General features: G+C 40.8%; 1 protein-coding gene across 1 annotated transcript; it reads left to right on the top strand.

Moving 5' to 3' along the window:
- The first annotated feature begins 19365 nt into the window (after nucleotides 1-19365).
- On the top strand, nucleotides 19366-43542 carry SYT4 (synaptotagmin 4). Its single transcript, XM_075269760.1, has 4 exons — nucleotides 19366-19621; nucleotides 23487-24298; nucleotides 26259-26379; nucleotides 42979-43542. The coding sequence occupies exons 1-4, from the start codon at nucleotides 19585-19587 to the stop codon at nucleotides 43284-43286; spliced, it is 1278 nt and encodes a 425-aa protein (XP_075125861.1). The 5' UTR covers nucleotides 19366-19584; the 3' UTR covers nucleotides 43287-43542.
- The last annotated feature ends 28547 nt before the right edge of the window (nucleotides 43543-72089 follow it).

Raw genomic sequence — 72089 nt, 5'->3', positions numbered from 1 at the left:
AGCCAGACTGAATTTCAAGTGGAGGGGAAAAAAAACAGTCCTCAAGCCCAGGGAAGGGGCAGACAGACAACCAAAACACCCCCTCCCCTTCCCCATCACCCAGCAACTACTGCACCCAAAAACTCCGACCATTTTAATTTTTGAAATTTTCCAGTAGCCACTGCATCCCCCCCCCCCCCAGCTTATACTCGAGTCAATAATTTTTCCCAGTTTTTAGTGAAAAAATTAGGGGCCTCGGCTTATATTCGGGTCGGCTTATACTCGAGTATATACGGTATATGGAAATATCTGGCCAAGAGAGAAGTCAAGCATGGACACATCTGTATATTTTGTCTTATGAATGTAACAATTCATTTGTAAACAATTAAAGTTAAACATGTTTGTGAAGATAAGTCATTAAAACTTTTGCAGATTTTTAAAGAAAAAATCAAGAAAAATATGAATTACTTGTATTTTCAAAAATGTAAAAATTTTAATTAGCTAAAAATTTAAATATGATTACATTCAAGGGAAAAGTCCTTTACACTTTGGCCCCGTGTTGCATAAGTGCAGCATTTTTGTTGCAGATTTTGTTGCGGTTTTTTGAGCCAAGGCCAGGAGTGGATTGAGCAGAAAGTAGAAGTATAAGAACTTCATGTTAGGAGTATTTAGATTCTTTAATTTCTATTTTTCTTACCTGGGGAGTTTTTGGCTGCGCGGTGTCTGGGGTGGCATCCTGGCGCTGCGGGGTTGTCCTGTCGTGAGTATTGGTGCACGCCTTCTGACTTGCACGTGCGCACTGATGGTAGGCAGCTTTATCTCCTGGTTGATTAGTCTGTCCTCCCATTTGCACCTGGGAGGAGTGGTCTCTACTCTGTATTTAAACCCATGCCTCCCATGGTTCTGTGCTGAGTGTCGCTTTTACAGAGCTAGGCCTTAGCAGGAGGAGTAGGTGGTGTTCCGGGATAGAGGAAGTTCCGTGGTTGATTTTTGGGAGGTTTGGGTGAACGAGTTGGTTTGTGTGTTTTCCCTTCTGTGTTCACCAATCCTCCCTCTGTGTATAATTGACTGTGTGAGTGAATTGCCTTATCCTTTGATTTCTACTCAGTTTCCCTGTGTTTGTTTCCTAGTGTATGGTTCCTTCCCATATTGGTTTGGGGGAATCCTTTCCCACATTTTTCCTGTGTGCTGCTTGTGTTGTTAGTCAGCGCACACCCTTGTCAGTCCCTGTCAGTAGCAGCTTCACTTCTTCGTTAGGGGTGACCCCCTTTAGTCTCCAGTCCCTAGAGGTCTTATAGGGCATTCCTTCTCCCACTTCCCTCTAGGCCTACGGAATCAGTGAGAGAGGAGCTGTCGGGGTCAGGCTTAGCCTGAGTACAGCCGACCCACACCCGTGAGGCAGGGACCGGGATAGCTAGTGGGAGTAGTGCAGGGCGAGATTCCCTACTGCTATCCCTTAGCCCCGTTGCAGCTACCTGGACTGACATAACACTTCATATATATGTTTCTCATTCCCTTTGTAGCCATTCTTGGCTTTGGCTCAATAACTGCAGCAAAATCTGCAACAAGAAAAGCTGTATTTCTCCAACGTGGGACCCCAACCTTACATCCGATTCTTGTCATCAAAAATAAATCTTAAAACTTTAGGAAGGGGTCATAGGTCATATACAAAAAGAGAAAAACATGGCCCGCACATCCCAATCTTATACATTGATCTAGTAGTGCTTCTCAGCAAATTCTACAATACTGAACATGAGGTTCTTAGTATACATATTGATCAAGGTGTATAAGCCCACTAGCCACTTCACGGCGACCTCTTTATAGTGGGTCCCTACTCTACTGGGTGTGGTGCCGCACAGCGACCGCCACAACCGTAACACGGCGCCCACAGGGCGAGCGACCCAGCGGTCCGGCAACACCCCTGCCACCAGACCAAGCCCCCAGGGCTCCGGGCCGCGCCGCCCCATGGGCACCGCACCACAGAAGCAGCAGACACCACGCAACACCACACCATGTGAACAGATCTCAAAAATTCACCTTACCATATTGCCCCAGTCAGAGGACTGAGAGCTAGTAGGTGGGTCCCTTTTTGCAGTCTCCTGCTAATTAAAAACACCTGGGCAAAATGGGGGGAGTGCTGGTACCAAGGCAAAACAAAAAAAATGGTGAAGGAAGAAACTTACCGGAAATATACAAAAAGAGAAAAACATGGCCCGCACATCCCAATCTTATACATTGATCTAGTAGTGCTTCTCAGCAAATTCTACAATACTGAACATGAGGTTCTTAGTATACAAGAGGTCATAGGTCAATTCATGAACTTTTTTTTTAACATTCCCTGTGATCTTAAAGTATTCTGAAATGTTTTTTGCGATTAGAACTGGGGAACATTAGACGTGGGGAACATTTACTAAAACAAGGAGAGTTACTAATGGCATCTAATCAGATTGCTACATATTTAAAGGGCTGTTATGGTTTACAAACAGAGAATGTTTAATAATTGAGAAATAAAATACAAAGAACAATATTTTAGTAGTGTTCATTAGAGATGAGCGAACAGTAAAATGTTTGAGGTTCGATATTCGTTTTGAGTAGCCCCTCAATATTCGACTACTCGAATCGAATATCAAACCCTATTATAGTCTATGGGGGGAAAATGCTCGTTTCAGGGGTAGGCAACATTCAATCAAATTATACTTACCAAGTCCACGAGTGAGGGTCGGGCTGGATCCTCCAAGAAGTCTTCTCCTTGCAGCGTCCCCGCGGCGTCTTCCGGCTCTTCATTCACTCTGCCAGGCATCGGGCCTGGGCAGAGCCGACAGCGCATGCCTGCACTACAAGCGGACATGCGCAGTCGGCTCTGCCCAGGCCCGATGTCTGGCAGAGTGAATGAAGAGCCGGAAGACACCACGGGGAAGCTGCACGGAGAAGACTTCCAAAGGTAGGAGAAGAACCAGCGTTGATGCTGGTTCTGCATCAAACTTTTACATTCGAATAGCGAGTGGTACTCGATTGAGTACGAGTATTTAGAATGCCGTAGTATTCAATCGAATACCTACTCGATCGAGTACTACTTGCTCATCTCTAGTGTTCATGTATCCAATTTATGAGACTGCAAAAAGGGCAAAAAACCAAGACAGGGACCGCTCTCTCCTGGGACCCCATAGAATCTGCATGGTCTACCTATAGGGCATGCATGCCCTGGCTCTATGCATATAATAACTGGTCTTCTATACAGTGCATGCTTTGGATGGGTTTATTGGCATCTCTTACTAGGAGGTCCTTTCATTTAGTGAATCTCTATAGTGTGTTGCCAGCTGTTTTATAGCTCCAGAGATTATGCCTGGAGTTCTCAGAAATACACCTTGGGGGTTGTAAGAGGTTCTCGAGGGAGTATTGCAAAGTTACTTAGTTTCTCAAACTATATTGCAGCGAGATACTTCTTATATTATCTTCTCACTGTAGGTTTATAAAGGTCACTGTCACCGAGTACTCCGTAGTGAATCCTCCGCACTGCAGGGCTAGTAACGTGCCCACATGTTTATGAAAATTGATAGACTTTATAGGATAAGGTAGCTTGGTCAGTTAGGACAAATATTATTATGAACAGGATGGATTTTGGGGGACTTGGGGGCACTATCTGTCCAATACACATATGCACCAATTTGTAATCACCCATTATCTATTGGCTAAATCCAATATATACCAACCAGTAACACTAATCCCCCCCACTTCCATAATCCTTTTCAGCTATAGGTACCATTCCAGGTCAGGTCCTAGTGTTCTTCTGCATACATAATATCCTGATGCTGCTGGTTTTAGGATCCAAGGAGTAGCAGGACTGAGGAGAAACCAGGGATCTGCAGGTAACTATAGACGTCTGATCAATTCTCATGTTTGATCTGGGATCTGGATTAAGTATAGGGTCTGGTCTTGGCTCTAACTTTAGTCGGAGGTCTAGTATGAGTTCTAGTTTAATTTTAAGATCTGATTTGAGATATAAATTTATTTAGAATCTAGTCTGGAGTCTGAATTAATTTTAGGACATGACCTGAGTTAATTTAAGGGTCTTATCTGTGGTATAAAATGATTCCAGGATTCTTGACAGTAGTCAGATTTTTTTATTTTTTCTACTAATGATGGGCTGCAGAAATAAGGGACTAAGGATATTTGGGAGAAGTCACCATGGTGGTCTGCACTGGATGGAGAGGAAAAGGAAAGATAATATCTATAATCAGCTGTGAGTCACCAGATATATTGATTATGTATTTATGCATCTGATCAGTTTTGGATTCACTTGTACACTGCCTGGCCATAAAAAAAGTCGTGAGTGTTAATATTTAGTTGGGCCACCATGAGCACAAATAACAGCACACATCCGTCTCGGCATGGAGTCTATAATGTTCTGTAGTGTAGAAGGCAAATGTTTGTTCTCCTACCGTGTTAGCCAGTGGGTAGGACTCAGGGATTTTGATCCAATTCTCGAGTATCAGGGAGCCCAGGTTACGCAGATTCGTTGGGGGTGGTGAGTGACAGCGCAGGTTCCTTTCCAGCACATTCCAGTGTTTCGTGTGCTTCTCATCGCACCCGGACATGACCATCATTCTGGAACAATGTGAAACGTGATTCATCTGACCACATGACCTTTCTCCACTGCTCTAGGGTCCAATCCTTGTGGTCTCTTGCAAATGACAGGCGCCGACGTCTGTTGGTCTCTGTCACCAATAGCTTTCGTGTGGCGACACAACTGTTGAGACCCATTCCTTTGAGTTCTCATCGCATTGTTTGCTCTGAAATGTGTTGCTCCATCGAGTTGAACATCTGTGTGAGCTCAAAGGTGGTTTTCCGGCGGTTATTCTTCACCAGCCGCTTTAGGGACCTACGACCTCGAGTTTCGAGTATAGTCTTACGTCCACACTTTCCACAGTTGGAGGGGGGTTCTCCACCATCTCGCCATGCTCATATGATACGCTGAACAGTTCTCTGTCCGATACCAGTTACTTCGGCTATCTCCTTGGTCGATTTGTTGGCCTGATGCAATCCAATGACTTGCCCCTTCTTGAAGGCACTAACATCTCTTCCTCTGGTAGCTCTTCTGTTGGTAGACATCGCTTCACACCTGTAATTATGATCTGCACTTGACAGGCTACAGCTCAATTATATATATTCAAGAATATATGCAAATTCCTGTCATGAACAGTTCATAATTATATCAGGGGTGGAACGGTATCTTGTTGCACAGTGCGACTTTTTTTTTTGGCCAGGCAGTGTATAATGGCTGTATGGACTTGGAATCTATTAGAGCATTTTTCAGCACAGAAATATGGAAAAGATAGCTTGTACTTTGTCCAGAACTCTGTTCAGTCAGTTCTGTCTACTTGTCATTGACTGCTCAACCCCTCCAACACATCCTGGAATATGTCAGTGCGGAGCATCAAAGTTCTTTGCGGATCGATGTGCTACATAGCAGCCAGGGAGGGTGGATATCTTCTGAATGCCAAGTTTCCCAGGCAGAAGACCCCTGCTGTTCTGGCATCTGGTGAAAGGGGAATTTCTACATATACAAAGACACATAGACACAAATCACCGAACAAAATGTTTCATTTTAATAATTTAAATATTACTTGGAGTTAAGCTAATTAGAAATCTGTAATGAGGGAGCTGATTATTTCCATAGAATGCTAATTCATTCTGTACAATTCACTGCAGTGAGCAATATTCAGTCCAGATAGTCTCCATATAATGTAGAATCTACGAAATAATATTCTACAGATACTCTTCTAGCTTACAAGAAACATGATCCAAGACTGGATATTGATGGCTTATCCTTAGGATAGGTCATTAGTATCAGATTGGTTGGGGTCAGACACCTGGCTTTACACAGTCTACCATCTGTTTCTGGCTTCCTATACTGTGCTCAACAGAATATGATACCCTTGGTGATCTGACAATGATGACCTGTCCTAACGATAGACCATCAATTTATAGCCTTGGAGAAAACCTTGAAGGTCACACAAGTTGGACGCAGAAAAATATGACACATTTGGCTGTTTTCCTCTCTTCTTCTCTACATTTGGTTAAAAATTTTTAAAATATAACAATTGTATAACTAATATCTGTTCAATCCCCTTGTCCTTCAGTAGTACCACTCTGGTAGTCCCCTCCAGTCCTCCATTGCCATGTTAGTTGGTGTCCCAAAGGTCGTACTACCACAATCATAAAGTTATGGCATATCCAGGCCGAACCAAAGTATACATATGATCCTGGACGATCTATGTTTCTTGCTGGCTTCCTAAAATGATGACCCTACTATTGCTCATTGTGTTACTCTCACTTGCTGATGCAGAAAGTAGACGCCACTAAGTGGTCCTTTATTATAAAGTGGACGCTTTGTATTAGAGGATTAGAAATGCACAATAAAGTCCAATGATTCCTCCAAACAAAGCGCAAATGTTTGCAGCGTAATAGGAGATAAAAATGAAAAACGTTTGCAATGTTACCATTCTAATTAATGAGCCGACGCTTAATATGACTGCTGCACATTACCATTAGATTAAATGGCGGCACGACGGCACTTAGACTCATGCAATGTATTGCACATGGAACTGAAGAATGTGCTAATGCGCCATTACCTTATCACTTCCTGACACATTACATTGACTCGTGTAAGCATGGCTGATATCCAATAATAGGAAACCACTGTTATTCTAAAATTAAGTGCGTTTATTTTATGCCTTATAACGTTAGGACATCATTGATAACCGCCCCGGAAAATTCTAAATCAGCTTTAGGTTTTTATACGTCCCTATAAAATTTTAAATTACAATATTAAAAGGGGGTTTGGTGACTGTAGAGTTGTACGATTATATAATAGTCATGATTTTTATTTATTAAATAATAATAATAATAATTAGAATAGCAAGATTTTGGAGTTGGAATGTTTGCCCATTCAGAGTCTGACTAATCATGTATGCTCTAGTTCACGCGAAAGGTGCTGGAAGGGGTTGAGGTCAAGGATGGGGTCAAGGATGTGTGGGAAGTCAAGTTCTTCCATACTAGACTCCACCAACTGTGCCTTTATGGACATTGACTTGTACACTGGGACACAGTCATGTTGGAACAGTAAAGGGCCTTCACCAAACTGTTCTCATAAAGTTGGAGGCATACAATTGCCCAAAATGTCTTAATATTCTGAAACAGTAAGATTACCTTTCATCAGAACAAAGGAGCCTAGGTCAACTCTTGAATATCTAAACCATAACATTATCTGTCCTCCATCAAACTCTACATTTGGCACAATGCAGTCAGACAAGTAATGTTCTCCTGATATCCAACCCTGACTGATCCATCTCACTACCAGAACACGTTTCCACTACTCTAGAGTACATTGGTAGCATTGTGCTTTACAACACTCTATCCAACACTTGGCATTGTCCTTTACATCGCTGCATCCAACACTTGGCATTGTCCTTTATACCACTCCATCCAACACTTGGCATTACTTTACACCGCTCCATCCAACACTTGGCATTATACTTTACACCGCTCCATCCAACACTTGGCATTGTCCTTTACACCGTTCCATCCAACACTTGGCATTATACTTTACACCGCTCCATCCAACACTTGGTATTACTTTACACCGCTCCATCCAACACTTGGCATTGTACTTTACATCACTCAATCCAACACTTGATATTGCACTTTACACTGCTCCATCCAACATAATACTCCATCCGACATTGCTTTATAATTGCTCTAACACTTGGCATTGTGGTTGGTGACAAAGCTCCAGATAGTCATAGTATTTGGTTGATGTCAGTGCCAGAGGAGTTTTGGAGTTATCGGATCAGCAGAGTATTGGTGACTTTTCTGCACTATTGCTCCTCTGCACTTGGTGCACTTGCTCTGTAACTTTACATGGTCTTCCTGCACTTCATGGCTGAGTTGCTTTGGTTCCTCAACACATTCACTTTTCAATAATACTTCAGATAACAGTGGAATATCTAGGAGGAAAGACATCTCATAGACTGACTTGTTACCATGGACCATCACAGTATCACGTTGAATTCTGCAAACCCTTTAGAATAACTAACATGTCCTCAAATGTTTGTGAAGGTGACGTCAAGGCTTTGGGATGGATTCTATTGAATAAGAGGTGTATGATTTATAAGGTGGAGTCCTCACACCAAAATCATAGGTCCCTATAGAAAAGCAGTGATCCCAACAACCGACTGTGAGGACCAGCAAAAGCGCTACAGCTTTATTACAGCTACGTAGGTTCTCTGCTCTGGATAATCCCTTCTTAGAACAATCCCTTGACAATTAACCTATTGCAAGGTTTCCCCCTGCGGGGACCCCTGTCCTTCAGCTGTGATCTGTGGCCAGACCGGATCAGGATGTATCCCCAGAAGTATCACCACAAGAGAGAGTACAATGTAACTAAAATTTAGATTTTTGTGGCAGCATTTGTATCATTAGTAAATATGCTAATATGCTTTATTCATGGATGTTGGCTCTTTTTTGTGAAACCCTGCGCTAATATCTGCTTTCTGGCCATTCTTTATTATATCCCCTGTTCCCGTATTAACAGCAGAATTCTTCACAATGGTTCTCATATAGTATAACCTATAGCAAGGTATAGCCTTACAAAATATTGTTCATTATCTCTGTGTTGCTCTCTCTCTCTCTCTCTCTCTCTCTCTCTCTCTCTCTCTCTCTCTCTCTCTATATATATATATATATATATATATATTTATATATCTTCCTGTATATTCTGTATGCAGAGCTGTGACACTTGTGAGATCTCATTAATTCACACTGTGTGCCCCGGGGCAGGGACGTCTAGGCATGACAGGAACTATGGGAAAGAAAACTCCAGACCTTGTTCCTGCAGTGGCTGAATCATTTACATATATCTAACTGAAGAGTAACATGAAGCTCCTGAGTCCTAATGCTAAATCCGTAATATGGACCTGATAACCCATATGCTATGCATAATACTGGTGTCCTCTCATGTTGTACAGAGGCCTTATGTCCCCCTTATGCTCCAGGGTACTAAGGGTCTCTATCTCCTATCTATCTATCTATCTATCTATCTATCTATCTATCTATCTATCTATCTCCTATCTATCTATCTATCTATCTATCTATCTATCTATCCTATCTATCAAGATGAATATTTGACATGGGCCCTAATGTCCCGGGACCTGTGAAAGTAGGTACCACTGCTACCCCGGTAGTTACGCCCCTGTATCTATTTATCTATCTATCTATCTATCTATCTATCTATCTATCTATCTATCTAAAGTAAGGACTGCTTATGTTATTTTGATTTATCTTTCTGCTGAAGAAAGCCATTTTTTATATATTCTGATGGACTGTGTAAAGCGCTTCCAATAAAGCTACAAGTGTGAGCTAAACACCCGTGCCTCCGGCTGATTTGACCTAGCAACTTACCTTCTCTGAAGGTCCTGCATTTACATATGGTGGAGGATGCGGGCACAGACTGTTGCTAGGGGCAATTGCGTGTTGGAGTTAAAGTATCCAAGCTGTGAATGTCCTGGGTGAAGGTCCTGCATTTACACTATCTATAATACCGGTGTCTTCTTATGTTGCACAAAGCTCTTTGGCCCCTGAGTCTCCAGGACCTTTGCTACGTCTGCACCCCCCGTACGCCCCTGATATCTATTGATATGCCTATGTTCTATCTATCTATCTATCTATCTATCTATCTATCTATCTATCATCTATCTATCTATCTATCTATCTATCTATCTATCTATCTATTGTCTATATATCTCACGTCTATCTCTCTACTGATCTATCTAGCTCTTTTATAGCTATCTATCTATCTATCTACCTACCAACCATTAGGACAAGTATGATTTTACTGCTCATTATAACTCAGTTTTAATGTCCTGATATATTTCACTCTATGTCACACATGTAAATGATACTTTATGTCCGTATGTTTAAATTTCGATGCCAAAAACCTCATTAAATTCCCCAGCCAATTAAGCCAAGTAAGAATGTGAAATAAGAGAAGACAATGCTTGCGCTTGGTCATATGGAAGTGGCTGATTCCCCTTGGGCAGTAATTGTAGGATAATCTGTACGGTGGTGGTGGTGGTGAGAAATCAATCAGTGATGCCTCCCATTGGGTGCTGGGATGTAATGGCTGGGGCCCTGCACAGAGCTCGGCTCCTCCAGCAGATGGTGTTTGTCTGCTTCTATGAACTAATTGCTATCAATAATTAAAAACAGGTCTCTGATTCATAGGCACCGGGGCTGAGAATCCTAAATTAACCATTTGATAGTCATTATAGCCCCTTTTATGCTGTATATTAAACTAAAGAGGACACAGGGGATCATTACCTACACATATTGGTGCAAAATTGCTTATTTATTCAGTAACCATAACTCCAAAGTCAAAAGTTCTCTTAACTAGAAGGAGCGTTTTAATTTGAGCTGATGTACGGAAAACATCATAGGAAGAGATAATATTCCCCCAAAGAGCCGATGGAAGTGGGAATTATGTGTTTAGTGTATTTCTCTACGACTCCTCCTGGCAGCATTAAGTGATATTAATGCTATAAACCTGCAGCTTTGTGGAATTAGAATATAGAAGGAAATTCATTGATGGGCTTATTCATCCCATAGCAGAAGTTACAATGTTACCCCCCTCCCCCCCTCCCCCTTATGGATCCCTGATTTGCTACAAGACTTTATGTCTTCACCAACCTTGAGAGAAAAGGAAAGAAGTCATGACCCTCAGTTGGGTCTTAAAGGAAACCTGTCAGGGTGATTTGGGACACTAAACCACCCACAGATCCTTATAGACTCGGGGTTTTGTGTCCAAAATGGCCCAAGCTAAAAATAAAATAGCTTAATACTCACCTATCGGCTATACCCCCACAGTTCTTCAGTAAAACCATGGCAGGATACATTGGCTTCTGCGCGCATGCGCCACACTTTGGGTACAAGTGCAGTAAAGATGGGATATATATCTCCAGCTTCAATGGAGAACAGTTCAAGTGTCAGGAGCACCAGAGATGAGTCAGATGAGATTGGCGGCCAAGGATTGCATTATATAGGGCAATTATGGCCACAAAACCCCTGGTCCATAAGTGTCCTAAACCACCCGCATAGGTTCTCTATAAGCTTACGATACATTTCAGATGATGGTTCTGTTAAGTATAGATGTGTCCATCAGTCATGTGACCTGTTTGAAGCTCAGTCTCATTCAATTAAATGCGACTGAGCTGCAATACCAAACACAACCACTATACAATTTAGGACACTGTGCTTAGTTTTTAAAGACAAACCTACAGTAAGGGGCCAAGTGCTGTATAGTCTTCAGACAGTGGGGTTAAGGGGTGTCATCAATATGACAGTGCTGGAAAACCCCTTTAAATTCTTGAAATCTTGCCCATGCACCATCAGTGCCCATCCTGGTGTATGCCCAGTACTCTCTTAATGGCAAGAACAAGGTAGCCTCTTGTGTACATTGCTGCTGTGTCACCATTTACTATTGTCCTTGTCAGAGGGGTATGTCCGTACACAATCTGGCACTGAACAGTATCAGACAGCATTGATACACATCCCAAATTAGTAACACCCAATTGTCAACATATTTATATATTTCTAGTAGAAATGACAGATATCTACAAAATATGATCCTAAGAGAACTAGAGGTATCTACAGACATATCTACTGCAGTCAGGTCCTCTCTCAGGTGGACCTTTCACCAAGGCCAACCCTTTTGTACTCTTCAATAGGCACAGTCCACTGATTCTGGAACAGTTGGAATTTTTCTCTACCCCCTCCCCATTCCTGAGTGACCATCTATTTTGGCTTCAGCACACTTATGTTCTATTCTGTCAAGTGGGCGGTCCTCAGCGGTCTGCTGAAGTCCAGGACCGCCACCTGGCAGTAGAGAGTCTAAATAGCATATTGAGTGCCAAAAATGACAACACCTATTGCTCAGGAATGGCAGAGGCTATAGTAAAAATTCCAACTGTGCCAGAATCAGTAGACTGGTATATAGTGAAGGAGTCAAAGGATTGGAGTTGATGGAGGGGGTAAAAGATCTACTTTAAGTATTTACACGGTTGAAGGAGGTGACATTAGATTGGGGCACCTAGTGTAGCTCGAAAACCCCATCAGCTATGGCATGAAAATATACAATTAAAAAAAATATATAATAATGCATAATATAGATAGATAAATAGATAGATAGATAGATAGATAGATAGATAGATAGATAGATTAACAAAAACGTTCAATATACATCAGGAGGGCGAAGAACGCTACAGGGTTAAAATAAAAAAAGAACAGAAATATGTAGCGAGGGTAAGAGAATAAAGAACATAAAATGCATCCCCGCCCAGTGGGAAATGGAACTTCTAATTCCTCGTGTATCATTTAGCTGGTGCCCTTTATATGTTATTTAAGGGTGAAATTGTTCTTTAAAAATTTCCATTATGCCATATTACACAATTCACTGCCGGATCTGTCTCCATGTCTTATAATGTTAATTGGTCTTGTGACGGCTTCCACATTGTGTATAGGGAACAATTACAGGACTACAGTACAGACTGCAGGAACTGTCTATAGGAAAACCAATCACAGCACAGCTTCCATTTATCAATAGCACAGAAGGAATATAAGCTGCACTGTGATTGGTTGCCAAGGGGGGGGGGGGGTTCTTTTAGTCATTTTCATAAATATTCTGTTTGTGATAAAATGTATTATTCCTTGAACTGAGAATACATGGCTGGGGGTGATAAAGAGGAATCTTCTAGTGCTCATTTAAAGGGAGTCTATCATCAGAACCCAGGACACCAGCTCTGCCCTGCAGGTAGATAGGTTAGGGTCACCTAAATCATACAGTGTTTTCCCCAGGTGAATTTCTGCTTCCATTGCTGAGATACGGTCAATTTTGTGGGACACTGTGGCGAACAATAGTATGGTAACTCTGTGACCAATGACACTGTTGTGCAGAAATGACCGTGTGCTTGACAATCATATATGGGCACTGTAGTTAAAATTTTTATTGGAGAACTTAAGCCATTTCTATGAAAGCTCCGGGCTGTCACAGTTATGGGAGCCCCGGGCTGTCACTGTTATAAGAAGTCTAGACTGTTACTGGGAGCCATGGACTGTTATGGGAGCATTATATTTGTGATTGTTATGTGAGCCCTGGACTGTCCCTGTCACAGGACTTCTGTGGTTGCCACTATTATGGGAGCATTGGGCTGTCACTGTTATGGGAACACTGTAGTTGTCATTGTAATGGAAACACTGGGCTATGTTTGTAATGGGAGCACTGTGTTTGTCATTGCAATAAGAGCACTGTGGTTGCTGCTGTAATGGAAGCACTATGGCTGACACTGTTTAGGGAGTACTGTTGTTCTTTCTATTATGGGAGCACTGTGGATATCATTGTAATGGGAGCAATGTGGACGTCATTGTAATGGAAGCACCATGGTTGTCACTGTTATGGGAACACTGGGCTGTCATTATAATGGGGGCATTGTGGTAGTTCCTGTTACGGAACTGCTGTAGATGTCACTGCTATGGGAATACAGTGGTTGTGATTGTTATGGCAGTAGTGGACTGTCACTGTTATGGGAGCACTGTGTTTGTCATTGTAATAAGAGAACTGTGGTTACTACTGTGATGGGAGTGCTGTGGTTGTCACTGTTCTGGAGCACTATGGCTGTCACTGTTTTGGGAGTACTGTTGTTCTTACTATTCTGGGAGCACTGTGGATATCATAGTAATGGGAGCAATGTGGACGTCATTATAATGGAAGCAACATGGCTGTCACTGTTATGGGAACACTGGGCTGTCATTATAATGTGGTAGTCCCTGTTACAGAACTGCTGTAGATGTCACTGCTATGTGAGCCCTGGATTGTCACTAAAATGGGAGTACAGTGGTTGTGATTGTTATGGCAGTACTGGACTGTCACTGTTATGGGAGCTTTGAGTTTGTCACTGTTATGAAGCACTATGGCTGTCACTGTTTTGGGAGTACTGTGTTTGTCACTGATGGGGTAGTATAGTTGCCGTGCTCACTCACAGTAGCACCAGCATAATAACAGTAGATTGTGTTAACACTGTATTTGCTGAAACGGTAGTAAGCAAGTCTCTGACTTCTCTTGTGCTGCACATATTCTGTGGAATTCATTACCCTGGACCATTACACTTGATCCTAGTATCAGTATGCCTTGAAAAATGATTTCCTTGGCGTGTCACAAAACCATAGTACGTACCCTAACCTGGCCACAAATATGACCATTCCATCCTGCCCTCAGCTAGCTCTTCCTGTCACATCACTCTGCACTTTCCATGCTGGCTCAGATATCAGCTGTTAATAGGTCCATGCATTCACATTCCCATGGCCAACACAAGGGACTGTATCCACGGACAATATTATCACTGTATACCTATTGTGCCACTCCCATACATTTCTAGGGCTATTCATTGTTGTTTTACTCATCACTTTGCTTGTTTGTTACTTCACTTGTTCTAAAGCACCAGGGATTATATTAATGCTACTGAGGTGCAACCAAAATTGTGGGTGTCGCAAGTACTATTGTTGGGCATTGATTCATCATGATCTGACTACAAACCCCAGCAGAAGAGACTAGGGCCATTATTATGCTGACAGAGTCTGGTATGTCTACCACTAGAGGTCAGCAACCCCTCCTCCATCCACAAGCCGAGCGGACCATCCACAGCCATTCTCTCAATGTTATTCCTCTGTCCTAAATAATGAATACCGAGAGCCGAGTCATGCCATTAAGTAAAGTACATTCTGTGTATTGGTCCTGAATCACTAATTTCCTCATAAAATCTATTTATTAAGATGACATCAGACAGTGAGTCAACACGCGAGATCCAGCTGTAATCCTCCATCAGTCGCTTAAAAAAACATAAAGTTCAGGAGAAACCTCATGATTTTATTCCCCTGAGTTACAGTAACTGGAGAACAAGTGACATCATATAGAGAGGGAGATACAGAGTCCGTAAACTGATTATATCCTGATTGAATCAGTGGTGTAATGGATGGTACAGTCTGTGCACGCTCACTGAGTGACAATGTATCCATGTAACGTCACGAGGAGCTCCAGGTGGATATACTGTAGCTGGTGATAAAATGATTCCTCTTGGATTTTTTGTTCCTTTCAACTTTTAAAGGGGTTGTGACCTTCAGACCTCTGTTTTCCAAACTGTTGGTCACAACCTACTGGATTGTCATGTAAAGACCTCTGTGGGGGGTTCCCTTAAGCAAAGGGTAGGGCGCCAACTTACCACCTCTCACTGGGGGCCCAATGACCACTCCCATCACTACTGGTGGCAGTGCCTATTCCTTATCGGGCAAGGGAGTGAGTGTTATGTATGGTTTATTTCACCACTGATCCCTCTGAATGCACAAAAGCTGAAGTTTGCTGAGAGTACTGGGGCGGAGAGTACAGGAGCTAGGTAAGTATGAAGGTTTTTTTAGGGTCCACATTAGCAAAGTTCTCAATAAGACACTAATCTACCAGTCCAGGGTGGTTTAACGCCCCAAATAGTAATAACAGGTTCCCTATAAATTTAGTGGCTGAATAGAAACAGGATACAGTTGAAAACCCAAACAGGGATGTTATTTTTGAATGGGGTTAGGTATGGTAGTAAGGGGTTCCAAACAAATGTTTCACCCAAAAGTGGGTCCTCCCTTCAGAAAGTTGGGAAACCATTGCTTTAGACTATCCTTTTCGGTGGGTCTCCCAATAACAAGATGACTAGAGCTTGATGCACTGTTAAGACTGCTAAAAATCTGGAAAATTTGGAATTCCACTGCCACACTTCCACAGAAGCATGGTATGGTGTCCATATACATGAAGAGATTGTCTGTGTAAATCACTGATGGGCTGAGTCCTCCAGAGAAAGAGAGATACTTGTACTCAGTCTTGTCTCTGGTGACGGGATGAAAGTCCAAATGGGGGACCCATTGTCTATAGTAGTTTTTCTAAAATAACATTTAAAGGGTGTATCCCAAGAGAATCAATTATAGACTATTCACAGGATAGATGATAATGTATAACCTCTGATGACGTCACTGCTCGGACCCCACTGATCACCAGCTTGGAGGTCACAAGCACCCATTCTAGAAGACTCATGCTGGTCCCAAACATGCAATGTCCTGCTATTTAGGGTTTATGGGACTGATTGAGGATTTGGGACTAACAATATTGGCTATCTCTTTGGCAATCCCACAGACTTTGACAGGAAGATTAAAGTGCATGCTTGACCACTGCTCCATTCTAACTCTCCAGAACAGGGCTTCAGACACCTATTCTAGTTTTACCAGCGACTGGACCACAGTGATCATATATTTATCACGGGACAGGTCTCTCTTCTTAGAAAATGGAGATGGTAGAATTCTTTTAACTCCCTCTTTATGTTTAAATACAGCTTTGCTGCCCTGTGCTCCCTGCCTGTACTCTGCTCAGAGAAGAGTCAGCAGCTTCTCCCAGCTCACAGTGAGTGTAAGGAGAGTCTATCTACTTCTAACTAGCTGCTTGCATTACAACTGATAGGATGTTAGTCATAGACAGCAAGCAGCCCAGTCATAGACAGCAAGCAGCCCAGTCATAGACAGCAAGCAGCCCAGTCATAGACAGCAAGCAGCCCAGTCATAGACAGCAAGCAGCCCAGTCATAGACAGCAAGCAGCCCAGTCATAGACAGCAAGCAGCCCTGATTGTGTTCAGATTTCTCTTTTTCTGCATCAGTGATCTTTTTAGCTGCATCATAACCTGGATTTGGTGTCCAGTGTCCCTGGATGCTTTTCTCAGCTATAATGGATAATTGGGGGCAGCGTGTTGCTTATTGTAAACAGCCCCTGTTTCAGAGAGAAATGGGTACATTAGCAGCAGAAAAACTGATAGGTCACTATGTATGAAGGTTTATACAGCAAGACAGCAAATTGCCCAGCAATCTCAGGTACCCTTTATGTCAAATATCTTTGTAATCCAGGGCAGGGCAGGACAGGTTATCCAGAGAAGGAGGCTCGCCTTGTAGCTGAACTCTACTATGGTTAAGAAATGAGGAAGGATACTGACCAGAGGACCCCTCCCCCCCCCCCTCCAGTAACTCTCAATGCCCTGATAAGATAAATGAAACATATAAAAGATCTCGGACAACCCCTTTAAAACCTGTCAACACAATTTCATTTTCCATCTTTTTTAATAATAACGCATCTTTAGATCGATGCAATCCACAATGAGAGATGAAAGTCTATTGTACGATATACATTACTCTCCTATGTGGCTACTGACAAGGCCGTGAGCTCATGATATTCAGATATTACTCGGTATCTTATATACCTGTATCTCTGCGCCCAGCACATAACACCAGCATGTTCCTGGTGTCACATGATAGTCACAGACAAGTTCTTTGTTATTTCTCTCTATAGAATGACTGTGTGTCCTACTTTCCTTTACTCCACCCTCTGGTGTCTTATACAACCCAATCTGCTGCCTGAATCAGGTCAGATATCTGGAAGGGAAATCTGTCGACTAAGATTACTTTGATTTCCGCTGTAGACAATAGACAATGCTTAGCAACCAGCAATGCAAGATAAACTGTATACAGCCAAAATTTATTGTACTATGTTTTATTTACTGTCTATCCTCCTTTGATAAGCTTATCCGGGGGTCTTATTTCTGGGAGGCTCCATGTCAGGGGTTCTGATAACCAATTCGCCATGCTACCAGCTTAAGACTGAAGCTGCACCAGATATGAGCATCATCACTATTACAACTATATCTTCATAGCTGGCCATACACATCAGATCTCTGTTGCCAGAATGCTCACTAGACTGGTTATTTATTCCCCCAGGCCCCCGATACACATGCATGCTCAGTTCAGCCAAGGGTGCATGTGTTCTGAATAAGAAGGTCTCCTGACAGTCATTTCTCACTTTAAGAAGAAAGGTTGGGCATGTTGAAATCAACATTTATGCCTCATGCACATGGCCATGAGGGATTGATGCACTCCAGTGACACATATGATATTCAATGTATAATCCGAGCACCTTCTGGGGGTTCCATTGTCACAGTATCATTTCTCTGACTTATAGGTACCACCTTTACTACTGTATCAGGTGATAGATACAGGGTTGTAACTACCGGGGTAACAGTGGTAGTGGCTGCCACAAGACTCGGGATACTAGGGGGCCTGGTGGCAGCTGCTACCTATGCAGATTTTTTTTTTTTTTTTTTTTAGTAGGCCGTTACCTGCTGGGGGGCCATGTCAAATATTCACCTTGGGGCCCCACCATTACTAGTTACAACACTAGATAGATAGATAGATAGATAGATAGATAGATAGATATGCAAAAGATATAGAAAAGTAAATAAAAAGCAGATTTGAAGTACATTTTGTGGAATGTTAGATGTCAGATAAATACATCAAATAGGCATAATAGATTGCTGGATGGATGGATGGATAGTGGATGGATGGATAGATAGCTGGATGGATGGATAGTAGATGGATGGATGGATAGTGGATGGATGGATGGATGGATGGATGGATGGATAGATAGTAGATGGATGGATAGATAGCTGGATGGATGGATATATGGATGGATAGTACATGGATGGATAGGTAGCTGGATGGATGGATGGATGGATGGATAGTGGATGGATGGATGGATGGATGGATAGATAGCTGGATAGATGGATGGATGGATGGATAGTACATGGATGGATAGATAGCTGGATGGATGGATAGATGGATAGATAGTACATGGATGGATAGATAGCTGGATGGATGGATGGATGGATAGTAGATGGATGGATGGATAGTGGATGGATGGATGGATGGATAGATAGATAGATAGATAGATAGATAGATAGATTTTATTTCTTAGATAATAGATAAAGTAGATAAATAGGTAGATAAATACATATAGAGAGATGTGATGGATATAGGAAAATAGATATATAGATGATAGATAGGAAATGTATCTTCTGAGTTGTTAAATGGTAGACTAATACATATAGATGAAGATAGATAGAATATAAACAAAGTAGATAGAAAGATAGATTTATAGACAGACAGTTTCTATAACTGTTTCATACATTGGCTGAGATGTTTCTTGCCATGCCTATACTATATGTAGCACTGCCATGTAATATCCTGTACTTGCAAATCCATTCCTCTTTATGTCTGAAACACAGAAGCGTGCTTTTTAACCATTCGTCTCCCTGTCTGTTTCCAAGCAAGTGTGAGCCAATGTCAGGCAGTTGCAATATTGGCTAAGCATCCTCCTGCTCTCCTAGGAGGAGGGAGAAGGTGCTGATTCTGCCTTGTAGCGTCAGCATTGCGTCAATTTGGCCAGCAGCCTTGTCTGCAGCTGGAGCAGAGCAGGAGGTGAGCTGCAGTCAGCCCAGGAACGCCAGCCCCTCCTCAGCCTCACATTACTGGATACAGACACATTTTCTCTCTCTCTCTCTGCCATTTTCTCAGGCTGCTGCTTGCAATAGGAGCTCAGCAGAAAAGAAGACAGAACAGATTTCAGCACCTTGGACAGTGGAGCCGGCAATATGGCTCCAGTCATTTCCAGCAGTGGGGAGGCTTATGGTAAGTTCTCTTTTTATAAAGTTGGGGGGAAGGGGGTCAGATCATTGTAAACTATCATATAAGTGGCATCTCTATAATAAGTAACGCTGGCAATAACTGTATAGGAGATAGAGTCAAGTGAGTGGGTGGAATTGTAAGTGATGTTTGCGCTGTAGATCCTTGTATAGACTTAATATCTGTTGAATAACACTCCTTATTACTTATTGTGAAGTCTTATTGTGGACTTGTCTTCATTTCCTGCTCTAATTGCTATATACGCCATCGCTTAAGAAGGGGTGTGGGGCTAGCAGATGACTGGCATGCTCATACTGACAGACCCAGGCATGCAAGTTTGCAGAATGTGCCTTGAAATGTAAAGGTTTTTGCAATGCTTTGCTTATTTAGGTGACAGGATTAAGTTTTGGGTATGCCGTCAATGAGATTGAAAGCCATTTATGTGGGGTTGGTTGCCTCTATCAGTCGGAGAAGTCATTGCAGTAGGACAAGACTCATCCTGCCTCATATTTTGCCAATGAGCCATGATTCATTGCACGGTAATGTAAAGTGTTAATGGATCCTGGCTCAATGACGTCATGCCTTATCGACAACTAAAAATAGCCGTGCTGAATGTACCGTATGGAAGATGTACAAGTGTATAGAGACCTTGACAACTGCGGAAATGACTGGCATAAAGTTACAGTATGTACCATTGTGATCTCTATACATGGCGATTGTGTAGGGTAATGGATGTCATATGAAGTGGCAGGGTGTGGGCACGATTGTGAGTTGGGGATGTAGGTGGGGCAGAGAAGTGTAGGGTGTGACCATTGAATGAAGCACATTAGGCAAGAGATGAGAAGTGTTCAAGTTGTATGAGGGTGCTCGACATTCTTCAGCATTAGGAATATACGGCCACAAGATACGGTCAGGAAATCTACAATAAGTGAATTTATGCAAGATAGGTGTGTCCTAAGATGAAAAGGAAATAAGAAGAACGGACTTCATGGTCTGCTTCTATGTTCCTATGCAATGTCTGAACACAACTCCAGTAAGATCACTGGTATAGTTGTCTTTGCCAGAGCATTTACTTTAGATGGTAAGGTGATGGCCAATATGAGTTGGGATGGGGCACGGAAAAGAAGAAGGTACACTAAAGGCTGCTCCATATGTAATGACACTTTATACCATGAAACCTCTCCTAAAACCCATATTTTAGTAGATCGCCCTCTTGTCCAGACCATATTTCCTAAGGCAAATATTTATATTATATATACTGTCCATCTTTTTTGAGAAGACCTCCACTTCTCCCCAGAAGACCACCTAAAATCAATTTTGCTCGGGTTATTTTTTCACATCTAGTGCACTTTATATATATCAGAAGCACCACTAAAGGCTACTCCACTTGTACTAAATCAATAAGTCACCACTTTTCTATATATATTTGCCATAGTCCTAGTGAAGAATATCACCTACTTCCTTCATAAACAAAGGGCAAGACGGACTCATCTGGTTAAGAAGTCTGGGTGGGTTCTTGTCTAGTTAAGGGGAACCATCACATTGGCGTTGTCTTTGTTGCTTTACAGATGACTATATAGATGTGATATATGATATTACCAATGCAGCACTAAAGGCTTCTCTACATGTAGGCAACTTGTCTATATAGGTTCACAAATCCCATCTTAATAGATTTGCAGTGATCTCCATCATAGAGAAGAAAAGTTTGTCAGATGGGCAGTACTTGGAATATTGACATTAATGAGTTACATTATGTAAGAAGCCCCTGCCATGGACTTGTGGGGACATACACATAGGTTACACATGGAGGGGTTAAAGTTGGAGCCAGCACAAGCAGTGTCTTGTACTTATCACCCTCCCCCTTTACATGTTGCAGAGCTGGGTGCCGGGTGGTTTAGGCAGAAGATTCTAGATAGTCTGCACATTGTTGCCCTGTGACCCCATATGTGAACACTCGGTTGGCATGGCGCACTATAGGGCAGGAGTATTTTTGTCAACATCATTTTATAAAACTAACTGGGTGGGTCTGGGAGGACATGTTTATTATCAGCTGTATGACCATATACATTATTACATTGTGTAACCATGCAACAGCCAGCCGTCATGGACCATGTACAGCAGAGCGCCAGGATCAGTCACCGCTCCCCCTCCCTCACAGTTTGTTCTAGTTCTGTTCTCCTCTGCACAAGATAAGGCTGAGCTGTCCAAGGAGTGGGCAGAGCGGGCACCAGACTGGTCTACAGTAGCCAGCGGCATGGGATGGATGGATGGATGGATAGATAGATAGATAGATAGATAGATAGATAGATATGAGAGATAGATATGAGAGATAGATTAGATAGATAGATAGATAGATAGATAGATAGATAGATACTAGATAGATAGATATAGATGGACAGAGGGACGGATAGGATAGATAGATAGATAGATAGATAGATAGATAGATAGATAGATAGATACTAGATAGATAGATATAGATGGACAGAGGGACGGATAGGATAGATAGATAGATAGATAGATAGATAGATAGATAGATAGATAGACAGACAGATAGATAGGAGTTAGATAGATATAGACAGATATGAGATAGATGATAGATAGATAGATAGATAGATAGATAGATAGATAGATAGATAGATAGGAGATAGATAGATAGATAGATAGGAGATAGAGAGAGAGAGATAGATAGATAGATAGATAGATAGATAGATAGATAGATAGATAGATAGATCTAGACTTAGATTTAGCCAGAGTCGATATAAATGTATCAGCTATATAGTATATATAAAACAGAACGAGAGAGTCTAAATTAGCCCGACGAACAGAAAAGTGTCATTATTGTTACATGCCACACCCCTCTCTCACCCATATGTGGTTTCATAGACTAGACTAGTGAGATAGATAGAATACATAGCTATAATAGATATCATTAATAGATGGATTGAATATATAAATATACTAGATAGATAAATAGACTACACAGATAGAATATGTATATAGGAAATAATGGGTGATCAACAGATAGATCGACAGATAGATAGATAGATAGATAGATAGATAGATAGGAGATAGATAGATAGATAGATAGATAGATAGATAGATATGAGATAGATAGATAGATAGATAGATAGATAGGAGTTAGATAGATAGATAGATAGATAGATAGATAGATAGATAGTTGATGACATACTCACCACTGCTAACTCTATACGGATACTTTACGAAATGCATTTGCCATTCACTGTTCCGTCTGTGCCCCTTGGGATCTGTAGACCTATGAAACCCATAAATCATTGTACCCATGACAAACATTGCTCTGCTGCATTGTATTCAGCTCTGCTATGGCTGTTGTGTTCCCTTCTGTTTCTTATATGACTGCAGACAATATGGGCTGAATAATGTAATGTATTGTGTGATACAGATGTGACAATCGGCTTACAATACTCATCCTCTTATACGTGAACTAGATGTGATAATTTATGCCTTTAGATCACAGATAAGGTGTTATTTCTTTCATTCTGAGACATGACATTGTTAACAGTGACTTGTATTGATGTTAAATGTACTGTACAAATGATAATATGCATAGCAGAGATGTATCAGAGCTGATTTCGTTTTTGGGTAGAGCACATCATGTAGTTTTTCCTAGCATTGTAGTGTCATGACATACTCAGCTCTGCTACATCTATACTTATAATATTACTTTGGATAATATCACAAGTCACCAGCAGGTGGCGAATATCATCCAGATCACTGCTATTGAGATGAAATATAGGTAGCCCTCTATGTAGACGATGACTTAATGATACAGATTACTCTCTTTTCGGTCTTTTTGTGTTAATTGTTGCTTTGCCTATGTTCATTTTTACAGCCGAAATCCCCACGGTGGTTGGACTCATAGGTGCGTTCGGCCTGGTGTTTACAGTATCCCTTTTTTCGTGGATCTGCTGCCAACGCAAATCCGCCAAATCCAACAAAACTCCTCCTTACAAATTCGTCCACGTGTTGAAAGGTGTCGACATCTACCCTGAAAATCTAAGCAGCAAAAAGAAATTTGGGGCGGACGAAAAAACGGAATTATCCCCCAAGTCTCACATATCAAAGACGTCGCTTCATCTGGACCTGGAGAAAAGGGACTTGAATGGCAATTTTCCGAAAGCCAATAAAGTAAGGAGCTCCCCAGATCTGGAGGATTTTTCACAGCCTCAGTTGTCAGAAAAAGACAAGAATTCAATATCTCCCGAGAGTATCAACTCCACCTCATCTCTATCCTCCGCAGAGAAACAAGACAAACTGGGAACGCTCTTCTTCTCCTTAGAGTACAACTTTGAGAAAAAGGCTTTCGTGGTGAACATCAAGGAAGCCAGGTCTCTACCAGCGATGGACGAACAGTCAATGACTTCTGATCCTTACATAAAAATGACCATCCTTCCAGAGAAAAAACACAAGGTAAAGACAAGAGTCCTCCGGAAGACGCTTGACCCAGCTTTCGATGAGACCTTTACCTTCTATGGAATTCCTTACAGCCAGGTGCAAGACTTAGTCCTCCACTTCATCGTCTTGAGCTTTGACAGGTTCTCGAGAGATGACGTCATCGGAGAGGTCTACTTCCCCCTCTCTGGGATTGAGCTATCGGATGGAAGAGTATTGATGAACAGGGAGATCAATAAGAGGAACGTCAGGGTAATACACAAAATTATCTCATCGTTATCGTTACCTGTTTTGTTTATTGTTCTAGTTTTTCGACATTTTGTTCTTGAGATGTTGTGTGTGAGGTCCATGTTGTCATTGATAGCAACACCTAAACCTGACTGCTCATTAACTTGTTGGAGGACCATGTATGGAGATTGGTCGCTCCATCTATTGGTCAACATTGGTTTATATGAAGGTCCCATGCCATATTCTATTTTTCTAGAGGGATGGGTTCTCCAAGGAATTTTCCAATTTTCTGAGGAAAGAATAATATAGATATGTCCTTCATTACTTTTCCTCTTGGCTTAAGACATCCTGAAATGTGTGGCCCTAGATGGTCAGCTTCTTCAAAGAAAACATGATTTCATGATACTCTGTCATATGATGTCTCTACTCAATCTTTCTGGCCAGTTAGTGGTCATGTTGTAAATTGCAGCCTGCCAAGGGTTTTACTAACATGTCGCTATATTGTATTTGTTTTATGAGAAATTGTAATTTTCAACCAATTTCGAGCTAAAGGAAGGGTGGACTCATCTCTGTGGGTCTAGTAACGGCCAGTCATCAGCAACTATATGAATAGAAGTTGCCTAATTGATTTCCAAAAACCCTCACGGAAGTGGTTGACCACTCTGTGATTTCCAGAAATCTGCAAAGTAATAGCTGCCCATCTTCAATGACTCACATAGACCAGCAGGGAAGTGGCTGCTCATCCTCAGGGATTTGCAGAAATCTGTAGGAAAGTGATTCCACCTTTACTCATTTCCAGAAGCCTGCAGCAATTGCTGCTACCCTCATATACTGTATTTCTAGAAACCTACATGGAGCTGACTGCTCACCCACGGTCACTTCTAGAAACCTGCAGGGAAGAGGTTGCCCATTTATATTCATTTCTAGAAGCCTGCAAGGATACGGCTGTCTCACTTATTTCTTGGTTTCCTTACTCATATCTAGAAACCTACATTGAAGTGGCCGTCATATGTAGAAACCTACAGGGAAGTGATTGCCTATCCTCAATAATTTCCTGAAATCTTCATGGAAGTAGCCTAGAAACCTACAGGGAATTGGCTGTTTATCTTCCATCATGCTTTTCTAGACACCTGCACGGGAAGTAGCTGCCTGCTCTCAATCATTTGTAGAAACTTACATTGAAGAGGCTGACTACCCTTATTCATTGGTGGAAACCAACAAGGAAGTGCATGCCTATCCTGAATAATCCATAAAACCCTATATGGAAGTATCCTAGAAATCTACAGGGAATCGGCTGTTTATCTTCCATCATGCTTTTCTAGACACCTACACGGGAAGTAGCTGCCTGCTCTCAATCATTTCTAGAAACCTATCCTCATTCATTGGTGGAAAACAACAAGGAAGTGCATGCCTATCCTGAATAATTCATAAAAACCTATATGGAAATATCCTAGAAACCTACAGGGAATTGTCTGTTTTCCCTCATACTTTTCTAGACACCCAACATGGAAGTAGCTGCCCACTCTCAATCTTTTCTAGAAACCTACTTGGATGTGGTCGTCTACCTTCTTTGACTTTTAGAAACCTCTATGGGAGTCATTTCTAGAAACCCACTGGGATGTGGATTCCATTTCCGGGTCCATCTTTCCAGTCTCTGCGGGTATGGTGGATGACTATCCAGAAGAGAGAAGTAAGCTTAATAAGTACTGTCCCTGACCAGAAGACCTGGGCTTCATAGGAACAAACAATAATGATAATGTTCTCTAAACAGGAAAGGAAAGGTCTCCTTTAAAAATGAGAAGTTACGATTTAGGGCTTCGTGTTTGTTTCTTTTCTTAGTTATCCTTTACAGATAATTGACCGGAGGTGTTAGCTGAGCACTTTCATGTTTGTTACTATATCACTATGTGGTTGATTGGTGAAGTGTTTGCTCATTACTATGTGTCTCAGATTGTATAAATGGATGTCTTGTATTGATTTGCAGAAGTCGGCAGGACGTGGGGAATTGCTGATCTCTCTGTGTTACCAGTCAACTACAAACACCCTAACAGTAGTGGTGCTGAAGGCGCGTCACCTGCCCAAAGCCGACATATCAGGACTATCAGGTACAATACTAGAGATTATTATTATTATTATTATTATTATTATTATTATTATTATTGATCCTATAGAGCATATTAATATCTCATCTTGTGTCTGGCATATACTTGTTCTACAAATGTGGCTCCGTCTCCCCAATGGTATCTCTAGCGTAATAACACACAGTATAAAGGTATCCATGGTGAGAGGCTGTTGGTATTTAAAGAGAACCTGTCACCAGGTCTGAATAGCCCAGTGACATACAACATCTGATAAGTGCTGTCACCCTGAGCATTTTTTTTCATCCATATCCATTCAGCCGTTCCAAAGATATAAGCCCTTTTAGCATTGGTGCAAATTAGGTTATACAAGCCAAGTGGGCATTAACCCTGTGGGTCATCTGGGGGCAGGGTCTGTGTGCTGCATGTCATGTACTCTTACTGCCCACCTGCCAACTCAAACAGGGCTTATATCTTTGGAATGGCTGAACAGTTTTGGATAAACAAAACACTAAAGTGCTTAGGGTGACAGTGCTGATCAGGTGAGCTATGTCATTGGGCTCTTCAGACCTGGAGACATGTCCTTATTAATAACTGCAATTATTTCAGTTGAAATAATTATAGTATTTGCCAATAGGGGGAGCTCAGCACACGTTGAGCTGATTGTTATCTGTATGCAGTGAGCGCCCTCTGGTGGTAGTGGGTACAGGCAGGGACCTCTGAAACACCTATCTCTATCAGCCCTGTATAAAGGAATGTAGTGGTGGTCATGTACCTGCACCATTGCTTCTTTGACTCAGAAACCCCCATTCTGATTGATGGGGGACCTCCCACGATGGGAAACCTACAGTGTTCGCAATGGGGAAAACCACTTTAAATGGACACTGACTGGAAATTGTCAATTACATGAAACTTAGCCATGTCTTTTGCCAATAGAATATGTATGTATAATATGATATGTATTATTATTATTATTATTATTATTATTATTATTATTATTATTATTATTCATGGTATCTGGTGTCACCGCTGTTGGCCACGAGGCAGAGCTATAGATCCCTTTTCTTGTTTCATTGGCTGATACCTACCTATGATGGACACTCCATGAAGGGGGCATTTACTTATTTATGTATTTGTTTCTTTGTTTGTTTCAATAGTAAATGAGATCAATTACACATTGTGGCTCTGATAATGGATTTTAGGCTTTCACTATACTCTGAATTAAATGGAGCCTTCTCCTAATGTTTCACTTCACTACTCAGAGTCGATGTAAAGTCTGCTGTAGAATCTCTCCGCTCATGTTATGCAGATATCCTGTAGCCTCGGAGGTTTGTCAGATGTAGCAGAGCTGAGATGATTTATTGATCTTACCACCATCTTTAGTAGACCTTTGTGTATGTACCTACCAGGATAGCAGGCTAGTAGTGGTTATAGCATAGAAACTAAGGGGAGCTTCATCCACTAAGGTGCATTTACTTGATCAGTATGGAAATAATTATTTGCACTATCCTTGTGCTGTCACATTATAACCTGATATGTATTGTGACATCATATTTGCCTTATCCCTGCACTGTAACATCAATGTATATTAGATCCCTGGACTGTAGAATCACAGATTACTATCCCTCCCTGTACTGTGACATCACTGTGTGTATTATCGCTGTACTGTGACATCACTGTGTGTATTATCGCTGTACTGTGACATCACTGTGTGTATTATCCCTGTACTATGACATCGCTGTGTGTATTATCCCTGTACTGTGACATCACTGTGTGTATTATCCCTGTACTGTGACATCACTGTGTGTATTATCCCTGTACTGTGACATCACTGTGTGTATTATCTCTGTACTGTGACATCATTGTGTGTATTATACCTGTACTGTGACATCACTGTGTATATTATCCCTGTACTGTGACATCACTGTATTCTTTACACCTGCATTGAGTTTATACTTGCATTGGAGTTTCTGTTCTTCTCATCCGCCTCAGGACCAGAAGAACAGAAAAATGTCCCGTCATATGAAGGACAGTAATGGAACTCTCGGGACCCCATTGACTATAATGGCGCCCATTGAGTGTCCATTATTTTTTCAGACATCGTTAGAGCCTTGTAGATCAGATATTCTGTATAGGTAACTTTTTATGTCTGTGATTTATGCCGAACTGAAAAATGAGGTTGAGCTGTAATACCAAGCCCAGCCTGTGAAACAGAGTGGTGCTGTTTCTGGAAACAACGAAGAACAGTTAAAAAGAACCTTTCATGTCCCCTTACGTTGGCGGTATTATATACTGCTAGAAAGCTGGCTTCAGCACATTGTGAGCTTTGCTGGTGCCAGAGATATTGATGCCATACATTTCTGCCCCAATATCCCTGCACTGTCAGGGTGGCGGGCCTAACATCTCAGCATCCTTGCTAGGCTGTGAGGAATGCACCAAGGCAATGACACTAAGCTGTGACCACTGACATTAGAGGACATGAAAGGTCCTCTTTAAAGAACGTACTCAGCTCTGCTACACCTGGATACAATATTGTGCTGAATTCTCATGCCGGCACTATCTGCAAAGCCACATTTTTCAAGGCAGACCTTTGGAGCAGATAGGAGCATGGTAAAATGAAATCATATCTTACTAGACTTGTTCACAGGAGCATCTTTCTGCTGCAGATAATCCCGGGAGGAGAACACCTCCAGATCCAATTACTCTGATTTTATGTGTCCCAAGTGCAGAGATAGAAAGCTATTGTTCCTGCATGAGTCAGCCACTTCACATCAGGCAGTGACATCATCGAGCCGCCGCTGCTCAACGCGCTGACCTTTGTGGCAGCCTAAGTGGGTGGGAGGAGAGGTGTTCTGGATCACAGCGTCTATTTGTTATGCCATAGACTTGTACGGAAAAAACCTGCGTAGTTTCTGGATAAAACACAGTGGTATCTAGAAGCTTCTGGGCCCCAGTGCAAAATATAAAACATACTCTGCATATCACGTGCGTGTGCAATAATACTAGTGTTTTATTATATTACAAGGGGACCTTGGGGCTCCCCACGCACCAGGATACAGGTGTACCCGTGATCTCTGCACCATCAATAGCTACATTCCAGGATTGATCTCCTTAAAGGGAACTTGTCACCAGAAAATGACATATTAGCTATTATATTATAACATTGTTTACAAAATGTTCCATATTCCTATATATAAAAAAGTACTACATCCTGCAATTTGAATTCTGACCACTAAGCTTAATGATAGACTGACAATTACCAGTTCTGTAGATGTTTTCTTTGCAATAGTAACTTCAGTTACATCAAAAACATGAATACAAAGATAACACCTCTATAGATAACACCACTTACACATCATCATATCAATTACTGACAATAGATGATGTCACCGATTACATGCTCCAGCAAGTTCCCTGTTTCCCCATGTAGTGCTCACTTACTGTACTTTTAATGGCCGGCATATTGAGTACCACAGTGGTCGCCTCATACAAGTTTATGGGATTATGGGACAACCACAGCAGTATTGACTGTGGACACCAGCACAGGGAAACAGCTGTAGGACCCCCAATGATCGAGAACCAATGTCCCATCTTCTAAATAGGACATTATTGTTAAAGGATGGATAACCCCTTTAACATAAATATAAAGTATATTGGTGATGTAATTCTATGTATACACTAAGTAATATTACAATCCATAAGTAATTATACAGTGTTGGCCAAAAGTATTGGCCCCCCTGCAATTCTCTCAGATAATACTCCTGTTCTTCCAGAAAATGATTGCAAGCACAAACTCTTTGGTATTAATATCTTCATTTATTTTGCTTGCAATGAAAAAACACAAAAGAGAATGAAAAAAAGTCAAATCATTGATTATCTTACACAAAACTCCAAAAATGGGCCGGACAAAAGTATTGGCCCCCTCAGCCTAATACTTGGTAGCACAACCTTTAGACACAATAACTGCGCACAACCACTTCCGGTAACCAGCAATGAGTTTCTTACAAGGCTCTGCTGGAATTTTAGACCCTTCTTCTTTGGCAAACTGCTCCAGGTCCCTGAGATGTGAAGGGGGCCTTCTCCAAACTGCCATCAAGAGATCTCTCCCCCACAGGTGTTCTATGGGATTCAGGGCTGGACTCATTGCTGCCACTTTACAAGTCTCCAGTGCTTTCTCTCAAACCATTTTCTAGTGCTGACCTGAAGTGTGTTTTGGGTCATTGTCCTGCTGGAAGACCCATGACCTCTGAGGGAGACCCAGCTTTCTCACACTGGGCCCTACATTATGCTGCAAAATTTGTTGGTAGTCTTCAGACTTCATAATGCCATGCACACGGTCAAGCAGTCCAGTGCCAGAGGCAGCAAAGCAACCCCAAAACATCAGGGAACCTCCGCCATGTTTGACTGTAGGGACCGTGTTCTTTTCTTTGAAGGCCTCTTTTTTCCCGTGTAAACTCTATGCTGATGCCTTTTCCTACTTTTGTCTCATCTGACCAGAGAACATTCTTCCAAAACGTTTTTTGGCTTTCTCAGGTAAGTTTTGGCAAACTCCAGCCTGGCTTTTTTATGTCTCTGGGTAAGAAGTGGGGTCTTCCTGGGTCTCCTACCATACAGTCCCTTTTCATTCAGACGCTGATGGATAGTACGGGGTGACACTGTTGTACCCTGGGACTGCAGGGCAGCTTGAACTTGTTTGGATGTTATTCGAGGTTCTTTATCCACCATTCGCACAATCTTGTGTTGAAATCTCTCGTCAATTTTTCTTTTCCGTCCACATCTAGGGAGGTTAGCCACAGTGCCATGGGCTTTACACTTCTTGATGACACTGTGCACGGTAGACACAGGAACATTCAGGTCTTTGGAGATGGACTTGTAGCCTTGAGATTGCTCATGCTTCCTCACAATTTTGCTTCTCAAGTCCTCAGACAGTTCTTTGGTCTTCTTTCTTTTCTCCATGCTCAATGTGGTACACACAAGGACACAGGACAGAGCTTGAGTCAACTTTAATCCATTTCAACTGGCTGCAAGTGTGATTTAGTTATTGCCACCACCTGTTAGGTACCTCAGGTAAGTAACAGGTGCTGTTAATTACACAAATTAGAGAAGCATCACATGATTTTTCAAACAGTGCCAATACTTTTGTCCACTCTTTTTTTATGTTTGGTGTGGAGTTATATCCAATTTGGCTTTTTGACAATTCTGTTTGTGGTTTTCCATTGAAGACAAATTAAATGAAGATAATAATACCAAAGAATTTGTGATTGCAATCATTTTCTGCAAGAAACTGAGTATTATCTGACATAATTGCAGGGGTGCCAATACTTTTGGCCAACACTGTATCCAACTCTTTAATATAAGAGAGTCAAAGATATAGACCCACAGAACAGTGATGCTAAGCGATATAGCAGAGCTGAGTATGATACATAGTGTTAGGCTGTCTATGGTTTTCCATAGGGTTACAGGATAATTTGCTATTGTACTTGTCTGCTTGTCTAGTTCAGAGAACCCAGTTCTTATACCCTGTTAAGACATTTTGGCATAATCCAGGGGGGATCCTGCAATTTTGAAAGAGATTATAAGAGTCTCTTGCTCTGGAGGACCTGTCCAGTCTTGTATTACACTAACATTGCATTGATATGAATGGAGACCGTGTAATACTTAATCTCCCCTGTGGAGGTGCTGCAGGGAAACCGAACAACCCCTGCCAGTTTTCATCACAGATTACAGCTGATCACTTGGGGAAGGCAAACATGGTTTATGTTGCAGTCAACTCATTGTGGCACTTATTGTAAGACACAGGGAGTGGCCAAAGTGGAGGACCCTTAGTACAAAATGGTGACTTAACCACGATGGCCTGTCCATTGATGTGTGAACAGAACCTAAAACACAATGATGTTTTTAGAGCAGAAATAGTTACACTTGGTCCTATCTCCTGGTGATGACATCACATGATGCCCTATGTGATGATGTCATACCATATATCATCTATACACTCTACATAACGAATCATTTGTATAGTAAGATAACAAGTCTAGTCCTGCTTATCTCTAGCATCACTGTTGTTTTCGCTCGGCCCCCGGGGACGGGGGATAAGTGCAGTGTCTGCATGTAATATTCTCCTGCCTATGGCTATACGGTATTTGAAGAGCCTAGTGATGTGAAGTTGCAGGAGAACTGGATTAGGGAACATCCCTCTAATACTGTATATATAGATGTAGCAGAGCTGAGTGTGTCATTTAACCTTCAATCAAGTTATATTTAACTCGACAACTTCACATGTGAATACGGCAATATGATATCAACTACAGGCAAGTGTAGCAGAGCTGAGTTTGTCATCTATCGTGATATCAAGTTAAAGGGATAAATGTTAAAGGCATGCTATATATGTTGGATAAATGTGGCCCCTATCCCTGAAATTTACATCTGTTTCCAGAATGGGGTACCTGGCCCCTTGTTAATCTAGGGAGGCAGGGAGCAAAGTTTGCGACCTATATTAATCAGATACATAGGCCTAAATTAGGAATACCCTTCTTAAAGAACACCCGTCACGCCATCAACAAATCCAGTGACATCATGTGATAGGTGATGTCACGTCAGCATTTTTGTGTTTTATTTAAATTAGGGTATAACAGTCAAGTGGGTGGTAACACTCTGGGCTCTCTGGGGGCGGGGTCTCTGTGTTCTGTATGGTGTGCAGTGTTACCGCCCACCTGCTTATTTTATCCTAATTTGAATATCTTTGGAATAGCCGAACGGATTTGGATAAACCAAACCTCAACATACTCAGGGTGACAGCGCCGACCAGATGATGTGTACCATTGGGCTCTTCAGTTCTCTTTAAAGGAATATTCCCATGAACATAACCACATTTGAATTCATAGACATTTAAAAGTTAACCTTGTTTAAATAGAAAAATGTTAAAATGTTTGCGTTTTTTTTAAGAATAAATTGTCTATATTAGCGCACTTTGTTGTCTTGATCGTTTGCCAATGGATACGACCATGAATGTAGGAACTTTCTATCCTTTGGAACTCAGTCATGACTTCCATATTGTGTCGGGGTTATTGTCTCATACATGTAGTGTCCCCGTCTGAAAGGTCCGACATTCATGGTCGCATCCATGGCAACTGGAAAAGACAACAAAGTGTCATCACTAAGATAGTTTGAGAAAATCTATAAAACTTGGCAAAGTTGTTAAAGGGATTCTACCATTAAACTACCTTTTTTTCTAATGAACACGTCGGAATAGCCTTAAGAAAGGCTATTCGTCTGATACCTTTAGACGTGGTCTCCGCCACGCCGTTCCGTAGAAATACCGGTTTTAACCGGTATGCAAATGAGCTCTCCGCAGCAATGGGGGCGGGCCCCAGCGCTGAAAGGCCGATGAGCGCATCCCCATTGCTACCCGAGAGCTCTTTCCTGCGCCGCCTGCTTCTTCTGCAGCAACTCCGCCTCTTCTGGCTTCTCTTGCTCTTGTAGTTCGATACAGTAGCATAGAGAGGCCACCCCAAAATGGCCGCCGGCTGGCTCCTGTATTGAACTGCAAGAGCGGCTACCCCAAAATGGCCGCCGGCCAGCTCCTTTATTGAACTGCAAGAGCGGCTACCCAAAAATGGCCGCCGGCCAGCGGCCATTTTGGGGTAGCCGCTCTTGCAGTTCAATACAGGAGCTGGCCGGCGGCCATTTTGGGGTGGCCTCTCTATGCTCCTGTATCGAACTACAAGAGCAAGAGAAGCCAGAAGAGGCGGAGTTGCTGCAGAAGAAGGAGGTGGCGCAGGAAAGAGCTCTGGGCAGCAATGGGGACGCGCTCATCGGTGTTTCAGCGCTGGGGTCCGCCCTCATTGCTGCTGAGAGCTCATTTGCATACCGGTTAAAACCGGTATTTCTACGGAACGGCGCGACGGAGACCACATCTAAAGGTAGGAGACGAATAGCCTTTCTTAAGGCTATTCCGACGTGTTCATTAGAAAAAAAGGTACTTTAATGGTAGAATCCCTTTAATTATTTATATTTGCAAAAATGTTTAATTTTACTGTGGAGGCGCTTTGTCTTCCTTAATCTCTTATCTGGACTATGACAAAATTGGGCGTAGATGATCTAAGAAGATAAGATAATCCTTTAACATACCACCAATATCTTTGAGAAGACAACCTATTAAGCGTTTTTTTTTTTAACCGGACCCAAAGTTGGACATGGACTTTGTGTCCGGTTAAAAAAAACTGTTTCTCCATGGAGAGGCTGAAGACGCTCACGGGCGGTCACTTTGCAAACCCATTCAAGTGTATGGGTTTGAAAACTGACCGCCAGGTTTCCATCTCTTGTCCAGTTTTTCTCTTCAGAAGACGGACATTCGAAAGCGGAGATGGGGCGCAGGTGTGAACCCGCCCTGTAATTGATGACTGTGAACAACAAAGAGGCGGACCTCTGAAATAGCAGTAATATGGGGTCCGACTATAATGTAGTCCATTCAGGACTTTTTCCTCTTCCGATTTTTGGACAAACACTGCGATGGAATCTCCAACAAAGACTCCATTGCAGATGTGAACACAGCCTTACCTAGTGGTCGTAAAGTTTCTATCTCTTTTTACATTTCATTTATTCCAAACGTAGAATAGGCTGCAATTTATAACACTCACTGTGTGACCCACTTAAGTCATCCCAGAAGAGGCCTTAAGATCCGGGCCAGTAAAGTGCACAATGATGGAGATTCATTAAGATGCGGCTCGCTGCGTGCTGCTAATTATAGATCTATTCTATATTCAATGACTCCTCTCATAATCAGCATGTCCTCAATGCATGGCCATGGCAAGGTTTTCTTATAGGATGCATCCACAAAGTACAGGCTGGCCTCTGGGGAGATTGTCTGCTGCCCATTAATGCACAAACACCCGGCGTCTTCTCCTCACTCCGAGTCATAAAGTATGCTGAGACATTGTAAGGAGATGGAGGTGTCACATGATATATCTTCATTTTACATCCCTTTGCTCTTAGCTGTGTGTGACTGCCAGCCAGAGCATAATACAGAGATTTCTTACATCATATTATATTAATAGTTTATTATTATTATTATTATTATTATTATTATTATTATTATTATTATTGTTAATACTGTGTCACAGCTACTCAGGGGAGGGGTAGTCATATAGATGTGTCCAGCCATAACCTAGATTCCAATTTCTCCTAGAACTAATTTGTTACAATACTGTTACATGGTAGCTAGATCCTTAGCAGGCTGTAGTGCACAACACAACCACTGGGTGGTGACACTTAGACACAAGTAGCATATCACTTTGTGACAGAATATCCTAAAATGGTCTTATCTTTAAAAGATGGCCATCCTGTGATACACATATATGTCCAGCCAAGAGGAGGCCTGTATACGGGCACCAAGTTAAAGATGCTGTCTAAAGGTTACATCTCTGCTGCTCTTACATGTATTACTACTACTACATAGCAAATAAACTTCTGATGACTGTAGAACACCTATATCACTAAAAGGATATATGATGTCATGGGGAATGCCACGGACATAGTTTTAACCATTTAAGATTTTTTTTGCATGACCATGCAACAACTACTATTACTAGTGGTGGACGTTAATTTCTTATAGCTAAGGATGAGCAAACTGGTTTGTAACAAGCCAAGATTGTAACAATGTTTCCAAATATTTCAGGTTCACCACCCACAAACTGCTTTTATACTCTGGGGTCTCTTCATAACACTATTACTACTATTACTACTACTATTACCACTACTACTACTATACTACTACTACTACTACTATTACTACTACTACTATTACCACTACTACTACTACTACTACTACTACTACCACTACTACTATTACTACTATTACCACTACTACTACTACTACTACTACTACTACTGTACTACTACTACTACTACCTCTACTACTATTACTACTATTACCACTACTACTACTACTACTACTACTACTACTACTACTACTACTACTGTACTACTACTACTATTACTACTACTACTACTATTACCACTACTACTACTACTACCACTACTACTATTACTACTATTACCACTACTACTACTACTACTACTACTACTACTACCACTACTACTATTACTACTATTACCACTACTACTACTACTATTACCACTACTACTACTACTACTATTACTACTATTACCACTACTACTACTACTACTACTGTACTACTACTACTACTACTACTACTACTACTATTACTACTATTACCACTACTACTACTACTACTACTGTACTACTACTACTACTACTACCACTACTACTATTACTACTATTACCACCACTACTACTACTACTGTACTACTACTACTACTACTACCACTACTACTACTACTATTACCACTACTACTACTACTACTACTATTACCACTACTACTACTACTACTACTACTACTACTACTACTATTACCACTACTACTACTATTACCATTACTACTACTACTACTACTATTATTACTACTATTACCACTACTACTACTACTACTACTATTACCACTACTACTACTATTACCATTACTACTACTACTACTACTACTACTACTACTACTACTATTATTACTACTATTACCACTACTACTACTACTACTACTATTACCACTACTACTACTATTACCATTACTACTACTACTACTACTATTATTACTACTACTACTACTACTACTACTACTACTACTACTACTACTACTATTATTACTACTATTACCACTACTACTACTACTACTACTATTACTACTACTACTATCATTACTAAAACTATTGCTACTATTACAACTACTATTATTAATACCACTATTACTACTACTACCTTTACTACAACTACTACTATTACTACTACATGCTGCTATGACAATTATACTGCTATTACAATAATAATAATAATAATAATAATAATAATAATATAAATAATAATACAAAATTAATATTCAATTCCCTATAATATTAATCATCACTTCTCGTCACAATACTGTTGTAAATATTGCTAGACATTACTAGTAATAATTATTATTTACTATTACTATATCTAACTCTACTACTACTACTAACACAGTTATCACTACTAGAGATGAGAGAACAGTGAAATATTCGTTATTCGTTTCGAGTAGACCCTCAATATTCAACTATTCAACCGAATATCGAATCCCATTATAGTCTATGTGGAAAAAATGCTTGTTTCAGGGAAACCCAAATTTGACTAAGGAGAGTCACCAAGTCCACAATGACGCCCCAGGAAATGATGCCAACACCTCTGGAATGCAACTGGGACAGCAGGGGAAGCATGTCTGGGGGCATCTAACACACCCAAGTCCCAGGATTACCCCACTATCACAGCCCATCAAATACACACTTTACAAACTCAATATGGAAAGTGGAAAAATACTTGGAAACCTTCTTTCATCTACATTAGTATGGACAGAAACACAAATTTTAAGCTAAAGAAACATTAGCATGCACCCCTTTAAATCATGTTGCCCATGACAACCACAGATGGCATAGACAATGGGAAATCTAACAGCCCCCACCCTTAACTGTCATTGTGTATGTGTATGTGTGATGTGGTGAGACCTCCCAAAATTACTTTTCTGGCCCTTCATGTGAGCCCTTCCAAATTAAGTTCGAGGCCCTTAAGCTGAGCCATACAAAAATTTACTTTTCAGGCTTGGGGTGAGCCTTCCCAAACTTAGCTTCAGACCCTTGGAGTGACTTGAGCCTTGTACCAGCAGAGTATTAGGCCTTTGAAGTCAGTTGAGCCTTGCACCAGCAGAGTATTAGGCCTTTGAAGTCAGTTGAGCCTTGCACCAGCAGATTATTAGGCCCTTAAAGTGAGTTAAACCTTGTACCAGCAGAGTTTTAGGCCCTTAAAGCAGTCATATAGTGCTTGTATCATCAAAAAAGTGAGTTGAGCCTTGCACCAGCAGAGTTTTAGGCCCTTTGGGTGAGTTGAGCCTTGTACCAGCAGTGTTTTTGGCCATTTGGGTGAGTTGAGCCTTGCACCAGCAGTGTTTTTGGCCCTTGAGGTGAGTTGAGCCTCTAACCAGCAGAGTTTTAGTTTTTGGCCCTTGGGGTGAGCCCTAAAACATTAATTTTCAGGCCCTTGGGGTGAGCCTTAATGGGGTTATATTAATTAGTTTTCAATGGTGATGGTGGTGGTGTTGGAGGAGGAACTTGTGAGCTGGCACAAAAACATGGAACTGTGTCTCGTTATTAGTACTGTTGACGGGACATGCTTATTGCGGGTCCACAACCACTACATCACCAGGAGAGGCAGACTGTTGTGTTACTACACGCCTGGAGGTAGTGGCTGACTGGCTGGTGCAAATGCCGCTGGAAGCAATATCTGCTATTCACTGTAACATCGGTTCCTGGTGCTCGGGCCTTGTCAGCGGGGTACCCTGCACCCTGCTTGATGTTGTGGATGAGGGCACTGCTGGCTGCCCCTCTCCAGTAGCTATTGTATCCACAGTAGCTCGACTGCGGCCTGGATCCCCAGTTGGATTACCACGTCCCCGTCCTTTTGTAATACCTTGATGCATTTTCATATGTGTACAGGTGATGACACTATTAATCTTTCTTCTCACCCCTATGGGACAGGTATATAGTGTATACCACTTGTAATGAATTTGAGCCCTAAAAAGGCCTTTTGTGAAGCTTTGGCAGGTTGAGTGTATATACGGTTGCGTATATATCCTCGTCCTGCAGTGTAGCTCTGAAAAGAGCTTTTTGTTTTCAGTTTTCCTGCCTAGCAGAAGCTAATTTCTCTCTGACTCTCAGTAGTATGTCTCTGCCTATCTCACCAAGCCGCATCTGAGACGAATATGGCGGCCACTATTCTTATAAATCCGAGATCACCTGATTTAGTCAGCTAATGACTTTTCCCTATTTTTTTTCGATCCCTACGTTTTCCTGCTTCCTACCTCCCCCCCCCCCCCCACACACACACACACACACACAGTTATTGGTGCAAAAAAAGTGCCATTCGATCGAAATTGAATATGTCGAGTACCTTAATATTCGATCGAATCAGTATTCGCTCATCTCTAATTATTACTACAAGTGATAGTAATTATAATGATAATATTAAAGTAATAAATAATAGTAATGCTGATCTTCAATTTGCACCATAATACTACTATAATTTCTACTGCTATGTTTATTACTATTACCTCTATTACTCCTTTACTATTCATATTCCTTTAACTACTAGTATCTATTAAATTGCTCTTCACTTCGGGTAACTACTACTTCTTCTATTCTACTACTTCTATTCTGGCGACCATACTACTACTACTAGTTCTATTATTCTATTACTGCTATTTTTATTACTACTTACACTCACCAAATTCTTCTTCCATTCTGGTAACTACTTCTATGATCTCTACTAGAGATGAGCGAGTAGTGAAATATTCGAGATTCGTTTTGAGTAGAGCCTCAATATTTGACTACTCGATCGAATATCGAATCCCATTACAGTCTATGGGAAAAAATGTTCGTTTCAGGGGAAACCACTATTCGACTAAAGGAGAGTCACCAAGTCCACGAGTAGCAGGAGGAGAGTGTTTAGGAGGAGCGCTGTGCAGTTAAAGTGCGCGGACCTCATAGACTATAACGGGTCCATGCACTTTAACTGCACAGCACTTGCAGTTGCACTGATATTCTGTATGGGAGGGTCCTCCTGCGGACTCCTTCCAAACAGGAGGCAAGCGCTAATGTGAACTTACATATCCTGAAGAACCAGCATTGATTGGCCGAATGCTATAGAGTGTATAGCATTTGGCAAACCAATGCTGGTCCTGCAGCAGGCTCGTCTTTGCTAGTTGGGAGAGCTGGTAGCTTTCAGGTATGTGGGAGCTGACTTTTTCTCATCGGAATGCATTGACTAGCGTTGATTGGCCAAATGCTATACAGTGTATATCATTCGGCCAATGCTGGTTCTGCCGGAGGCTCATCTATGAGGAGGCGGAGTCGAAGATTGGACCACCGCAGTCTCCATTGTGGTCCGATCTTAGACTCCGCCTCATCACAGACGAGCCTGCGGCAGAACCAACGTTGATTGGCTGAATGCTGTACACTGTATAGCATTTGGCCAATCAATGCTGGTTCTGGATCGAAACTTTACTGCAAATAGGAGTAGTATTCAAGTATGAGTATTTCAAATACCGTAGTATTCTATCGAATACCTACTCGCTCGAATACTACTCGCTCCATCTCTAATCTCTACTATTGTTATTTACACTCATCAAGTTGCTCTTCACTTCTGGGGCCTGTACTACTACTTCTACTATTCTATTACTGCTGTTACTATTATTACTAATTACACTAATCATTTTTATCTTCACTTTTGTTACTACTTCTACTATTCTACTCCAATGATTTTGAATATTATAAGTTACACTTAAAAAGTTAACTTTCACTTCTGGTGATCGAACTACGAGTTCTAGGAATCTTCTACTGCTGTTTCTACTATTTATACCTTTATTCTTCAAATTGTTCTTTACTTCTTAATTACTACTTGTACTATTATACTAATGGTATTTCTATTACTACTACTTAAACCCCTCAAGTGGATTGATCTTCTGGTGACCTTACTACTACACCAGTTCTAACATTCTACTAATGCTTTTTCTCGTATTACTACTTAGAGTCACCAAGTTGATCTTCACTTCTGGTAACCATACTACTTCACTAGTTCTACTATTCTACTACTTCTGTGTGTACTATTACTACTTACACTCAAGTTGATCTTCACTGATGATATTAGCCATTATAATTTCTCCCTTTAATGCCCAGTCTTCTCTTTGGGCCTTCAGGCTTCTCAAGGATGAGATTTTCTCCATCCATCTTATTGCTGGCCTCCTTGTTTCCTGCTAATTTTCTTAGCATGGTTCTTTCCCATTGAGCCAAAGCATCTCATAATGTGTATATAACTATGGCTGATCATTACTGCTTGGTGTTACAAAGGATCTTCCTGTTTTCTTTGCTCTCTTTAGTAATTTGGTTTGTTCAGATGCATTAAAGGGCTTGTCTAGTTTAGAGATAATAGAGAAGAATCCCTCATCACTCATCTATAGTATATACCAGGGCACTCTTTAAAAAGACCCTCACTCACGGCATGACCCTATTGAATTTAATATGACCTATATACAGCTCCATTTCTACTTTGTTGGGGTGCACACGCTTGACATCTGTTACTTTAATTGATCATTGTGGGTCCCTTATAATAGGGCCACTTGTTTTCACCCCACTGGGTGCAATGGAAAATTAAGATGGCTTGCAATTATCTATTTCTTCCCTAACCCACATGTGTCCTCACTACAGAAGACCCTGCACTGCATAAACTACCTTCAAGTGCCCATTAGGATGTATACCGTGCAGAGATTACTTGCAATGGAAATTGGTACTATCCTAGTCACAGCTAGTAGATTGATTTGTCTGGCCCTCCTCATGGCGAGCGCTCGGGAGTCATGTACTTACAAATCCTTATTACTTAAGAGCAGCGGGCTGACTGCTGATACAACAAGCTCAGAGCACTTTTCTGTCAATTAGATCAATGGATGTAGACAACATATTACAGCGCAGTCATTAAATTCCACCAACTAAACAAACAGCGCCTGAGATTTCAGCTCTATTTCCAGTTGATATTCAGTCCCTTGGCCATATGGTTAAAGGAACACTCAAAAATGAAGCACCATATTAGTTCTAGGTTAGGATTTGTGAAGGTGCAGCAGATATAGGAATTAAAGAAGACTATAGAGACAATGTCTGACTCTGGTGTCCCCACAATGCAACCTGATCTTCCAATTTTCAAATGATAACGAATGAATTCTTGGCATGACTCATTGGTTTGACCTATAGCCCCTGGTGACCTAGGGAGTCATTTTTAGTATGTACCTTGTGTTTTGAGGTTGATTTCAGTATTTCTCACTTGTGCAGTTAATAGCCTACATATAACATATTGTATATTACTATGAGTTAAGTTGGACTTGATGGACACAAATATTTTTCTCAATCTAGCCAACTGTGTAGCTATGTTATGATGTGCAGAAGAGAGATCAAGAAAAAGAAAAGTGATTTGAACTGAACACTGCAATAAACTAAGAAAAACCCAATGTTGGCCTATGTTCCTTGGGCCCACGAGATGACATGATTCTGGGGGACACCCTCCAACAACATCTAGGAACTCCTAGTGCCATAGAACTCTTCATATTTGGATGCCCTCTGCTGATCCATTATTGAACTAGAGCCTTGCCCCCCACAGGATTATCTTATACTCTGGTGGGACAGTCCAAAACCTGACCATTCACAATACATGCAATGAACAGTTGTCAATTAAAATAGAGTGGAAACTAATACAATATAAACCTTAAAGGGGCCAGATCATTGGACCTTAAGGAGACCAGTTTTTGATGGCACCATATTGTTTAGTTCAGATATCATTTCTCATAATACCAGGTTTTATTGAGTTACCATTGACATTTTTACCCTTCTTTCGTCACAGTTTCCCCTTATAATACTACACATGGTTTATCTTTAGAGTTCTGACTATGACGCACTGTTACAATCTCTTAAATTTGAAACCATTAAATAAATGTATTATTTTTTTCCAGATCCATACGTGAAAGTGAATCTGTATCATGCAAAGAAAAGAATTTCCAAAAAGAAGACTCATGTGAAGAAATGCACCCCGAATGCAGTGTTCAATGAACTGTTTGTGTTTGACATTCCTTGCGAAGGCTTGGAAGACATAAGTGTGGAGTTCCTGGTGATGGATTCAGACAGGGGCTCCAGGAATGAGATTATTGGTCGATTAATCCTTGGAGCGTCAGCAGATGGAACAGGTGGAGAACATTGGAAGGAAATCTGTGAACATCCTCGGAGACAGATTGCCAAGTGGCACATGTTGTGTGATGGTTAGCAGCCTTGAGTTGAACGGACTTCAGCATCTTCATTTTTTTTTTTTTAATTTCGTTGCCATGTAAAATAAGAAGCTTGCAGTGACATTTCTTTTTTATGTTAATACATAATAAACAAAAATAAGAGAAACAGACAAAAACTAAAGAAAAAAATAATTTTTACCTTAAAAGAAGATTACCCCACCTTCAGTTTACAAAATGAAGATTTTTGCAATTTACAGTCATATAAATGTACATCAAACCATGACTTGGGCACGTTCATTAGTTTGTTTATAAGTAGCTATTTTTCTTAAAAGTTTGGAGGAGCATGTAGAACGTTAGACAGCACATTCCAACTTGAAGGTTACCATTGTTTAATGTGTCATTCTTCAGATTTTGAAGCCAATGTCACTGGTGAGGCTTCCCCGACCCCAATTGTTGGTTCACACGGTGAACAGGCCTTTCTATGATGCACCAAACTCTGGTTTAGTAGAAGTTTGTGCCCATCTTAATACTATCCAGTACTTGGTGCAAGAGACAAAATGGAACACAATTGATGTAGTTTTTGAAAATGTTGGCCTAGACTATAACCAATGGTGGAGCTCAGGCATCACCAAGTTCTGGCCAGTGAGGTCTAAGTAAAAAACAACTAAGAAGCCATGCTTTAGAATAATTTACAGTCCAAAAGGTGTACTATATATTAACCCTCAGGTGCAGAAACGATTAATAGGTTCATTATATACATAGTAGATGACGTTGGATAAAGACATCAGTCCATCAAGTCCAACCTATAACCCTAATAGAACACCTATCAAAATATGTTCTAGGCAAAGAATATCTTTTTTTTTTTTTTTGTCTTGGAAATTTAAAGACTGTTAAATTAAAATTAACAATTGACTGCAAAAATCTGAAATTTTTAACTTAATTAGTTAATATTCTACAAAGTTTCCAATATGTATCTACGTCCTCATTACTCATTCATAGTATCCTTGGTCCTAGTTGAGTGCCTGGATCAATGACTTTTATGTGATGTGTAATAAAAAAAAATATATATATATAAAATTTTGTAAGAAAAATAAAAACTTTTTGAAATTAAAATATCAATATATGCATACCACTGCTCCCAAGAGAAGTAATCAGTATCACCAAACTGTTTCTGTAGTTCACCATCAATAAAATATTGGCCTAGCTTAGAGGGCTTGTTCCATTTGGACAACCCAATTCGGTGTGTTCAAAGAGCATCATAGGATGAGTTTCCCCAAACTTTTGGCCATCCTCTTTTGGGAGAGAACTGAGGTTGGATGATGCAGAGGGACATTGGATTTAATTTAATGATTCAAAAAAATAAGTCTCTGGTCTTAATTTGAGTGTAACCAGTGATAATGTGTAATATTGTGGGCTCTTATAGGCACTTCACTTTAATTTGGCAAGGCCAATTTAATGAATAAATTGCCCGTCCACCATTTACAATTAACATTTTAGTGGGCTAGATTCTGAAGACCCTGCCTCAAGTGCCGAGACAGCTTGTTCTTCCTTTGGTGAAGAGCCTCTAGAAAGGGCAACTTGTGTTCTGGAGGACTTGATATGCATTATTTTATTTCAATGGGTACCATCATCTTGATCCTCTAGGATCACTGTGACTAGTTTTTGAAGATCTAGAGGATCACACCAAGTCCTTTTGTCTATTTGCCATACAGTACAATTTCTCCAATTTCTTAGTTGTTGGATATTATGATATGGATAATACACCGAAAAAACAAATACATTTGATACTGTCTCTCTACCATTATGCTTCATGAACTCCCTTTCAGTGGACTTGAGGCAAAAGATATTTTGGAAAAAATTACCTTACACACTTTATATAATACAATGTAGTGACAAAGTCTTTACTTAGGGTACGGTAAAAAGATAACTTTAAACGCCAGGAATATTTAAGGAAAAAAGTCAATATAAGGGTAAAAGAAAAATGTAAGACAAATAATGATAAAATATCCATTGAGTACCAAAATTTAAAATTGATGCCAGAGTTTAAAATGTATAAATATGAAAAGACTTAATATCTGGTACATTTATGACTTTTGTAATAGCTGTACATTGCAAATATCTTTTTTTTTGTAAAGTAGAAGCCATACAGAGCACCTCCAGTCAGACTACTTGAAAATCCTCTATTTGTTTAGATCAGTAGGTCGAATTATAATAATCAATTTTGTTAGATAAAGTAATACTATACCTGCCCTGATAGGAAAAAAGAAGAACGCAAGTGCTGTTACACTTTAGCTGGGATCGGCCTTGGAGAGGCAAGTTAGCAGAAGATTCTATGTGACAATCTTAAGCTAACTCTAGAAATGAATGAGTAGTATTCGATCGAATACCTCTCCGCCATAGGTATGCGTGTAAGCGGCTGAACACCAAGGGGTTAAGCGCATCGAATATTCCTGCCTTTAACCCCTTGGTGTCTGGCCACTTACATGCATACCTATGGCGGCGAGGTATTTGATTGCATACTACTCGCTCATCTCTAGCTAACTCTACTCCTCCATTGATTGATCACAACCGAAGGGGGGTAGTTTAGATAAGTACTTGTGTTTTAGAGAACCTTAAGGTCTCAGCAAATTCTGTTCAACCAAAACTTCTGACATGTCCCTTTTGTATGACATGTCAACATTTTTACGAAAGGGAAATTAACCTTAAACATATGTCAGGAAAAAAGGGAAATGGGACTTTGTGGGGGGTTGTCACAACCTTTCCCCTCATTTTAAAGTTACATAACATATATTACTCAGCTGTGGGCAGAAATAAATGAGTACTAGGAAATTATCTTCCCGTATGAAATATATGCTCCACCCACCATATCCAAAATCCAATGCAAAACTAAAAATAGGTAAACTTTTTTCAAAGACCATATATATGACTGTTGCCTGTATCTCAGCTGTTGAAGAGTTTCTCCGATACTTAAATATCTTTTAACTTTATATCCATTAACCAGAACAGCTATAGAGAGAATCTCTGGAGGACCCAACTGTGCAATTCTTAATTTCTCCTGTGGGGGCACTGCAGGGAAATCAAATACTTGATGTCATATTCCCAAAACATTACAGCTTATTAGTAGAGGTCCCTGTTATTAATTTTTGGATAGAGACCCTTAGAACAAAAGTTGACAGCCTATATAATATCATTGTCTGGAATGGCTTTATAGTTTTCAATTTTTGGTTGTTTAACTGAAATATTCCAGGTCTATAAGCCAAGTTTTTGGGAAGAAATGCAATTTTTTATCTTTAGATCATAAAGTTACCCCCCAGCATGAACTTTGACTGTGTTCACTTTATCTCTGCTGTGACAACAAAGTCCGGAGAACATTGACGCCACTCAACCAAAAGACTTGATCGAACAACCTGCTTTACATAACGCATCTCACGCATTGTTGTTCTGTTTGTGAATTGTTGTATGAAATTGTGATTTTAATACAGTGTGTGATAAAATAAGGAAACACAAGAGGAAGACTGAAAGGTATCCAAAGGGCTTGGACTCATCGGAATCAGTGGGTCTTGTGAATGATGTGACTCTGTGCACTATAAGAGTACAGTATGTAGCATAAAGTATGTTATATTGAACTATTAACCAGTATGTCCCAGTAACAGATAATGGGGTAGTAACTGTTTTGTGTCATTGGAATAAACAAAACGAAAACATCTTACTTTCCAAACGTGTAGCAGATTTGCCTTTTAACGTCTTTTTCGAATGTCCGACTGCACTATTGGTCTATACGTGTTGCGATTATTTTTATTTTTTTTACTGTTCTTTTTGTATACAAAGACAAGGAAAGTGACGAAAAAAAACACCCTATTATGTATGTCATCTATTGCCAGAGGTGTAACATTATCCCATATGAGCAATGTATTATATCTGCTGAATAAGGGTGACTGGATAATATGTCCTCTCCAGACTAGTGTGTATACACGCTAATAATTCATGTGCAATTAATAACGGGACACGGTTTTCAATTTTACTGTACAGCATATTGGGTTGTAATAAAGATAAAGGCTATGCATTTTAACATTTGTTTGTGTGTCTTTCATTAAATCAAATGGGAAAAATTTCAATTATTTTTTGAAGATGTTTAGCATGGTATACTTAGGGTATGTTCACATGGTAGATTCTGGATCAGAATCAGCAAAAAAATTCCACTCTAAGGCTGCCTTCACACGGAGTAACGCCGGGCTTGTAAAAATTCTCATTCACAGCCGTACACACAAGTGCTGCGGAAGGCTCCCGAATAGAGATGAGCGAACACTGTTCGGATCAGCCGATCCGAACAGCACACTCCCATAGAAATGAATGGAAGCACCTGTGATGCCGGTCGGCTGCCGGCAAAGACAGCGTCACAGGTGCTTCCATTCATTTCTATGGGTGCGTGCTGTTCGGATCGGCTGATCCGAACAGTGTTCGCTCATCTCTACTCCCGAACACTTCCCATTCACTTTAATGGGAGCGCTTGTAACGCCAGCTTTACGAGCGCTCCCATTGAAGTGAATGGGAAGTATTCGGGAGCCTTCCGCAGCGATCGTGTGTACGGCTCTGAATGAGGATTTTTACAAGCCCGGCATTCCATGTGAAGGCAGCCTAAGGGTCCATTCACACAGAGGAAAATGGTGAGGAATTTTCCAAGCTGAAAAAAAAGCCTTCTTTTGGCTAGAATGGGTTCCTCTTTCTCTAGCAGAAAAAGGAACCCATTGAAGTCAATGGGAGGCTTTTTTTTAGCACTGAAATTCCACACCAAATTCCTCACCATTTTCCTTCATGCGAATGGATCCAAAATCTACCTCCAATTGAATTTAATAGAAGGCAGAAATCGCAGCAAGGCACTGAAAAAATAAGCAAAATCTGCGGTGTTAGATTAGGACCATGAGCCTAATCCGTGAGTGAAAGCTGCATCGGAAAGTGGAGAGGAATTAGGGAAGGAAGTCTGAATTCTCCTTCTATTTCCTCCATGTTTAGAAGAGTTTTCTGTCACAGAGGTGAAAATTAAGAAGGGCAAGGAAATGGTTTAGGGTTTTAAAGGATCTTTTTGATGACCTATCCATAAGACGATCCATGGGAGTCCACAACTAGAGATGAGCGAGTACTGTTCGGATCAGCCGATCCGAACAGCACACACGCATTGAAATGAATGGATGCACCTGGTACTTCCGCTTTGATGCCGTCCGCTTAACCCCCTGCGTGCCGGCTACGTCCATTCATTTCAATGCGTGCGTGCTGTTCAGATTGGCTGATCTGAACAGTACTCGCTCATCTCTATCCACAACCCAGGATCTCTATGGATCAACTATCCACTTTACATCCCATCATTGGTCATTGGTGGTCATGGTCGCAGATCAATCCTATTCAGGGTCTCATTTAGATGAACTGAGCTTTAATACTAAGAACAGAGACTGCACAAATACATGGCACTATGCTATGGAGCCAGAGGAGCCAACAACACTCACGTAAATGCTGGAACTTCCTCAAACATCTGATTCGGTGTTGAACCCCTGTCAATATTTAATTGATGATTTATCCTAAGTATAGGTCATCAATTAATAAGTCTTGGAAAACCCCCTTAAAATAACAAAATAAGTCACATTCACCTGTCCTAGGCCTTGCCGTCCCAGCCATAGTTCCCCATTCCTTCAGTCTTCTGTCCTGGTACTCCAGTGATGACATGTTCGCTGCAATGGTCATGTTCAAGAGGTTGAATACATCATTGTTGCAGAGGAAGAGAAACTAGAACCTCTGGGTTGCCATTGGTGGCAGCATATTATTTTGTAACACAATATCACAAAATGATATTGTCTTGAAAAGCTGGTGATCTTGTGCCACATGCACTGTACAGTATTTGAACAAATCCAGTGAAAAGGAACACAAAAGTACATTTATTCGCTAACACTTTTGTGGTTCCTTCATTCATCTAGAGGAGTTCATCTGGAGGGTTTGAGTTTCTTCCACCCAATAAAGTTACCGTATATACTCGAGTATAAGCCAAATTTTTCAGCACAGTTTTTGTGCTGAAACAGCCCCCCTCGGCTTATACTCGAGTCAGCAAAAAAAAATAAAAATAAAATTATATATATATATATATATATATATATATATATATATATATATATATATATTAATTTTTTTGACCAGTTGCAATAACAATGTATAGAATCTCCCATGAAATAGTGGGAAAGAAAAAAGAAGCTTTAAAAAAAATAAAAGTTCTAAATCCCTCATTTCCCTAGAATACATATAAAAGTAGGAAATGACTGTGAAACACAAACACATTAGGTATCCCTGTGTCTGACAGTGCCCGGTCTACTGAATATAGGATATCTGCAGTGCTCCTGTTCTGTCGGGAAGGGGTTAATAGGAGCACTGCAGATACCCTATACTCAGCCAGGCTGAATTCCAAGTGGGGGAAAAAAATCCAGTCCTCAAGCTCAGGGAAGGGGCAGACAGACAACCAAAACACCCCCTCCCCTTCCCCAGCATCTACTGCACCCGAAAACTCCGACCATTTTAATTTTTGAAATTTTCCAGTAGCTGCCGCTCCCCCCCCCCTCGACTTATACTCGAGTCAATAAAGTGTCTCAGTTTTTTGTGGTAAAATTAGGGGCCTCGGCTTATATTCGGGTCGGATTATACTCGAGTATATACGGTATCTTTTTGATAACTGTAAATGATAATTCAGAATATTTTAAAGCAGAGAATTTTAGGTCTATGTGTAGGTTATACTTTTTAAGTCAATAGTTGAAAATTTCCCCCTTTTCTACTCTATTTTCATAATCTAATGTTCCAACCATGAATGCATGTTAAACAGTTTTAATATTTTCTGCCATTACGTATGGTACATTTATATTTACGTGTATTTCACCCCAGACACGTAACCTAATAATCATCTTACACTTCCTGTTCTATAGCTATTACTTCTCAGCAGTCATCTCATTATAATCACAAGCAGTAGTTCAATGACAGGTCTCACCTACTGTATATATAGATCATACAGGATCCGCTATACAGTCTGTAGCCTGGAGATAACCCATTGACTATGTAACTGTTCAGGGCAACTACTCCAAGTGCCTTACCTCACCCACACAGACTGGTGATGCGATGAAGTAGTGCCAGACGGAAGAAACACCTGATGCTCCTTTTAATACTCGAATTGAACTTTTCTTTGTTTGATTGTAAAAAGATTAGTGAAATGCACACAACATACACCATAGCCAAGTGGCTTCAGGCACCCATAAAATATTCACGAGATGGTGGGCATTAGTTCTATTTCAACAGATGGGGTTCCCTACCGCGTTTACGGACTTGGCCTCCAGTACTTGGTAATACAGTAGTTGCTCCCTGGAATAACAGAGACTGATCGATCGAACTGACTTTCCCGCTCCCAGAAAGGCATAAAAGGTCCTCCTGCTTATAAGATTCATCACCTTGGCACAACAAGGAATCACACCATAGCTAGCTCAGGGCCATACCATGGGACATGCTATAAAACTCTTCTCATGGTAGAACACCGAGGGCCAAAAAAAGTTCCACCTACACGCAATGCACCTGTATATTAAGCACAACAATATCCACATACCTTCTTAAAAGGTATATAGCATATATATATATATATATATATATATATATATACAGTCCTATGAAAAAGTTTGGGCACCCTTATTAATCTTAATCATTTTTTGTTCTAAATATTTTAGTGTTTGCAACAGCCATTTCAGTTTGATATATCTAATAACTGATGGACACAGTAATATTTCAGGATTGAAATGAGGTTTATTGTACTAACAGAAAATGTGCAATATGCATTAAACCAAAATTTGACCGGTGCAAAAGTATGGGCACCCTTATCATTTTATTGATTTGAATTCCCCTAACTACTTTTTACTGACTTACTGAAGCACAAAATTGGTTTTGTAACCTCAGTGAGCTTTGAACTTCATAGCCAGATGTATCCAATCATAAGAAAAGGTATTTAAGGTGGCCAATTGCAAGTTGATCTCCTATTTGAATCTCCTCTGAAGAGTGGCATCATGGGCTACTCAAAACAACTCTCAAATGATCTGAAAACAAAGATTGTTCAACATAGTTGTTCAGGGGAAGGATACAAAAAGTTGTCTCAGAGATTTAACCTGTCAGTTTCCACTGTGAGGAACATAGTAAGGAAATGGAAGACCACAGGGACAGTTCTTGTTAAGCCCAGAAGTGGCAGGCCAAGAAAAATATCAGAAAGGCAGAGAAGAAGAATGGTGAGAACAGTCAAGGACAATCCACAGACCACCTCCAAAGAGCTGCAGCATCATCTTGCTGCAGATGGTGTCACTGTGCATCGGTCAACTATACAGCGCACTTTGCACAAATAGAAGCTGTATGGGAGAGTGATGAGAAAGAAGCCGTTTCTGCACGTACGCCACAAATAGAGTTGCTTGAGGTATGAAAAAGCACATTTGGACAAGGCAGCTTCATTTTGGAAACAAAAATTGAGTTGTTTGGTTATAAAAAAAGGCGTTATGCATGGCGTCCAAAAAGAAACAGCATTCCAAGAAAAACACATGCTACCCACTGTAAAATTTGGTGGGGGTTCCATCATGCTTTGGGGCTGTGTGGCCAATGCCGGCATCGGGAATCTTGTTAAAGTTGAGAGTCGCATGGATTCCACTCAGTATCAGCAGATTCTTGAGAATAATGTTCAAGAATCAGTGACGAAGTTGAAGTTACGCCGGGGATAGATATTTCAGCAAGACAATGATCCAAAACACCGCTCCAAATCCTCAGGCATTCATGCAGAGGAACAATTACAATGTTCTGGAATGGCCATCCCAGTCCCCAGACCTGAATATCATTGAACATCTGTGGGATGATTTGAAGCGGGCTGTCCATGCTCGGCGACCATCTAACTTAACTGAACTTGAATTGTTTGTCCAAAATACCTTTATCCAGGATCCAGGAACTGATTAAAAGCTACAGGAAGCAACTAGAGGCTGTTATCTTTGCAAAAGGAGGATCTACTAAATATTAATGTCACTTTTCTGTTGAGGTGCCCATACTTTTGCACCGGTCAAATTTTGGTTTAATGCATATTGCACATTTTCTGTTAGTACAATAAACCTCATTTCAATCCTGAAATATTACTGTGTCCATCAGTTATTAGATATATCAAACTGAAATGGCTGTTATAAACACCAAAATATTTAGAACTAAAAATGATTAAGATTAATAGGGGTGCCCAAACTTTTTCATAGGACTGTATATACACTCACCGGCCACTTTATTAGGTACACCATGCTAGTAACGGGTTGGACCCCCTTTTGCCTTCAGAACTGCCTCAATTCTTCGTGGCATAGATTCAACAAGGTGCTGGAAGCATTCCTCAGAGATTTTGGTCCATATTGACATGATGGCATCACACAGTTGCCGCAGATTTGTCGGCTGCACATCCATGATGCGAATCTCCCGTTCCACCACATCCCAAAGATGCTCTATTGGATTGAGATCTGGTGACTGTGGAGGCCATTGGAGTACAGTGAACTCATTGTCATGTTCAAGAAACCAGTCTGAGATGATTCCAGCTTTATGACATGGCGCATTATCCTGCTGAAAGTAGCCATCAGATGTTGGGTACATTGTGGTCATAAAGGGATGGACATGGTCAGCAACAATACTCAGGTAGGCTTTGGCGTTGCAACGATGCTCAATTGGTACCAAGGGGCCCAAAGAGTGCCAAGAAAATATTCCCCACACCATGACACCACCACCACCAGCCTGAACCGTTGATACAAGGCAGGATGGATCCATGCTTTCATGTTGTTGACGCCAAATTCTGACCCTACCATCCGAATGTCACAGCAGAAATCGAGACTCATCAGACCAGGCAACGTTTTTCTAATCTTCAATTGTCCAATTTCGATGAGCTTGTGCAAATTGTAGCCTCAGTTTCCTGTTCTTAGCTGAAAGGAGTGGCACCCGGTGTGGTCTTCTGCTGCTGTAGCCCATCTGCCTCAAAGTTCGATGTACTGTGCGTTCAGAGATGCTCTTCTGGCTACCTTGGTTGCAACGGGTGGTTGTTTGAGTCACTGTTGCCTTTCTATCAGCTCGAACCAGTCTGGCCATTCTCCTCTGACCTCTGGCATCAACAACGCATTTCCGCCCACAGAACTGCCGCTCACTGGATGTTTTTTCTTTTTCGGACCATTCTCTGTAAACCCTAGAGATGGTTGTGCGTGAAAATCCCAGTAGATCAGCAGTTTCTGAAATACTCAGACCAGCCCTTCTGGCACCAACAACCATGCCACGTTCAAAGGCACTCAAATCACCTTTTTCCCCATACTGATGCTCGGTTTGAACTGCAGGTGATTGTCTTGACCATGTCTACATCCCTAAATGCACTGAGTTGCTGCCATGTGATTGGCTGATTAGAAATTAAGTGTTAACGAGCAGTTGGACAGGTGTACCTAATAAAGTCGCCGGTGAGTGTATATATATATATATATATATATATATATATATATATATATATATATATATATATATATATTAGCCTCAAATACAACATACTGATCAGCAACGTAGATCACATTGGATAAATACTGGGATGTTAGGTTTCTCGCCGATCGTGATTGTGAAATTTGCTCGATCGCCGATCGGGATCCGATCTTTCCCAATCCCGATCACTCAACCCTACTCTAGGTACATCAAGCATCATGTGTGATATAAAGATTTTCCTCCACAACGTTATCTCACATAACCATTGATGAAAAAGTTTACATAAAAAAATAAAAAAATCAACTATAATATTTATCTAACCATTTTCCCAGTTCAGATTAATTAGAATTTTCCAATTGAAGCAGAATACATTTCCTCAGAAATTAAGTCTCGAGTCATAAGCTGGACCCAAACTGTTACAGATGGTCGGTCATTTTTTTCCACTTATAGGCATCAGGCAAAAGTTCTTCTGGCTGAAAAGAAAGCTTTAATTAAAATGTCCTTATTAGACCTTCGGAAAAGCCAAATCTTCTCGTAGAACACACATGCCCACAGTATATCAGTTGGAATTTGTAACTGAAATACATTTCTACATCCTCCTAATGTCTAATCAGTTTTTGGCACCTCCATATCTGCATCTTGGAAATGTTCCCTCAGTATTAGTCCCAAAGTACTTCAATTCTTGAGGGTATATATAGTGTGTTCACTTTTCGCATTGCCAATTTTTTCACCTTAAAGGGAGTCTGTCACCGGAACCAGCATATCAACCAGCCCTGGCGATAGATAGGTTATCAAACAGTGTTCCCCCTTGTGATGCGTGCCACTAGTGTTCTCAATATGCAGATTAGTTCTTTGCAGAAATGAGTGCATTACCATTGCCCCAAAGATGTTAATGGCAACACCAATATGCAATGTATAAATATACAGTATATATATGCAATATGTTGGCAAAAATGGCAATAACTCATAACGTAGCAACAACTCATAAGGGGAAAAATACAGTTTGACCCTGACCTATTTATCTGCAAAGTTGTGGAGTCCAAAGAGTTGCCATGCTAGCCAGTATGCCAGTCAACTGCCCCCTGGCTGCCATTATCTAGTGTACATAGGGACTCTATGTGTGATGTACTACAATACAGAGGACCTTTCATGCCCTCGGTTTTATATACCAATAGAAAGCCGACAGTGCATCCATAGATTAGTCCTGGTGGGCGTTCGTCACAGTTTAGCATAATGGCTGGGCAGTAAGGAACACCTCCTCTGACAGTATAGTGTTACAGACAGACTGTTGGGAGGGGCGTTCCCAGCTAGACTGTCAGGAACGCCCTTCTGATGGTGAAGAGCTATCGGTGTCTCTTTCCACGGGGTACATAATGGGAAAGCTGACAGTACACTGAATTCAGCGCACTGTTGGCTTTCAAGCAGTATATAACACCACATGTACCCGAGGACATGAAAGGTCCTCTTTAAAGTACATTGAATTGGGGATCGAGAGATCCCAGGTTCCAGTCTCCTTGTAGGACAGGAAAAAAAAGTTTAAAAGAATGTATGAAAAAAAATAAAATAAAAGTTTAAAAACGTTTAGAATTAAAAAAAATTCATAAACAAATAAAGTAAACAAACATATTAGTTATTCCTGTGTGCATAGAAGTATGCACTATCCAAACATAACGTTTATTTTTTTTTAAAAAAAGTATTTTATTTAGTAAATAAAACCATTATAAACCGGTGAATTACAGCGCTAGGGTTCTGGAACCAAACCTGAACAAGGACACATCTGCAAGGATCTTGTATGTTTTCTATGAGTCTAGATGGGTTTACTTTAGGTACCTAGTTTCCTCCCACACTCCGAAGATATTTTGATTTAGATTGTGAGTTCAACTGGGGACAGTGAGCCATGACAATATCTCTTAAGGGCTGTGGAATATGTTGGGGCTATATAAGCCAAAGTAACAAATAAACTACCCCTAATAGCTTTATCCAAGGAAATTAGCTTCAAAATAATTCTCCAAATGACATGCAGTCATATCCCCATAATAATTATTGTGAATTGATATGAAGTGCCTCTTGATACAATGTCAAGTGAGGCTGGCACCTCTCTATCCAGAGAGAAGAGCTCATTCACCTTAGTACCTAAATGGTTCCCAAATTGCTGAACAACCTTAAATCACCTACGGCAAAAAAAAATTCAATATTCCTTAATAAAATAAGAGGGTCATCTATACAAAGTATAAATTTCTCCTCTGGGGATCTTACAAGGGATAATCAAACAAGAATCGGGTTGAGTGATCAGGATTGGAAAAGATTGAATTCCGATCGGAGATCGAGCAAATTTCATGATCACGATCGAGATCAGCTGGAAAATGATCGGAAATCTAATTTTGAAATCTCAAGATCGGTTCAACCCTCAAAGTGACTTTTCCTATAGAAAAGGGTTGAGCGATCGGGTTTGGAAAAGATCGGATTCCGATCGGCGATCGAGCAAATTTCACGATCGGCTGGAAAATGATCGGAAAACGGACTTTAAAATTGATCCTGAAATCTCAAGATCAGCTCAACCCTAAACAAGAAGCAACTCCAATTTTCCAAAAATGACCCAAACCTAAAAGTTTTGGGTTTGGGGGTGTCAAAGATGAAACACCATTATACTCTGGGTCAGCTAGAGGGAATACCATTTCTGCCTGCTTTTAATAGAGTTTATAGACATCATGGAGGAGGATCACCAGTCTGCTTCCCTCCCCCCTTTTCCTTCAAAGTGAAAAGACTCTTCAAAAATCATATTTTGAAGGACATTTCAATGGCTATGCAATACCAAAGTTTTCCTTAAGTAGACGCTACAAGAGAACTGTGCAGCTCCCCAGTAATAGCAGATTATTGTCAGCTGTAACCTCTAGAGGTCTTTATTTTGGGATGGGATGGCTGAATGCAATGTGTATTATATTTTTCCTTTTATACATTAGTATGTGAGTGTTATTATATGTATCTTTAATTATACTTGTCTTGAGTCCTTTTGGAGGCAGAAAAGCGAACTAATGTATTAAGTTAATGGAGGCTTGTGTCAATTGCTTGACCTTTTCTTATCATTGGTGTAATGGATTAGTTATCTGGTCATTGAACCTGCTTTATATACAGGCTCAATCCTTCCCATGGTGTGACCTGGCTACAAAGGAACTGAATTCATTATCTTTTGGGTTTTTTTTCATAGGTAAAGAAGATTCTAGAACCAGTTCTAAATTCCATAATGTTATATGAACATACCCTAATAATGATTGGCAGACAGCAAAACAAAAATCCATACTATTTCGGAAATTAGAAAAATATCAGATCATTGGACCCAGATTAGCTCTGCAGTGAGTCTTAGGCTAAGACGCCATGTAGTGGCACAGCAACGCATTTTTTCCTGCAACACTTTTTGGAGCGTTTTCGTCTGCAGACTTTCTATTTCCATTATACCTATCGGGAAACTGCCAGCATTTCTGTAAGTATGATTGATATGCTATGATTTCCAAAATCGCAATGGTTTCAGAAATCACAGCGTTTCCGCTGCACATATTTTTATGCAATGTGTAGGTGGGATTTGCTAGCATCCTATCCTCTTTGCAGTGACTGTATATTTCATGGGTCATAAACCACAAAAGTTTTGACTTTGGATTGAGCCTGAAGCTTTTGGAAAATTTGGGTCAAATTCTGAGCACTCTCTATTCTCTCTATTCTCTATTCTATTCTGAGCCATCCCTATTTACTCTCATTGTACTTTTTTGAATATCTGATCCATTTTTGGTTTGTTGCTCCTATTTAGATCTACTACACAGTATACAATCCCAGACTGATGCAGCTTCCGCTCCTTGCTTACAGTCTACAAACAAAACCTGCATGTAGTCTGATCCCGCGCTCATGAATATTCCCTTGCTTCTTTCTTCCACCCTCTAAGCACTATAGAAGCATCTGCGGTTAGAGCGGGTCGGTATTATTCAAACACAATAAATTATATATTGATGGGTAGACGTCTGAGAATTTCACTTTTTCTCAAGAATTTACAGCTTGCATTGATATATACACATTCTAGAGAATAGAGAGAAGTAAAGGAGTGAGCATAGTGTCACAGGCAATTCCTTCTGAGCTCTGAATCTACAAATCCACAAGTAAAGAGAGCAAGTCTAGAAAAATAAAAAGAAATAAAAACATTCTCCTCTTACTATGAGGCAACTAATGTTCTTATTCTATCTACCAAGACTCTGTCCTAGGTCTTTTACCCTCTCAGAGCTTCCTTCTGCATGAGTACTGATCCTGAGCTCCTGAGCAAAAGCAACCCATATCTAATCAGTACCCAGCCACTCCAGGCTTCAGAACCCTTACCCAATCTTTATGTGACTGAGCAACTGTTTGGTACCAGAAGTTGCTAAGATGTCTTTCCGTCTACAGCCCTTGTTACCCAAATGCTCTCAGCTCTTACTGCTACTGTCTTTCCTACTATGAACAAACTCTTCCAGCCCTGACCTCTGCTTATCTGCCTATCTGTGTCTTCTGTCTACTGATTCTGTAATGCCCAATTTCTCTTCAGCTGTTCTTGAAAGAGACTATTCCTGGGAAAGAGACCACGATGTTCCCTGCAGCAAAGTCAAGATTTCAATGCGGAGTAACCTCTCAGATTCCAATCCTCTGTTTTTTCCATAGAACAAATCCATAACTATCTAGTAGACCTCACCTTCCCTAGAAAAGTGAGTGACAGATACATATCAGAAAACATTTATAGGACTAAAATGCATGCCTTTTAAAGGGGTCATCCAAGACCTACATGTAAAGGACACTGATGACCTGCCCACATCTTCCATATATAGGTATGTGACAGATACGTATCTAAAGAAATTTGCAAGCCCAAAATACATGCCCTTTAAAGAGATTGTCCAAGACCCATGAGTAGTAGAAACTAATGACCTGTTAACAGGATAGGTCATGAGTATCGGATTGGTCGGGTCAGATACCCAGACCCTGCACCAAAAAGCTGACTTGACTGCCAGAAGCCATGAATAAAGTATATGGACACAAGCAACTCGGCTCCTTTCCTTGTTGCCACCTCTACAGTGTACAGAGCTGAAAGCTATATACATTCACTTTAATAGGAGCAGAGCTGCTTGCTGTTGTATACTTTGTATTTAGCTACCGCCAGTTGTTCGGTGCAGGATCCAGGTGATGGACCCCAGCTGAAAAAAGGGAGATATTGCCTGAAACGCGTTGTGTGTTGATAAAGGATCGTACGTTCGGACCAGCGCACCCGTTGCCTTCCTTTTTCTTCTCTTGGATGGACCCCAACTGATCGGATACTGACGACTTATCCCGTGGTTATGTCTTTAGTATCCCTTACCCATGACTCTTGCACAACTCCTTTAAGAATTTTCCATTAAGCTTATTCCTAACATGTTTAGCTTCTTTATTTGTACGAGCTGCCACCATATCTATTGTGTGAATAATGCCTAGAAAAAGTGTAATATATATGTATATACAGTATATTGCCAAAGGAAATAAAAAATGAAGATCTAAATTATTAAGATTTCATTAAAAAACTGGAACCCTATATAAGTATATAGGAGGTAATAGTATCTTCTATGGGGAGAAAGACATTATTAACCCATAGATTCCAGCATATATAGGACAGTCCAATCTCCTCTCATATATCTGTCAGGAAATGATCAATGCACATCTCTTCCTTGTAGCAGAAATGTCATAAAGCCACAGCTCGGTTGTGCAAATTCTAGCATTGGCTTCCAACATTTTGGATTCTAATATTTTTTAGTAGCGCATCAGAAAACTAATTTGAATATGACAAGCGATTAAAACCGGAATCATTTGTCATCCCCAATGTGGAGTATTGAATTTAAAGCGAGCAAAACTGTGAAGGAAATATCACGTGTGCCGAACCGGAATGGAAAATATTTCCCTATCTCTCTTCGCATACAGTCGAGTTGGCTCAATGCTTGCATAGTTTTCAATGGTAAATGAGCGAATATGAGAATAGGCCGAGCATGGAGCAATTTTAGGAGTCGATTCTGCTCTACTTGTTCTTTTCCTAAGCTTATGAAGACTCAGAGGGGTTCCTTAGGAGTACAGTATGTATGAATACATGTAGGAGGACGCTTAATGGTAGGATTAGGCATTCCAAACAAATATTCCATAGGGAAAAGGAGATTTAGGTTTATTATTATTTATTATGTATTATAGATAGCAATATAATGCTAAAATAATATGGGGCCATATCATCACCTCCAAAGGTCAAGGCAAACATCAAATAGTGATGGAATTTAGATTTCTCTTTTCTTCATTCACTTCATTTTGTTCATTGACAAAAAATAAACTATTCGGGCTAAAGCCCCAAGTTGTGGAAACGCAGCGTTTTTTGTTTCTGATTTTGTTGACCTTGTTTGAGTCAGTGTTACGCTAGGTTAACACAAGCATTGGGGTGTCCATTCTTTGGGTCCGCTTGGGGACCCAAAAACGTGAACACAATCCACTTCAAAAGTGACCTTTACTGGGGTCCGCCGGGTTTGCAGGACTTATCTCTCTGTATTTTTTGGATGGAATGGGGAACAGAACCCCCGAACGTAAGGATTGTAACCTTAGGGGTGGCTTAAAAAAGAATGTTAATATAAAGGAAGCTCAACCCCCAAATGTAAAGCACCATGGAATTAATGGTGCTATATAAATAATAATAATAATAATAATAATAATAAAATCTTAGACAAATCCCTTCGGTTAAATCCACTCCTGACTTGGCCTGAAAAAACCGCAGCAAAATTCGCTACAAAATATACTGCGATTCTGCAATGTGGAGCTTTAGCCAAACCCTTTTTGAAAGCATTATTACGTTCCAGCACCCCCTCTTTTAGATGCCTAAAACTTTTCAACAGTTGTGTATTAAATTAGTCATACATTTTACCTAGTGATAAGGCAGCCATAAGTTTGTCATTTAACAGAGCTTGACTGATATAATGGTAGTTAACAATGATCAGTTCATATTTGTATTATGAATTTATGAATGTTATTATTAATTAAACACACAGGAAAAAAGACCAACCTGACCAGATGGGGCCAGGGACAGCGCTCACCCATTAATTTTGACAAACTTCTTTATAGGACAGCAATCAAGGTAAAAAGCACAACGAGTTTTAGACCCATAGGTCCTTTGTCAAGTGCAAATGTACTGGCCTGGATGGCTTGGATCAATATTGTATAAGCCTCCATTTTCTTGTGGCCGGCAGGCATGTGAAGTCGGCTTTGTTCTATGCCCGAGGCCTAGAAGTTTGAAGCCAACCCCCGGAAGAAGAAGTGTGAAGACCTCGTTCCTAAAGAAGATGGAGGTGGTGCTGGAGAGTTCTCTGGCAGAATTGGGGGTGCCCCTAGTGCTGTTTGAGCACTGGAGCCCGCCCCCCAAGTGCTGCGAGAGAACTAATTTGCATACCGGCAAAAACAAGGATTTCTACGGAACGGCGGCGCGGAGAATACATCTAAGTGTAGGAGACAAATAATCTTTCGTAAGGCTATTCCTACGTGTTAGCGAGAAAATATTCAATTTTAATGGTAAAATCCCTTTAAGATTCTGCACATTATACAGTATGTCCATATCACTGCCATACTAGCAGGACCTTTTACCGTTAAGGATAGGTTCACACCTGCGCCTGCTCTATGTTCAGGGTTTCAATAACCGAATCCACTTAAAAATTTTGGACCAAGTGGAAACCTGGCAGACCCCATTATAGTCTATAAATATAGTCAGGTAATTGCTTTTTTTATTGGATTAGGTAGGTTTGCCTTCTTTGGGTCCACTTTAGCGGATCGGGATCTGAAGAATGGAAACACGAACGCAGGTGTGAACCTAGCATTAACTGGACTGAACTTGTATCAACGTAGCTCTCTTGTATGACTTTATAATTGTATTATGGTTGCTAAATTGTGGCCAGGTTACAACAAAAAGCAGATGTATACCAAATTAAAGGGGCTGTGTGACCCCAAATCGTTTTTTCATTCTGATGACCTGTTCAGTGTGTGATCTGTGGTGGTCCGACACCCAGTTTCTACACAGATCAGTTCTTCTGGCAGTCTCCAGGCACCAGAAGCTGCGGCAGTATACAGGGAGTATGTGCACAATGATCTTATTTAAATGATAGGAGCTTCCTTGCAGCCGTGTTCACTATGTAGCAGTGGTTCTGGGGAGTGGCAGCGTTGTTACTATTACTGCTTCTGCTTCCCGGCCACCATAGCAGCTTTAGGTGTCCATAGGCTGCTGAAACAGCTGCCCAGTGCAGAGTCCCGGTGTCAGACCCCCACAGATCATATACTGATAACCTATCCTGTGAATATTTGGAGCCAAAAAATCTCTTGAGGCTGTGGCCCCATATTGCGAATACACAGCGGCAAAAAGTGCTGCGTATCACAGTACTTGCAAAGTGGATGGGACTTTGGCTAATCCCAAATGGAATTGGAGAAATTGCAATTTGTACATTGCACAAAAAAATCTGCAACAGAAATCCTGCGATTTCAAAAACTGTTGTGTTTTTGTAAATCACAGCATGTCAATTATACCTACGGAAACGCTGGTGTTTTCTGTATAGGTATAATAGGGGCAAAGAGGAAAACTCTACGAACTTCCTGTCAAAAACACAGTGAAAAAAAACACAATGTGTCACTGCTGTGGTCTTTTTTGCAGTGTTTTTTGGTCTTAGCTTTAAGGAACTGAGATAGTTAAACATTGCCAGATGTCTATTACAGGTATTGGACTCATAGACCTCATTATAATGCTGTTTCCAGTTACTGCTGGCGGTATACAGTATATATTTTCTGTATAGATTGTATGGGGGTGTTAAGTACAGTACACGTATCCGCTGTTACAGTATTGCATGGTGCAGCATTATTTGGTCACATTTTATCTCCCCACTGAGACCTCGGATAAAACAAATTAAAGCTGTAATTCTGAGTATTCCCACATGGGGAGGCCGGGTCTGTGGCCGGGCGCTGGGCTGTCACTTTACGGTCCCTGGAACTTAAGACGAATATATATTTAATGACAACTGCTTATTGGATGAAGAGGAATAAGTGACAAAACTGTAACAAAAACTCTGCTGTGACCATTCACGGCAGGTCTCCTTCAATAAAAATACTATATTATCCATCAGACACCCCCTCCCTTCTCAGGCTCCCCACCTATATATTAGAAATTGTATTTTAACCCCATGTGGCCAATTTTAGATTTTTCATTTTTGTTTCTTCATCTTTGCCTTTCGAGAACCATAACTTTTTTCATTTCTATTGACCTAGGTATGGGAGGGCTGGTTTTTTGCAGAAATTATTTTTTGGTGTTATTAAATATTCCATATAATACTGTGCAACCATTAAAGAGGTTTTCCAGGCAAAAAAATATTTTTTTCAGTTAGTGCTATTAATGGGTTGATAAGATGAACCACATACCCTTAGCCATATTTTGTGTGATTTCTGGGTTTCTCTTGGAGCTCCTGGCATCATCTGCATTTATTTACATAGGCATCTTCCTGTTCTGTTTTCCTACAACTACCATGATGCCTTGTGCTTCACTCAGAGTGGACTCCTTCCCTCCTCTCACTCTCTCCTCCTCCCTTCCTCACTCACACCCCCTATCTAGCCTGCCTACTACCAACCCTTTCTAACTAACTCACATTAAGTTTGGTACAGTAAGTAATTTAGAAGGTAAGGAGGAAGGGGGGAGGTAAGATTAGGATAGGCTTATTCTAGACAACCCCTTTAAAGATGAGCAATGCTCAGAAGATTGTTCTGTGTTCAAATGATGCAATTCCACAGTTTGGTCCAAAGTTGTTCAGACAGAACTGGAAGGGAAATTGTTATACTTTGCACTTCAGACCCTAGAGTATAATAGCTGGAGGTCCAGGGGAGATGACAAAAGTAAAAAAAAAAAAAAAAAAAAAAAAAAACAGTCATACGCTCAAAAAGGGGAAAACACCATTTGATTCCGGTGACCCTATCTTATCTATCTGTGGGGCTGATTGATATGCTGGTTCTGGTGATACTAACCTATCTATCTGCAAGGCTGATTGATATGCTGGTTCTGGTGCCACTAACATATCTGTCCGTAAGGTTGGGGTGATATGCGGGGTTCTTGCAACACTAGCCTATTGTGGGGGTGGGGCTGAGTTAGTTTGCTGGATCTGGTGACACTAACCTATCTATCTGCTGGGCTGGGCTGATATGCTGTTCTGGTGATACCAACCTATCTATCTGCGAGGCTGATTGATATGCTGGTTCTGGTGCCACTAACATATCTGTCCGTAAGGTTGGGTTGATATGCGGGGTTCTTGCAACACTAGCCTATTGTGGGGGTGGGGCTGAGTTAGTTTGCTGGATCTGGTGACACTAACCTATCTATCTGCTGGGCTGGGCTGATATGCTGTTCTGGTGATACCAACCTATCTATCTGCGAGGCTGATTGATATGCTGGGTTCTGGTGTCCCTTTGTTAATATTGTCAAAGCATGTTAATAAAGAGACTGCTGTGACCAGTATTTTTCCTCAGTCATACAACATGGGCTTGGTGTGTTGCAAAGAGGAAGAAAAATGGGTAAGGGGCCAGACAAACATTCCTATACCCCAGTCCTCGCCCCAGGGAGTTAGCCATGCATGCTGCTCCTCTGAGACTTTTCATCCTATTTTTATAGGTAAGAGCATTAGAAAAATGATAAAATATTTGGTCTATAAATATATTAAATACCGTGAGAAGCGACTCTGCAAGCAATTACTAACACACTGAATATCCAATTATTAAATATATTTATATATTTTTTACAACAAAGACATTTTATAATAAACTTCCCTTCTGACAGCGCTACAGCAGCTATAATACAACATGTTAAGAGGGAAAAGATCAATAGTGCGGAGATCCCTGTAGATAAGATACAGTAATGACCCCATGAACTCTATCAACGCCGCTCGCTGGCGCAATTTTTGTAACAAATTCTGATAGACAAACATGAAAGGCGATATATGTATTGACTGCCGTCCTGCTTACTAAGCAGCTTCCTCTATTCGGCGGCGGTTGTCACCACACTGCAGCTTGTTACTGTGGGAAATGGACCAGGGAGGAAAAGATATATGTGTTTACACAATGTAGCAGCGAACGTTCACTGATATATTCTCATTAATAACAATATAGGCCTATAAATAATGGACGCAGCACGCATGACCGTGTAGGAATTAATATAGTGAATAAACTGGCTGCCCATGTATAGCAAGGGATTTGGCTGCAGAATGTACAGTATGGTGTGGGGCTCTACTGTGCAAAATATATATAGTAAAAAATACAAAAAAAATTAAAAGTTAAAGTAAAAAAATATACAACAGCTGGTCTTCAATTGGAACAAGTTAACAGTATGGAGGAGAAATGCAACTTGTAGTTATATCATATTTATATTATGCCAGGAGGCTAAACAAAGTGGGGCAATGGGAAGCTGTGGGAGGTCCGAGAAGGCAGTAACACACCATCGTCATCGCAACGACCTGCGTCCAATGCTGCTTCGTCATGCCTCTGCATCTTCTTCTCTTGCATCTGTTTCTTACTCCATCAGCCATTTTTCTGGAATACACTGATGTATAGGGTTAAGTCAATCTTGTGATTTCAGGATTAGGGTTGAGTGATCGGGATCGGAAAAGATCGGATCCCGATCGTCGATCGAGCAAATTTCACGATCACGATTGGCTGGAAAATGATCTGAAATCGGATTTTAAAATCAATACTGAAATCTCAAGATCGGCTCAACCCTATTCAGGACCGATTTTAAAGTCCGATTTCAGATCATTTTCCAGCCAATTCTGATCGGGAAAGATCAGATCAACCCTAGTCAATGCTTCTCTATGGGAAAAGTCACTTTTAGGGTTGAGCCGATCTTGAGATTTCAAAATCCGATTTCCGATTGAGTAGGTATTTGATCGAATACTACGGTATTCGAAATACTCATACTCGATCGAGTACCACTCGCTGTTCGAATGTAAAAGTTTGATGCAGAACCAGCATTGATTAGACGAATGCTATACAGTCGGCCAATCAATGCTGGTTCTTCCCCTACCTTTAGAAGTCTTCTCCGTGCAACTTCCCCGCGGCGTCTTCCGGCTCTTCATTCACTCTGCCAGGCATCGGGCCTGGGCAGAGCCGACTGCGCATGTCTGTTTATAGTGCGGGCATGCGCAATCAGCTCTGCCCAGGCCCGATGCCTGACAGAGTGAATGAAGAGCCGGAAGAGCTGGAAGGCGCCGCAGGGACGCTGTATAGAGAAGACTTCTCGGAGGATCCAGCCCGACCCTCACTCGTGGACTTGGTAAGTATAATTTGATCGAACGTTGCCTACCCCTGAAACGAGCATTTTCCCTCCATAGACTATAATAGGGTTCGATATTCGATTCGAGTAGTCGAATATTGAGGGGCTACTCGAAACGAATATCGAACCTCGAACATTTTACTGTTCGCTCATCTCTAATCATTTTCCAACTGATCCCAATAATCAAGATCGTGAAATTTACTCGATCTTTAATCGGGATCTGATTTTTTTTGATCCCGATCGCTCAACTCTACTGGTGTAAGAAATTATACAAAAATGGCAGATGGAGCATGCTCAGATGGCTATTCTACTTCGAGTTCAGGGCATTCCGTGAGCATCATTTACATATGAGAATAAAACTTTTTTTTTTTTTTTTTTTTTTTTAGACAAACGGCTTGGATTGCTGCATGAGGCTTTTTCCGCTCAGTTTACTGTTTATGAAGATTTTCCCGGAGTTTCACTTTACCGGTATTAATATATAAACGCTAAACCTGCAATTTCCTCCAGTTATCACCTGACACTGAAAGTTCTGTATTAACACGAGTCTAAAATCCCCCATATTATTATTTTACTTCTCAACCTAGGAAAGCGACATGGCAGTGAGCCAGAATAGATCCATTATGTGTAAATCCCACAGTTATGGGAATATATTATTCAATTTCCCATCTTTATGACACATTTCAAGAATATTTGGAAGGTAATTTTATGAAACTGCTACCACAGGAATACATATTTTCTCTAATAAAATGCCAGAAAATGAAAGAATATAACGAGAAGCTTGCATGGCGCCGATGTAAACCTCACACTGTTTAATAGTCTAATATCGGAGACTCTTTTAGGTAAAGGAGAGGGAGGGACTGCGACGTTTCAGCATTCGTGGAGTCATCGCTTTTATTTTATATCAATATATTTACATTGGTTTTGCATTCTCAATGTGATTTTCAATGCATGAGGAAATGAAAAGGATGTGGTGAAAATAAATGAGCGCTCAATTCATCAACCTATTAGAGACCGGTAAGCAATACTGACATGTCTGTCTTAATAAATAGTCACATTCCCCATAAGATCTACAGAATTCCTTCTTATAACTCTGCATTGTACTGTTCCCCTGTTATTCCTACTGGAAATTTATGAATAAACTGCATGTTGCCAGTAGGGAGTGCAGGGGCGTAACTACTGGGGTAGCAGTGGTAGTGGCTGCCACAAGGTGTGAGACATTAGAGGGCCTGGCAGCGGCCGCTACAGATGTGGATTATTTTATTTCTTTGTTTTTTTTGTAATAGGCCGTTACCTGCTGGAGTAATTCAAGCTGGTAACGTGCCTATTTACTTACTGATTCTGGCTTCTGCTCACAGCCTACTTGGTGACATCAGAAGGGAGTGCGCCGGAGCCCAGGAGAGGTAAGCAATAGTGTTTTTTTATGTTTGTATCCTCCCCTGGGTCTCTGATTATTATACTCTGGGTTCTGAAAAGATTAATTATTCATGGGTGGTCCACTATGAGGCATAATACTGGGTGCAAGGACAATGTGGTGCATCATACTATGTGCAAGGGCAATGTGGGGCATCATACTGTGTGCAAGGGCAACTACGTGGCATCATACTGTGTGCAGGGGCAACATAGGGCATCATACTGTGTGTAGGAGCAACGTGGGGTATCATACTATGTGCAAGGGCAACTATGGGGCATCATACTGTGCGCAGGGGCAACATGGGGCATCATACTGTGTGCAGGAGCAACGTGGGGTATCATACTGTGTGCAGGGTCCACTATGGGGCATAATATTGTGTGCAGGGGCAACTATGGGGCATTACACTGTGTGCAGGGGCCACTATGGGGGATAATACTGTGTGCAGAGGACACTATGGGGCATAACACTAGGTGCAGGGGCCACTATGTGGCACCACTCTGTATTGTAGGGGCAACTATGGGGCATCATTCTGTGTGCAGAGGCCACTATGGGACATCATACTGTGTGCAGGGTCCACTATGGGGAATAATACTATGTGCAGGGGACACTATGGGGCATAATACTGTGTGCAGGGTCCACTATGGGGCATACTAGTGCATGCAATAATGCGGGGGAGGGGGGCTCAATTGGTTAAGGTCCTCAGTGGGGGGGTCCATGTCATAAGTTTACCGTGAGGCCCCTCTATTCATAGTTACACCACTGAGGGAATGTGATCCTGACAATCTCTGATCAGTGCTGCCAGGATCACACTGTACAGGGACAGGGACTCACCCCTTTACGAAGAACAATGGTCACACCTAGAGATGAGCGAATTGGTTCGTAGCCGCTTCCCACTCACAAATCTTTATAATACTCTGAGCTCTACTTAGATCCCAAAATAAGCCGCAGAGGACCAGGGAGGTGCAGAAAAATACAAAAAAAAAATTATCTTTTCTGGGCTCTCTCACAGCATATGACGTTTTTGGGGTATCTTTTGGCTCCTTCCTACCAGCTGTGGAAAACTGGTATTGATGGGGATATCTGAGCCCTACTCTTCACTTTTTACAAAAGTAAGTGAGCTGAAGTGGGAACTGAAGATTTGTACCAACTTTGTACTCCATGAAAAGATAAGAAGCATCGAGCTACAGTGTGCACATACTGTACCCCAGTGTTAATAGTGTAAATTAGCAAAATTTTGCAAATAAAAGAAATATATAAATCCTATAAATATTTGGTGTGACCTTTACCCTTTGCCCTTCAATTCTTCTCGGTACTTGCAGACAGTTTTTGTAGGAACTCAGCAGGGAGGTTGTTCCCGCCATCTTGGAGAACTAAGCACACACCTTCTGTGGATGTAAGGTTGCTCCAATCCTTCTGTCTAATCATGTAACCCCAGACAGACTGGATTATGTTGCGATCAGGGCTCTGCAGGGGCCGGATCATCTCTTCCAGGACTCCTCCTCCAAAGAACAAAGGTCACAACAAATATTGATGGGATTTAGATTCTTCTTTTTCTTCATTCACTTCATTTTGTTAATTGAGAAGAATAAACTAAGATGTCTATTTCTTAAAGATTTCTTACAACAATTTTATCATACTTGCCAAAAACTATTGCCCAGTACCAGTTATTATCCAAGTCTTATATTATCATTCATTTTGCTTCTTTAATTTCGACTCTCTAATCTTTGACTCTCTTATATGATATGTGTGGAATAAAAACTGTTTAGTTCCCATCTCCCATTTATTGTATCTGTTCTATTACTAAGTTACACCAAAACTTTCTCATCTTCCAGTACAACTTATTGTTTAGCGATGTGTACTGAGAATTTCAATTTTTCTTGGCACCAGTAGAAGTGTAACCAAAGGCTTTGTTCACTCTTTTATAACAGGATATGGGGAAAGAACAATAATAGAATCTGTCAGAAGACTGGAGACTTGTCTCAGTTCTTACATTTACAATCAGCATCAAATTTAACCAATATGGACTTGTTTTTCAAGCTACCGGGACATCAATTTGGCGATGGCGTTGTATATATAATATGAATAGATAAGATATTATTGGATCAGATAAAATTCTACCGCAGTCATTGTCTACTGAGAATATTACCTCTATATAGAACATCTGTTTAAACCAAATGATACCAAAGCTACGAGCACCATCAAAATGTACGTATTTACACATAGACTAGATGTCAAATGCTTTCACATCAAGAGGATTACATTCTATATATCAAAAATATTCTTTCCCTTTTTGCTCTTTATTAAATACCATGAGACGTCTCCCCTGCTGATGTTGCTTTATACCATCTTCGCCTATAAAGAGGTTCTCCAGATCAAAGCTTCATTTCCACTGAACATACGGCAGTGAGGGAACACAAAGGCGCAGCAGCAGTCAAGTCAATTTCTCATAGTAATGAAATTTTAAGAAAAATAAATGTGGTCAAAAAAGTGTTTGTAGATTACCATATACTTTTTTGCACCACCAATTTGTATATTTTCAGATATAAAGTAGAAAGAAAGAAAGATAGATAGATAGATAGATAGATAGATATAGATGAGATAGATAGATAGATAGATAGATAGATAGATAATCCTTATAATTGCTAGTAATGAGCAAACCAATTCAGCTACAACTAAATTTGACCTCAACTGTCCAAAAAAGTCAGGTTCATTCCAAACCTGAAATTTTTGGGGTTTATCACTCTTAACCTTTTCCTTGCTGAGGACATAGCTCTTTGTCCTCCCAGGGGGCGCTTCTCTAGCTGAGGACGTAGCTACTACATCCTTAATTCTAATGCAGATATCTCTTGACTTGTCTGGGCTATAAGGATAATTTTAGATTTATTTTAAAGAGGAGAATCTCCTCTTTAAAATGATATCAAGGTCTTTATGTTAACCCTTACAGTGCTGGAGCAATTCACAATTGAATACGCTATTTGGCATTGAGATCCCATTGGGGGTCTCTATTCCCAGCAGCATTTTTAACAGCAATTAGCTCCGTATCTGTAAGAGTGTATTATGAAGAACTTGGTATCATTTTAAAGAGGAGATTCTCATGTTTAAAATGAACCTAAAATTATCTTTATATCCCAAATGAGTCCTGAGATACAGGACTCTAAATTGTCTCCCCCCCTACTGTCTCATCTTGTGAGCTCTAACAGGAAGCGGAGGGGAGAGGAGAGGAAGGCCCTTGCAGCCTGCACAGAGGTGAGGAATCATTGTCATCTCTGCGCCTAACCTGTATGTGACCCCAGTCCACGTTACCCCCTCTCCTATCAATCAGAGAGCATACTATTCTGTCTGCTCTCTGATTGTCACATACAGGTATAATATAATTTCTCCCTAAGCATTACTAGAGGGGTTTTCTTACATTATACCCTCTGAAAATAACCAGGAAGTTTATTGGTGCTGTGACCTAGATGTTTACTATTGTCCAGAGACAATAGAGCTCTGCTATCTCTCTTCATAGCAGTACATGTTTGCATCCAGTAATGAGAGATAGTTGTAAATAAATTAGCATAGTATCACTGGAAGATGCACAATATGAAGCTGATGTAGCAGAGCTGGATTTGATAGGTGATGAGAATCCCAAATTCACATGCTACAGGAACAAGAGTCAGCTTGAAATAAACTCTGTTTTAGGTCTGTGTTTACATACAGAGTAACGGACTCCCTGCCTCAGCCCTTATCAGCAAACTCCAATTAGAACCTGAGACCTGGAAGAGCAGGGGATAAATGGCTTAGAAATACAAGCTGCCCCCGAGCTATGTCACTTGTCCTGGTGGAGAGATAAGATTGTCCCAGGTCCATGGTTATGGAAACGCAGTCTAAACAATGAAGTGAATAATCTCAGATAGCGGCCAAACAAAGCAGTTTTGATGAAGCAATGTATTTAGAAAAAGTCTTAAATCCACATAAACTAGCAGTATAGATAGGACACTTGATATTGGACAACCCCTTTAAGCTTGGCTGTTTGTTTTTTTTTTCATGTCATCTGAGAGGGTATTTTAAAGTACTGAAACTAGATTAGTGACCAAGAGTAACCACCCAGACCACATAATCAAATCCAGCCAATGACACGTGTAAGCTTATTATTGTTTCTTTTCATGGTCTACGAGTTTATTCCTCTCTTCTCTGTATAGATCACATGATAAAAAAAACAGCATTTTACAAATTCTGTCATTTGAATGAGCTCTTACTTTTGATCACTTTGGTTGGCCTGACCTTGACTATGTTTAATCTTAGGTTGACCTTGTAACTTACCCTAATCTATAAAGCTATTCCTCTAGTCAGTGTGTAAAGCAGCTACATTCTGGCAGGACACTGCAGTTTGGGAAGGCAGACGGCCCACCAGATGCTACACTCTCTAATTCAGCACCATGGTTAGTTCCCACCTGTGTTTTTCATGCTCTATCCTTTATTCTATGATCTTGCATCCGATCCATGACCTGAATTGTGATTGTTTCTGAATATTATCATCATTCTATTACATCATTCGGTAAAGTAATATTCTACACAAAATCA

The sequence above is a fragment of the Leptodactylus fuscus genome, chromosome 1 (assembly GCF_031893055.1).
Source record: "Leptodactylus fuscus isolate aLepFus1 chromosome 1, aLepFus1.hap2, whole genome shotgun sequence".
Lineage (NCBI taxonomy): Eukaryota > Metazoa > Chordata > Amphibia > Anura > Leptodactylidae > Leptodactylus > Leptodactylus fuscus.
Note: the sequence above shows the minus strand (reverse complement) of the source record. Positions and strands in the feature narration are given on the sequence as shown.

Bases quoted from the DNA above. Each gene is read 5' to 3' on its own strand.
- SYT4 (XM_075269760.1), top strand. From the start codon at position 19,585: ATGGCTCCAGTCATTTCCAGCAGTGGGGAGGCTTATG. The intron at 19,622-23,486 runs GTAAGTTCTCTT...TCATTTTTACAG, and splicing joins CAGCAGTGGGGAGGCTTATG to CCGAAATCCCCACGGTGGTT. The intron at 26,380-42,978 runs GTACAATACTAG...ATTTTTTTCCAG, and splicing joins CGACATATCAGGACTATCAG to ATCCATACGTGAAAGTGAAT.